The sequence below is a fragment of the Periophthalmus magnuspinnatus genome, chromosome 2 (genome assembly GCF_009829125.3).
Source record: "Periophthalmus magnuspinnatus isolate fPerMag1 chromosome 2, fPerMag1.2.pri, whole genome shotgun sequence".
Classification (NCBI taxonomy): Eukaryota; Metazoa; Chordata; class Actinopteri; order Gobiiformes; family Gobiidae; genus Periophthalmus; species Periophthalmus magnuspinnatus.
In genome coordinates this window covers 10,962,366-11,034,454 of record NC_047127.1, presented here as the reverse complement: position 1 = coordinate 11,034,454, position 72,089 = coordinate 10,962,366, and the positions used below count along the sequence as shown (strand labels likewise).

General features: G+C 40.2%; 1 protein-coding gene across 1 annotated transcript; it reads right to left on the bottom strand.

The window, feature by feature from the left end:
• Nucleotides 1-21,660: 21,660 nt before the first annotated feature.
• LOC117385073 (cholecystokinin receptor-like) lies at nt 21,661-68,358 on the bottom strand. Its single transcript, XM_033982326.2, has 5 exons — nt 68,220-68,358; nt 47,836-48,084; nt 39,610-39,871; nt 29,128-29,255; nt 21,661-22,202 (listed from the first exon to the last, which is right to left on the bottom strand). The coding sequence occupies exons 1-5, from the start codon at nt 68,356-68,358 to the stop codon at nt 21,661-21,663; spliced, it is 1,320 nt and encodes a 439-aa protein (XP_033838217.1).
• Between the last annotated feature and the right edge of the window lie 3,731 nt (nt 68,359-72,089).

Sequence of the window (72,089 nt, the reverse complement as noted above, 5' to 3'; positions counted from 1 at the left end):
TGGGAGCTTGTTCAGGCCCCTGTTGCGTCGTGTGCTTTCACCCTTCTACACTTTGGAAAAGACCTTGTATTGGATGTGATTTCTGGCTGGATCTAATTTGTGCGTGTAGCTGCGGAGTGTGTGAATTCGCCGCAGTAATTACGTTCATTGATCTGATTTTGTGTCAGGAGCAAAATGAAACTTTCTCAAAACGAATTCACTAAGTTTGCTACAAGTGCTGAGAATAAAGCCCATAATTACTGCACATCTGAGGGAGTGTTTTTGAAAAGCAAGATTTATGCAGATTACACAGACATCATGACGCACTATGTAACTTTTCTGGCTTGTCTCCATGGAGATGTTATAATTTTTGCATGTAATATTCTACAATATGGTTAACCATATCTATCTCTGTGGAGACAAGTAGAGAACAGCACTAGACCTAGAGACTAGTTACTGGTTAAATCTGTGGAGAGGTGAGCCAGCTCCCAGTAAGAATGCATGTTTCTCCAGGTATTTCTGAGCTATAAAAACACCTCTAAATGAATAAAGGAAATATAAGAGGGCATCCGACACACAGGGATATAGGAGGACGGGAGGGCATCCGACACACAGATATATAAAAGGACGGAAGGGCATCCGACACACAGGGTTATAGGAGGACGGGAGGGCATCCGACACACAGGGATATAAAAGGACGGAAGGGCATCTGACACGCAGGGATATAAAAGGACGGAAGGGCATCTGACACACAGGGATATAAAAGGACGGAAGGGCATCCGACACACAGGGATATAAGAGGACGGAAGGGCATCTGACACACAGGGATATAAGAGGATGGAAGGGCATCTGACACACAGGGATATAAGAGGACGGAAGGGCATCTGACACACAGGGATATAAGAGGACGGAAGGGCATCTGACACACAGGGATATAAGAGGACGGAAGAGCATCTGACACACAGGGATATAAGAGGATGGGAGGGCATCTGACACACAGGATATAAGAGGATATATTTGAAAGCAGTAGGAGCAGCAGCACTACCATACTTGAACGCACTTTTTATCTCCTTAAATTGCAGGTCGGGTTTTGGTGTGGGAGAGAAGGGAGAGAGAAGAGAAGAGAGAGAGATGGAGATAAGGTTGAGAGAGATAAGAGGGAGAGAGAGATAAGAGGGAGAGAGATGGGTGATAAGAGAGAGAAGAGGAGGGAGAGTCCAAAATGGAGGACAGGAAAATTTAGAAGACGAAAAAAAGGAGGAGAGAAAGAAAAGAAATGAGAAAAAGGAGGCTGAGGAGGAGGGGAAAGGGAGATGGAAGACTTTAATAGAGCTAGAACAAGGAGGCGGAGAAAGGGAGAGGGGAAAGAAAGATAGAGATAGAGGAAAGAGGTGGAAGCCTGTGATTATGTGTGAGCAAGGAGGAGAGGTGAAGAAAGGGAGATGAGAGAGGAGGGCTGACTTTGAGTTAGAATAAGCAAAAGGATGAGAAGACAAAGAGGTAGGGAAAGAAAACGAGATGGGGAAAGATGGAAGAGAGGGGGGAAAAGGGGGAGAGAGAAAATAGAGAAGAGAGATTGGACTGACTGGTTGTGTTAGAACAAGGAGGAGAGGAGAAAGGGAGAGAGGACTTTAATAGAGATAGAACAAAGAGGTGGAGAGAGAGAGAAAGAAAGAAAGAAAAAGAGATGGGAGAAAGGACAGAGAAATGAAAATAGAGGAGACAAAGGAGGTTGAGTTGGAATAGGGAGGAGAGGGGAAAGAGGGAGAGAGAAAGAAAAAAGAGGGGGCAGAGAGATGGAGGACTTGTATAGAGTTACAACAAGCAGGAGAGGAAAAAAGAAGGGAGGAGAGTAAGAAAGAGGAGAGAGATTTACTGAATACCTCGGGGAGTTTCTTGGTTCAAACTTTCTTGTCAGTTCATTTGAAGCCTCGCCTGCCCATAGAGGCTCACACATAGGGGGAGAGATAGTGGGAGTGTACAGTTCTCAGGGCGGACATTTTAAAGTACAGTGGGAAAATACATTATGTTCTATACAATTTATGACTCCACTGCAACAAAGGGACATCCACAAGGTCAAATCAATTCTAACTACTGCTATTACTGCTACTACTACTGGTGTAGTACCAGTAGTAGCAGTACTAAGGCTGCTACTGCTACTAGTACTGCTACTGCTAATAGTACTGCTGTTGCTACTATTACTGCTGCTGCTACTACTACTACTATGACTAATACTCCCACCACCACTGCTATATACCACTGCTACTACTACTGCTACTCCAACTGCTCCTGGACCTACTGCTACTATTACTAGTAGTAGTAGTAGTAGTAGAATATCCAGATTAACTGCTGCAGTAGTAGTTGTAGCAGTAGTGAGTATAGCAATAGCAAAGGTGTAGTAGTTAGATGTATTAGTTATAATTAGTTATGTTAGTTATAGTTTTCTTGTATTAACCTTTAGGAAAAGTACTTGAAGTTAATATTCCAAACAGAAGAGAGTGAGTGTTGTAATAATCCACCTCCTCAGGGCTTCATACCCACAACTCAACCAGGTTTTACAGAATGCTACATGGAAGTATAGAGTTTTGATTACAATGTTTGCCAATTCATACTTTGCAGTGACATCACACTGGGGTTGTTCTGCATGCATGTTTATGGTGGAATTTCCAATAATTACCATGGTGATAGAATGCACACATTAGCCAAAAAAAGCTCAAGAAAAAATACAAGTGGATTTAAACAGCACATTTTCAGGAGCCTGTGATGAACACAAGCGTTCATGGTCCTGTTGGTGTTATGTGAATACTTCGCTGGAGGAAACCTCTGTGTTTAGAAAGAGAGATGTTTGTATCTCAATGCTAATGCTAATGCTAATTTGGAGGCATAATAAATGTTAGAACAACACCACAAACTGCATATAAAAATAACTGTGTTTATTTTAGTTCATTTAAATTTTAATTGGTTGTTTATTTTGTGTTTTCCGAATTTAATAAAAGTGACTGTTAGCTTTGAGACACAATGAGCTAGCTAGCATGCTGCTGCTGTGCACAGAGCTTATGCAGATTGGTAATCACTGGGAAACCCACAGGTGCAGGTGCTAAGAATGCAGATGTGTTGAGCTGGTTTATGGTTAATATCTCTGTAATTACTGGGCCTATCCACAGGAAACAAAAACTGTCACTAAGTTCAGTGTCTTGTACTTGTACTTTGTCTATTTTGAATTCCCATCTGGATATTTGCATTTTGGAACTTATACACGTCAAGTTTGGAGTGGGGGAGAGAGGAGGTGAGAGGTAGAGAGTGTAGGGGAGGGAAAGGGAGAATGGTGAGAGGGAGAGAGAATGGAGAGAGGTAGAGAGAAAATAGGGAGTGAAACAAGAGGAGAGAGAGAGAAAGAATAGAGAGAGGAGGGAAGGGGGAAGAGGGAGGGGAGAAATAATGGAGGGTAATAGGAGAGAAATTAGGGAGAGAGGAGAAAAACAATGTGGGAGGGAGAGGGAGGATAGAGAGAGAAAGGAAAAAAGGGCAGGAGCAGAAAGGAGAGAGAAGGAGGGAGACAGAGGAGAAAAAGAAGGCAGAAGGGACAGAGAAAAGCAACGGAGAAAATAAAGGAGGAGAGGGAATGGAGAAAGAGACTGGTGAAATATAAGGACCAATAAAGACAAAACAAATCAGGAAAAGTAAATACATCTACCACCAAATGGAACCAAAAACTGCACTATATCATTTCAAATCCGTTATGAAAATGAACATATCAAATATGAGACTCAAACAGAGACTGAAACACTGTATTATTCAAACAGCTGCCTAAAACCATAATGAAGTCAGGAGAAGGCTAGGACTGAGTAGCAGCAGAATGGACTTATTACATGGACCGATATATGCTAACAAATATATGCTAAATGTATGCTAACACATGGCTGTATTATTCCACAGTGGACTAGAGTGAACAAAGCCAAATGAATGACCTCTACTCTTGTTATTCTGAATATTCTGAAGAAGTATCATAATACTAACATTTCAAACTCGATTTTGATTCTAAGGAAAAGACACGATACTCGATATCAATTCTTATACCGTGATGATAAAAAACGCACTTTATTTAAACAATAGAATGTGATTTTGGACATTAAATGGCAGTACTTTGTTTTTTATTTATACGCACAACTTGGGCTCTGGAACCCATCTTCTTGAGAGGGGTTGGACTCTCCATTTCTCTGGCGTTGCCCGCGGGGAGCGGCGGCGAGCTGGTGTGGGCTTGCTCATTGCTTCACAGCTCAGCCACCACGTGTTGGAGTTCACCCCGGTGAACGAGAGGGTCGCGTCCCTGCGCCTTCGGGTCGGGGACAGGTCTCTCACTGTTGTGTCGGCCTACGGGCCAAACAGCAGTGTGGGGTACCCGGCCTTCTTGGTGTCCCTGGGAGGGGTACTAGACAGTGCACCAATCGGGGACTCCGTTTTTGTTCTCCTGGGGGACTTCAATGCCCATGTGGGTAATGACAGTGACACTTGGAGGGGCGTGATTGGGAGGAATGGCCTCCCCGATCTGAACCCGAGTGGTGTTTTGTTATTGGACTTCTGTGCTAGTCACAGTTTGTCCATAACAAACACCATGTTTGAGCACAAGGGTGTCCATCGGTTTACGAGGCACGAGGACACTCTAGGTCAGAGGTCGATAATCGACTTTGTTGTCGTGTCATCTGACCTCCGACCGCGTGTCTTGGACACTCGAGTGAAGAGAGGGGCTGAGCTGTCAACTGATCACCACCTGGTGGTGAGTTGGATCCGCTGGTGGAGGAGGAAGCCGGACAGACCTGGTAGGCCCAAGCGCATCGTGAGGGTCTGCTGGGAACGTCTGGCGGAGCCCTCTGTCAGAGGGGTCTTCAACTCACACCTCCGGGAGAGCTTCTCCCTGATCCCGGGGGAGGCTGGGGACATGGACTCTGAGTGGGCCATGTTCTCCACCTCTATTGTCGATGCGGCTGCTCGTAGTTGTGGTCGTAAGGTCTGCGGTGCGTGTTGCGGCGGCAATCCCCGAACCCGGTGGTGGACACCGGAAGTAAGGGATGCCGTCAGGCATGAAGAAGGAGTCATATCGAGCCTTGTTGGCTCGTGGGACTCCTGAGGCAGCTGATGAATACCGGTGGGCCAAGCGTGCCGCGGCTTGGGCAGTCGCAGAGGCAAAAACTCGGGGTTGGGAGGAGTTCGGGGAGGCCATGGATGAGGGCTATTGGACGGCCTCAAAGAGATTCTGGCAAACCGTCCAACGCCTCAGGAGGGGGAAGCAGTGCTTCACCAACACTGTTTACAGTGTGGGTGGAGAGCTGCTGACCTCGACTGGGGATGTTGTCGGGCGGTGGAAGGAATACTTTGAGGATCTCCTCAATCCCATTGTCACGTCTTCCGAGGAGGAAGCAGAAACTGGGGACCCGGAGGTGGACTCGTCCATCACCCTGGCTGAAGTCACCGAGGTGGTTGACAAGCTCCTCGGTGGCAAGGCTCCGGGGGTGGATGAGATCCGTCCTGAGTACCTCAAGTCTCTGGATGTTGTTGGGCTGTCTTGGCTGACACGTCTCTGCAACATCACGTGGTGGTCGGGGACAGTACCTGTGGAATGGCAGACTGGGGTGGTGGTCCCTCTGTATAAGAAGGGGGACCAGAGGGTGTGTTCCAATTACAGGGGAATCACACTCCTCAGCCTTCCCGGTAAGGTCTATTCCAGGGTACTGGAGAGGAGAATCCAACCGATAGTCGAACCTCGTATTCAAGAGGAGCAGTGTGGTTTTCGTCCTGGTCGCGGAACACTGGACCAGCTCTATACTCTCCATCGGGTCCTTGAGGGTTCATGGGAGTTTGCCCAACCAGTCCACATGTGTTTTGTGGATCTGGAGAAGGCATTTGACCATGTCCCTCGTGGTGTCCTTTGGGGGGTGCTCTGGGAGTATGGGGTCCGGGGCTCTTTGCTAAGGGCTGTCCGGTCCCTGTATGACCAGAGCAGGAGCTGTGTTTGCATTGCCGGCAGTAAGTCAGACCTGTTCCCAGTGCATGTTGGACTCCGCCAGGGCTGCCCTTTGTCACCGGTTCTGTTCATTATATTTATGGACAGAATTTCTAGGCGCAGCCAGGGGCTGGAGGGGGTCTGTTTAGGGAACCACAGGATTTCATCTCTGCTTTTTGCAGATGATGTTGTCCTGATGGCTTCTTCGAGCCAGGACGTGCAGCAGGCACTGGGGCGGTTTGCAGCCGAGTGTGAAGCGGCTGGGATGAGAATCTGCTCCTCCAAATCCGACGCCATGGTTCTCAACCAGAAAAAGGTGGTTTGCCCTCTCCGGGTGGGTGGTGAGTCTCTGCCTCAAGTGGAGGAGTTCAAGTATCTCGGGGTCTTGTTCACGAGTGAGGGAGGGATGGAGCGTGAGATTGACAGGCGGATCCGGTCCGTTGTGGTAAAGGAGCTGAGTCCAAAGGCAAAGCTCTCGATTTACCGGTCAATCTACGTTCCTACCCTCACCTATGGTCATGAGCTCTGGGTAATGACCGAAAGGACAAGGTCACGGATACAAGCGGCTGAAATTTCCACCGTAGGGTGGCTGGGCACACCCTTAGGGATAGGGTGAGGAGCTCGGTCACACGGGAGGAGCTCGGAGTAGAGCCGCTGCTCCTACACGTTGAGAGGAACTAGTTGAGGTGGCTCGGGCATCTGCTCAGGATGCCTCCTGGACGCCTCCCTAGGGAGGTGTTCTGGGCATGTCCTACCGGGAGGAGGCCCCAGGGACGACCTAGGACACGCTGGAGGGACTATGTCTCTCGGCTGGCCTGGAAACGCCTTGGGATCCCACCGGAGGAGCTGGAGGACGTGTCCGAAGTGAGGGAAGTCTGGGAGTCCCTGCTTAGACTGCTGCCCCCGCGACCCAGCCCCGGATAAGCAGAAGAAAATGGTTGGATGGATGGATGGACTTTGTTTTATATTCCCATGTGGCCTTATATCTGGCCTTATATGCCTCAGTGGTTTCAATACTATTTTGTATCATGGATATAATACTACTTTGTTTGGAATATTCCACAGTACTAGCGGTAGTGGTGTTGGGAAGTAGCATCCTCCACTGCAAAAGTTACACACTGCAGTTTTAAATATAAACCAAAATTTTACTGATTTAACTGACCAAAGGTTAAAATAATTATGACAAAAGAAGAAAACTCTTTTGTGGTTTCTTATTGTTATTTTTTTCTCAGCAGAGTAAATAAAGTGTACATGTACTTGTTTATTCTGATCAGGTTTGTGTTTGAAGCAGAACTATGAGACAAATAGCACTGATGGGGGGATTCAGGGGGAAAGAGCAAGAGGGAGAGAGAGAGGGGTGGAAGAGAGGAGGGGGGCACACAGCGACTGTTGACTCTCATTAACGAACCCTCCAGCAGTGACCAAATGCTCAGAGATGGATAGATGCACCTGTTCAAAAAGACAGAGGAGAGACAGAAGGAAAGGGAGAGAAGGGAGAGGGAGGGAGGAGGGGAAGAGAGGAGAGGAGGCAAGAGAGAAGGGAGGGATCTTGTAACGAGAGAGGAGGGGGAGAGAAAGGAGAGGTGAAGAGAGAGGAGAAGAGGAGAGATAGAGAGGAGAGGAAAGAGGTAAAGGAATGCTGGAAAAATTGCAATTTAAAAAAAATGTCCAGTTTGGTCATATTAGTAGAAGTACACTATATATCCAGTGGGTGAAACATTGCGAAAGAGAATATACAACACCATCTAAAACCCCACAGGGCACTAAACAAGATCTGCCATAGCCTTCAGTCGACTACAAGACGAAGTATCACTCAGGTAATTACGCTACGGCTGTAATAGTAATAAAAAGTAATGTATCGTGTCTTATGCACAGTGTGTCTGCTAACTACAGGTAGAAACAATGTTATACGTGCAGTTATTTTCCTCAGTCCGTGCCACAAACTTATGTAGTATACTGAAAAGAGACATGGACATTTGTTGACCAAAACTCTGCTGTTTCTTTGCTGTTTACACGGTTGGCGTGCAAATATTAGTAGGCCTACATAATTATGATATTATTTGGGTACACCATGTTTTTGTATTGTTTGGCAAAGTTTTATATTTGATTTTCTCTACTAATAATACAAGCATGTAATCAGAGAAATTTAAAATAAATACTAGGTAAATAAGACATCCACATCACGTTTACAAAGATGAATTGTGTTTAATAACTGTATATTTCATTTCACAGGTCATTACCCACTTCCCCAGCAGAACCTTAGTGTAAGTTTCGTCACAGTCTGAAGCCGGAGTCGTCCAACACATTAACACCAAATACCCGAATACTGCAGCTAACTTAATTGCAAACCATAAAGACTTTAGTTAAAATTCTAAATTCTCAGCTCTATCCGTGAAGAGAGCAAAAACCTCTTCAACCCAAATAACTGGGTTTATGTTGTGGAAAACTAAACCAGATGCCCTGAAGTCATTTTCATTTGGCATAATGGACCTGGAGCACGTGTCACCCTTTTTACTGGACATTTTTCAAACTACCAGCAGCAAACATCAACCCGCTTGTGCTGCACTTTGCACTTCACTAAGAGGGAGAGACCCTTGTCTGCCTTTGCCCATCATACCAAGAGCTTTCTGCAACATGGCAGGACAAAGAAAGCTGCGTTTAACAGACTACGTACGGCCATGCTGTTGGAAACAAAAGCAGATAGTGACCACCTGTGGAGATACACTGCAGGAGTTAAAAATTGCCACTGGACTTTTTCTGACCTCTGAGGCTGAAAAGCACTCTATGGCAATGGGCAGTGTGTCTAAGAGCACTGAAGACCTCACACTCTTAGGTAAAAATTTTTAAGTCTATGGTAGAGTCAAACATACTGGTGTTGTTATCTTAAATTGTTTTGATTGCTGTTTTGCTTTTCAATTTTTTTTTACAGAAGGAGAATCAGAAGCTGTTGATGTATTCAGCAGGTCTTTAGCACTATCTGCTACACTGACAGCTCCTCTACCCTCCTACTCAATAATATTTGACGGTATACACTTTGTATGAAGCCACACTACCAGTCGTCGCTACATAGCAATCAGTCTCTCCACTGATTACACCACATCACGGCTGAAGATGGGATTGAAAAAAGCCATCTTAGTGATTTCAAGTCGAAAGTAAATATGGTCATGGTACATGGTCACATTTTTATATGGCACATTTCCACCTTCAAGGCATTTAAAGCGTTTTACATCAAGGAAATACTCACCCACTGACACACACATTTATCCACCAGTGTATACAAACACTGGAGGTGAGGTGGGATAATGTCTTGCCTGAGGACACAACAGCAGCAGGGAGTGGGAGCTGGAATCACACCACCAACCTGTGGGTCTGTGGATCTGACCATTCAACCGATGATGTTTATGTCAAGAGCATGATTCAAAACACCAACCTGGTGGGATGGAAAAGGTATTCGTAGGTGGTGATCGGCTTGCTGATGGCAACTGCAGGAATCTTCAGTGGGTCTTTGCAGATGGTGCTATTGAAGAGCAGCTGGGAGGATTGTTGTGTGTATGTGTGTGATTGTATGATTGGCATGCTGTCAAAAACCTTGAAGTATTTGAGGGAGTAAAATCTATAGTTGTTTTGACTAGTCTTTAGACATTTGTCACATCCCAGATACACTGCAAACTATTGTGTTCTTCACACTATACGCCAACATGTGTTACGTTATTAGAGATGCATTACCTAACCATGATGATGCTGTTTAGAGTAATACTTTTCTACAGTTACACCCAAAACAACATGAAATGTCTGGGTGCTTCAAGATCCTGCCACTGTGAATTTGGCAGTTTGGCATTGTTTTTTCATCTTTTTATATCAGCTAACACAAGGGTGTAATAGGTGCTCTAATGCAAAACAATGTCCCAGTGCAACCTACGATGGGTGAAAAGATTGTGCAGTTTTTCTGGCAGTTATATCATGTTTTATGTCACCAAATCCATCTCAGCTCCATTGCCAGGAGCAGAGATGTGGGAAAGTCTACATGCATCAGAAGGCTCGAAGGATACCCACAAGATGGAAAAACACAAGCTCTTGTTGAAGTCTAAGTCGAGTTACTCGGGTCCTAACACAGGTTCATCTTCTATCAATCCAGATCGCATCAAACAGCACTCAGAAGCATAACTAAGCTTTAGCCTTGTCTTGTTAAACATGATGGACACTGTGAAAGAAGGTAATGGATGCTGTGAAAGAAGGTAATTGCAAGCGGCCCATGCAGTTTTACAAGGTGACACTTCTTTACTGTAGAGTGGCCTCAGCCATACATGTACAGCTCACTTTTGTTGGCGTTACAACCTAATGCCACTTTTTCTCCATATGACACAAAGTCTCACATGGAACAGGTTCAGGAACAGAGGGGGAAGGGGCGCTGGGAAGAACATAAGATAAGATAAGATATGCCTTTATTAGTCCCACAGTGGGGAAATTCCATTATTGCACCGCACAGTTAAAGAACAGAAGGAAAATGGTACATGCAATAAAACAAGATAATAGATAAATAGCTTAAAATAATTTAAAAAATAGACTTAAAATATAAACTAAAAATAAACTCTAATATAACATCTCCGTAAAGTGACTTGAGTATTGCACATAGGTGTGGATGAATGACACATGTTCAGTGTTAACATTGTTCATTGTACAGTCTGACAGCAGCTGGAAGGAAAGACCTGCGAAACCTCTCCTTCACACAGCGAGGGTGAATCAGTCTGTCACTGAAGTTGCTCTCCAGGGCAGACAGAGCGTCCTGCAGGGGGTGAGACTCATGGCCCAGCATAGAAAAGACCTTAGCCAGGACCCTCCTGTCCCACACCTCTTGCACTGAGTCCAGAGGACAGCCCAGGACGGAGCTGGACTTCTTGATGACCTTGTCCAGCTTCTTCCTCTCCCTCTCTGTGATGCTGCTGTTCCAACAGACCACACCGTACAGGATGGCTGATGCCACCACAGAGTCCTAGAAGGTCTTCAGGAGTGGCCCTCTCACTCCAAAAGACCTGAGTCTCCTCAGGAGATAGAGCCTGCTCTGACCCTTCCTGTACATTGTCCACTCTCTCAATGTCCCTTCCCTGGATGTTCACTGAGGGGGCAGTAGAGTGGCGTCTGCAGAAGTCCACCACCATCTCCTTGGTCTTCCCTGCATTGATGATGAGGTGGTTCTGCTGACACCAGTCCACAAAGTCCTGTGTTAGTCCTCTGTACTCCACATCGTCATCATCCTTGATGAGGCCAATGATGGCAGAGTCATCAGAGAACTTCTGCAGGACGCAGCTGTCTGTGTTGTGTCTGAAGTCTGCAGTGTAAATGGTGAAAAGAAAGGGCGCGAGGACAGTACCCTGGGGTGCCCCCACACTGCAGGTCATGAGATCAGACATGCAGTTCTTGGCTCTCATTAACTTGGGCCGGTTTGTGAGACAGTCCAGGATCCAGTCTGCCAGGTCACAGTCCACCCCGGCGGTCTCCAGCTTGTCCCTCAGGAGCAGTGGCTGGATGGTGTTGAAAGCACTGGAGAAGTCAAAGAAGAGAATCCTCACAGTGCAGCCGGGGTTCTCCAGGTGAGACAGTGAGCGATACAGCAGGTAGATGACGGCGTCCTCCACTCTGATGCCAGGCCGGTATGCAAACTGCAGTGGGTCCATCGCTGAGCTCACGGTGGAGCGGAGGTGACCAAGGACCAGTCTCTCCAGTGTCTTCATCAGGTGAGATGTTACACTGGACTTGCACTTAGAACACCTGAACAATGATCTGAAGTGATCAGTGGAACACTGGAACACACTGACAGAGAGCTGGCGGTCAGTGGACTAAATAGCGCACATCACACATCAGGGAAAAAAAACACGCCAAGGCAGAGTGATGCTTGTGTCCAAATTCATGGCAAACAAACTTTTCAAGTACCCGCCATTTGGATGATTCAAAGCATTCCCTTCTTTTGACCAAGATTTGGAATGTTAAGATACAGAGATTTATGGCAATGGATGCAAGCGAAACTTAAGGACTGGCCAACTGTTGCTATCTGAAGAAACTGCTGGCATATTACAATGTCATCTGTTTATTATAATTTTCAATTTTGAAAACCACACTGTACTTTTCAGTATTTCACTTTCATGTCTTGTAAATATGTTCACGTTTGTAAAGCATGTACATTTATTTTTATTATAGAATATTATCATTATATTATATAAAGTATACAATCTATGCACCTTATTGTCTTATGTTTTTGATACATGAATCCTTTTTATTAGTTGTTATTACTTTGCTCAGTTTGCTGCAGATAAACAAATCTGATTGAGCGGTAAATAAGTTGTCGACCCGGAACAGCTATGAGGGGCTCTAGGTTCACATTTCCTGTATATACAAGCAACTGGAGGAATGGCACTGAGTTCATTTTTTTTTTTACAATATGGCATTAAACCTACCCAGCATTTATTCAATCATAGGTGTTTTTATTACTGTAGAAATACCTTTAAAAACGTGGGCTTACTCCTCCACAGATCTGACCTGTAACTTGGCCTGGTGGTGTCACCTGCCTGTCTCCATGGAGAGATATTCTGCCCTAATAGTATTATGAATAGTATTATTAGCTCTATAAATTATGAATAGTATTATTAGCTCTATAAATCATGAATGCATTGACTATTACTATTACTGCTACTACTACTACTACTAGTACTGTTATATTAATACTCATATTCATCTATATTCCTGCATCCATGTATTTCCACCTGTACCTCATGTTCCTGTGGTATAATTGTGCCCTAATCACTTCACATTGATTTTTCTGCAGAACACCTGTGCAAGGAGTTGGCCAATCAGATCACAGCAAGTTAGACTAATGAGGAAGTGTCCCATTGAGAAAAACAGGCTTCAGCAGCAGCTACACCAGTGATACAAGGTGAGGAATCAAGTGACTGGTGCAAATGTAAACAGAGTTTCAACTGTAATTTCGATCTAGTTCTACATGTTTTATTTTGTAATAAATGATGCAACGTCTTGACATGGAGCTTCTTGTTTTGGTTAGAAAGTGGGTTTAAAAAGGAGAGACTGCTAAATTATGGTCATGCAATAGTAAGTAGTAGTAGTAGTACAAATGTAGTGCCAATATACTAATACTACCAGTCATGTCTTAAATATCTTAACTACAGCTACTACTACTGCCACTGCTGCTACTGCTTCTATTACTTGTACTACTACTATTGCTACTATTAGTACTACTACTTTTACTAATATATTACTGACACTTGACATTTCTACTACTATGTCTACTAGGTTGCTACTTCAGTTGTTGCCAGTACTATCACGTTTCACCTTTATTACTAGCTTTACTACTGCTGCTGCAGCTACTATTAATAGTACTACTACTTTTACTATTAATAGTACTACTATTACTGCCACTAATCCCACTGCCAATTCTACTTCATTTCCTGCCACTGCTATAACATACCAGTAGTACTTTTACCTTTACTGATACTGCTACTACTACTACTACTACTACTACTACTACCACTGCTACTACTACTTGCAACCAAACTACTTTTACTGCAATACTTTCACTATAGTTTTTTCTGTTTAAAATTGCCTTTCCAACTTTGCTCTTGTTCAAAGCGACCGTGTGGTGGTAAACATTCAAATACTCATTATTATTCAGAAAATCCTGTATCTGGAGCCGAGCAGAGCCAAAGCTGTTAACGAGAACGCCTCAAATCCTCCGAGGAATAACCCGTGTGTATAAATAAAAGTATAAATATGAGCTGGACTTAGGATTGGAGACGTAATAGTGGAAAGTGTATAACTGGCACATTTGTGTATTTGTCTGTGTGAAAGTTGAATCCTGCCACTGGTGCCATGTTTTCCAAGGATTACAGCAGTCAAACTTTGTTCTGGGTAGAATTTGAATAATAAGGCAGAGGGCATGTATTGGTAGTAGTGTTCTCACAATACTACAATTTCAAGTTTGATGTTGATACTAAAGACTAGAGTCACTCACTACTCAATACTGATTCTGATACCACAATGATAATAAAAAAGAAGGAGAAGAGGAGGGGGAGAGATGGAGAGGAAAGGGAGAGGAGAGAGAGAGAGGGGAGAGAAGTAGAGGAGTGAAAGAGGGGAGAGAAGGAGAGGAGAGAGGGGAGAGAACGTGAGGAGAGAGAGAGGGGGGGAGAGAAGAGAAGGAGAAGAGGAGAGACGGAATATTGTCTAGAAATAAAAATAATAATAATAAAATACATAGGTGAGTTTAAATTAGCAATATAACAATAGAATACTTGATTGTTGTTTTAAAGGTTCACTATGTAACTTTTCTAGTAACCTACTTGTCTCTATGAAGAGGTAATTCTTTGCTTACATTTTTTCACAATGACATTAAACTTATCTATCTTGTATTTATTCAGTTAAGCTGTCTTACTGCTCAAGAAACAGTGAAACAAAATATACATTCTTACTGTGAATGAGCTCACCTCTCCACAGATCTGACCTGTAACTGTTCCTCCTCTTCACCACACCTTCCCTCTCCCTCCCGCTGAAATGATTAATACCACTGAACAGTTTCTAGTTTTATTGTTTTCACATATGTTTTGTCCCCATAGACTTTTCCCATAATAATCACACTCACCCACTCACTGGACAGAAATATCTCACACCATCTGTTATTTTATTTTGTTTATTTATTTGGTGATGACGACAGTTTGGCGTGAAAAATACAAGACGCCGCTTTAGATAGTTACACAGACGCCACTGGACTACACATGAACACACAGAGTAATAAATATGTTAGAATATCCATGTACAAAAGCAGCAGGCACCGAAAACAATCCTCCACATGTGTGAGGAGAGACATTTGAGACGCCATTTTGGTCAGTGGACACAAATGAGTATAGTTTTAGATTCCAAGTTTGTTAAAAAGATTTCTTAGCCAAGTTTGTAAAGAATGACATTGAAAAAGTAAATATACAATTTTTTATTTCATTTTGAAGATATATTTTTTAAGATGCACTATGTAATTTCTCAAGGAGGGTCAGCAACTTGCTCATCTCTATGACGACGCTGAATGATTCACAGTAGGCATTAAACTTGTGAGATGACATCAGGCAAGTTACAGGTCGGATCTGTGGAGAGGTCACTCTGCTCACAGTAAGAATGCATGTTTTTCATTGTATTTTTGAGCAATAAAAACCAAAGCTGGTTTGGTAAAGCTATATAGCTTTAATGCCATGCTTTGGAACATTCCAGACAAAGCAATAATATAATATATCTCCATGGAGACAAGCAAGTGGTAGACCCTTTAAAAGTTATATAGTGAACCTTTTTTTTTTTTTTAATTTACAAAAGTATTGATTCCAACCAAAACAAATTTTCTCATTATCAAAGGTCCTGTCTTACACAAAATAGATTTTTGTGAACCTTAAATCCTGTTATAATGTTGTTACTTCCTCAAAAACAGACCTGGAGATGTGTTTTGTTTCATCCGCACATGTTTAACTAACCCTTCATTTTTAGTCTGTGCGCATCTCCAAAGCCCAAAATGTTCCGTTCCACTTTGTGACGTCACGAAGCGATAGTTTTCAAGTAAACAGCTGGTTTTACCTTTAGTTCAGTAGAGGTTGGTAATTCCAGGACTGAAATCATGCAAATGATTCTAATGAAGGTGTGAGGAGTTTAAAAACACAGTGAAGCACTTCTTGTATAACCACATTACATCACAAGGTGGAGCGGAGTCTTTTTTAGTTTGAGAAAAGCCTAAATATGCAGGGTCTGTGTGTTAAACATGTGTGAATGAAACAAAACACAACTCCAGCTACGTTTGTGATGAGGAAACAACATACCATTATCAGATAATCGTGTACTATGGGCCCTTTATATATAGTTTTGAGTCCATGGTGCTCCATATGTCTCTCAAAAGGTTAATACAATTTTAATATAGGCATCACAGTTTTTCTTCCCAATAGAAAAAGACATTATTTTAAACAACAGTAAGGCAATGGATGACAACATAGCACATTTATTATATTGTTAGCACTTCTCACAAGGTGCGCGCTAGCTTAAGGCCAAAACAACACTTATACATTAGCGCCTTAAGCTAACCCTCTCCCCCGATGCATGATTTAGTGTCATATATTTTGCAAAACGTCTTGATTTCGTCTCCGAGCTACAAAACGGTATAAAAATTACGTGTGAAGAGGTTGTTGAGTCAGAGAGGAGAAATATCCCAGAAAATGAAGGTTTTAGGGCAGAAATAATGAGCAGATGTTAAATGTCTGTTTTGCACAACTCTGGTGTTTTTAATAGTGTTTGGTTTACAGGCTTTGAAGAAAAGGGCTTAAAGGAGCAGAGAGAGAAGGCAATACAAGGCTAGCAATGCTCTATTATGCAGAAAAGTGGAATAACTAATGACTACATCCATTTCAGATCTGGCCCATTGCTAAAAGTCCATATATTGTAAAGTGAGTATTATACATCCTACTGCGAGACAAGATTAAAATGGTTGTTTTGAAGATATGAAAAACTGGAATTGGTTTTTCAGTATATTGTCTGTAAGAAAAATAGCTGCAAAAAAAGTAGATAAAACATTTAATTAACAAAAACTTGCAGCATAACGAGGGTGTAAAGTAGGGCCGGGCAATTCATCAAATTTGAATCAAGATTAGCATTCTCCATGGAGATAGATACGTTTTATGCCATACTGTGGAATATTACAGCCAAAGAAACAACATTCCCATGGAAACAAGCAGAAAGAGGCCAAATACGTTTCAGGTTTGTGGAGATGCAAGCTCGCTCACAGTACAACAGTTTTCAGTGCAACAAACAACGAAAATGACAAGAACATGCTTTTATTTTAGTCTATTTTTGGGGGCTTAAGAAGTTACATACTGTGGCTTTAAGATTCAACAACTTTGATTCAAAAAAGGGAATGTAGTAATATTGTGTACTTTACATGGCTCTGAACTGCAGAGGTATATAATGTATTTAAAACAGGAAGATGATGAAACAAATACTGTCCTTTTGAAAGAATGATGTAATTATTTAAATTTTGTCAGCAGGTGAAAAGATTTGAAATTAGCATAGTGCAGACTGCAGAGTTTGCTTATGCTGCAGTGGAATGACGCAACTGTGCTGCTAGCATTCACTTAGGAGACGTCAAAAATATATTCACTTTAAGAAATAAAAATCTATATACTGTGCAGTGTAAGATGGTGAGTCATTCAGATAGCATTAGGATAGTATTATGTATGCACAGGTTATTCCATGAATTTCTTACACATTTTAGTTTACACAATAAATCAGCTGTATTATTGTTTGGTTTATTTTGGTTAAGACCTGGTTAAAGCTCTGGTACCTGATTTTCAAACTGATATTTAAAGGCACATTATGTAACTTTTCTGCCACCTGCCTGTCTTCATGAAAATGCCATGGAGTGTTCTGCAGTACGGCATTAAAGATATTATGCAAATAGACTTAGACTTTTTGGAGCTTTCCACCACATTATAACGTTGTTGCCTCATCAAAAACAAGTGTTTTTTTATGTCATCCATGCATGTTTGAGTAATCTAGTTAGCTCTCCCAGGCCCTATGGGGCTCAACAGTGACCGCCCACATCGGCTCCGGAAGTGAAGTTTTCATTCATTTTTCCCATAGGCCTTTAGAAAAATTCAAACATGAAGAGTTCAAAGGCATCATGGAGGCTAAACTGCTGTATGGTGACTACAATCCCTAACACTGTTGTACAAAAAGCACATTTAAAACTCAAGATTCGTCGACATGCTTTAATAACTTGGCAGTTTATAAAGTTTAAGAAACAGATTTTAAATAAAATTATAGGTCTTGTGGTTATTAGTTCCATAGAGTTGATTAGCCCTGAGCAAGCTTTCAGACTTTGAATATTACATTTTTTCATAAAGTCTATGGGAAAAATAAATGAGAAATTTACTTCCAGAACCGGGGTGCTCCCACATGGCCATTTTTCATAAATATACAAAAGCATGATACAAAACTTGGCAGATCTGATACAAAGTGCAGTAGTTTCATTAGCAGAATGCACACTGATTGTGTTGTGATAGTACTCTGAAGGGGGGAGTGACTTAGCATGGCGAGCAAAGGGAGGAAGGACTCAGAACATCAAGAACAAAATGGAATCTTGGTAATATGTTGTTTTTGGTGAATATACCATTGTCAAAATAATAACAATAATAACATTGTGATCTAAATTTTATGTTAAGTGTTGGCAGTTAATACCCCATAGAAGTATAATACCTGCTCTTTACATGAATCTATCTCGCGTTTCAGTTACAAGTGTGTCTATTGCTCCAAATCCATGGAAAAACATGCATTCCTACTGGGAGCAGAGTATTCCATTTGTGGTCAAGAGGGATGTTTTGAATACAAATACCTGTTTTAAAATGCTGTAGGCTGCTGCATGTTAAGCAATGCGAGACAGGACTAACAATCGTGCACCTTTAAAATCTTCGATCACCTGTATATGTTGCTGTAAGTCTGGTGGCTTTGCTTTTCACTGGCTGTGGTTTTAAGCTCATGAAAATCTGATTAATATCTGATTTATAAACCTTTTTAAATGAGTTAAAGCACATGCAAACTGAGCAGTTTATGTGCTGTTTACATTTCATTTTAATAATCTTTTAGCTCCAAAAATAATGATCAGATTTTGAGTGTGCATGTAACCACAGCCACTGTCTAATCTTGTTATACTTGTTAAATAATTACTCATTTGTATAGCACTTTGAGCATTGATGAATGTATTGTAAATGTGCTTTATAAATACACTTTGACCTTAACCAAACTGATCATTGTAAAATAAATTTCCAGATTGTCCACTATTGACTTTCATTGATAAGTGATATACCTTTTTTGTGGTTTTCCTCAGTTCTGCTAATAACTGAAGATACAATAGTAGCTTAACTAGAATTTACTCTTTAAAGCCACAGTATATATGTAACTTTGTAGCCAAAAATTGAGTAAAATGAAAGCATGTTTTTTTGGTTTTGTTTTTTTTTTTTTTTTTCATTTTGGTTGTGTTGTTAGCACTGAAAATGATGCATTCTTACTGTGAGCGGGCTTGTATCTCCATAAACCTAAACCTCCACTGGGCCAAAACCAGGGTCTCCTTCTGTTTGTTTCCATGCAAAATGTTGTCCCTTTGGCTATAATATTCCACAGTATGGCATAGATCTTTACTATCTCCATGGAGAATATACCGTACAGTTTTATGATTTTTATGATGTGTGTGTAAGTTACATACTGTAGCTTTAATTTTGTCAAGCACATAATTCAGCAATCATTCAGAACCAACATTTTCAGATATTAAAACACCAAATTAACACAAATATGTTTTTGATGTTGCCAAAAATGACATGAGATGTAGCTTAAGCTCAGAGAGTTTTTAAAATATGGTTTCAATTCTGCCAACTTCATCCACTCCTTTTATGTGAGTTTTACAAATAATTCCAGTCGAGTCTGTGCTAGATTTAAAAAGGTGATAATTTCACTTCGGAGATTACTCCTCCAGTTTGTGCGCATAAAAGGAGAGTTTATGAACCAGGGTGTTAGAAGATTAAAATTCCTGGAAGTCAGATGGCATGTATTTTAATCCTTTTATTTCATTCTAGTCAATTCTGGTTTGATTTTAAACAAAATAATATGTAAAACAGACTTTCACTCTCTTCCTGCCATGTTCTGATATTGTCATATTCCTTGTCAAAAATACTTGTTGTGTTTTGTTTCTTTCAGTACTAAAGTACCAGTACATATTTGGAGATTATAGAAATGACATTTTGTCTCTCTGTTTCTGTTTAAAGGAGCGTGTCAGAGCTGCCATCCCGCTGGTCCATTCAAGGTCTCATGGAACAGGCACGTAGTAAATATTTTCTTTTAGTCATCGTTCAGATAATAATTTAAGGTTATAAAACAATATATGCTGTCATAAAGACAAGACTATCAAATAAAATCATTTATATGACCGTAAAACTTTTAAAACAGAAATTATCTTTTGAATGACCCTTGAAAGTCCTCAAAATGACACCCATAACATGGAGATTACTTTCACACATTCAGGTTTTTTTTTTTTATGGATTTAGTGTCTTCTGTCCACTGCACCATTTTGTCTATCTGTGATGAAAGATTTATGAGAATGAGGAAAGTCTTGAGTTGTAGATAAAAAATTGTAGATCATAAGTCCCAGAGTGAGATCAGGACAAAGATCAAACTTAGAACTGTCGTATGTCCAAAGACGAGCTGCGACTGATGTTAAGCCTGTCTGATATTTTCGAGCAGAGTGAGCCCTCCTCACTGCGTCTGCAACAATCTCTGTCCATGCTGTTTTTATGATTATGTATTTTAAAACATGTATATGTTTGAATAAAGTTAGACTGCTAACAAGTAGCTCTAGTCTCAGCTAAACATTGCAATTACAGACTTTTCCATGTGCTGCTTAGAGCCTGATATTCACTTTGACAAGCTTTAGTCATAGCCACGACTGATCATGTGAACTACTGTGTGTTGTTGTACGTTTTAAATTCCTCATGTTGTGTAGTGTGACATCCAAAAATCTTATTAGACGAAAAGTGCAGTGGACACAGGCTTTAGTGAGTCATGCCAAGAACAAGAAGCAAAAATAAGAAACATGATGTTTGCAATGACATTCAATGATAAAGCTTATAAATATTTACCCTGATCCTTCAAAATCTTCAAATCAAAATATGCTGTATTTTATTGTGAAAAACTTGGTAGAGCTGATGACTTCCTTTTTCCTGTCTTGTTATCTTCTGATTGGTTGCTACATCTCTACATGGGTCTATAATAATTATGTCCAAACAAACACATAATATGTTTTTGTACCAGTCCCAAACATGGATAGTTGTAGTGGAAGGGCATCCAATGTCAAAACTATGGCTAATCAATATGCAAGTCATGTAAAGCAGTTTATAGTTGATCAAGTAGTTATGGTCAGTTCAATCCCTGCTACCAGAATTGTGAACTGTTGTGTCCTTAGGCAAGACACTTGTTGGCCTGTTTGAGGAGAGTAGGTTGATGTTTGATGATGGTTGTTGAGGCCACACTTTTGCAAATTGGCAGCCACTTCTCTGCCAGCTTGCTCCAGGGCAGATTTGGCAAACAAAGGTAGCAACATTGTGAATGACTAGCTTAAATATAATACAAAATTATTAAAAATGACACATCTTATTTTTTACCTTTTGTTTTGGCCACTGCACTGTAATAGGCCTATGTTTTTTAGCAATAGCAAAGGGAACTTAAACTTTTCTGTGTAACTTTTCTTGTTGCGCTTGTCTCCATAGAGATGATATTTGTGTCGTCTGTTCCTCAGTATGGCATTAAACTGACATTGAAATCTATCTCCATGGTAGCAGTGACCAGGCCCACTCATAGTTATTTAAGGGATGTTTGGCAATTAGTTTAATGTTAAACTATTGAACCTTCCACATAGCTCAATAACATCTCCATGGAGACAAGCGGGTGGCAGAAAGGTTACGTAGCATACCTTTAATTCCCTCTAAATGATTATATATTACAATGTATGGTATTTCTTTTGATGGAAGTAGACTTTTTGTTATCCTATTTTTATTTATTTGCATGGACACTGCTTTTTAGCACATAGCCTTAGCATTTAGCAATAGCAAGCAGCTTTAGCATGTAGCCACTGAGCTAACCGTCGTGTAGCTAAACTTGGACATTGATGTTGCCATGGAGGTTGCCGTGGACATCGCAGTGAATCCGTCGTCGTGACGATCCTTTTTACGGTTGCAGATTCGATTGTTGCAGAGGCAGGAGCAGGTTGAGAAAAGCGCTTTTCGGAATCGCGTATTCATAAAGCAATAAATAACGGGATTAACACAAGCCGAAGTATAGGACAACAAATGAATGAATGAAATGGGTGCTCCGGATAAAGCTTTCATTATAGTTTTTGGGTCAAACGCTTTCCAAGTGTTGACGATGTACAGCGGCATCCAACAAATGAAGAATAGTGCTACGATAACCATTAGCATGCGAACAACACGACGTTTAGCTTGTAGCTTAGCCTCTGAAGTGTTGCTACGTGCTCGCTCGGTTTTGGCTGCGTTAGCAGCGGAGAGGGTGGGCATTTCGACTGAGGAGGGGGTCTTCTTCTGGATGTAGCAACCATCGTCATCGTCGGAAATCATCGGGCGGGTCGCACCATTCTGCTGGCCTACAGGGGGAGACAAAGAAACAGTAATGAGCCAACTTTATAATTTATAATTCACACAAGCTTGCATGTTTTTCAAAGTGAAAGATGGAAAATGGTTATTGATTAAAATTATATAGATATGTTTAATGCAATACTACTACTACTACTATTACTCTGAAAAACAAACAATTTATTATTTCACTAAAAGTAAGAGCACACAACTATTCAAAATTCTGCAAATAATTCTAATGTTACTATAGAACTAATATTAGCCCAAATATTGCCTCATAGATAATTTACTACTATTTCCGAGTGGGCCTTTTGTAGTAAGCATGTGGGGGGCATGTGAGGCTTTTTAACCCACCTCATCCCCAAATTTATGTTGATAGGCCTGGTAGTAAGAGTAAAACAGTAAAAGTTTTCACTACTAATAATTCCACCATTACAACTACACATATTGACCACATATAGAGTCTATTTTTCCTCAACAGTTACAGATCCCCAGTACAGATATATTGTATAAGTAGCTCTTGAGGTCATAATAAGTCTGCTGTGTGCTGTCTGCATCTAGTTAGAAAGCATTTTATAGTCCGATAATCAGGAAGTGCAAGGTAGCATGGTAGCTGTTAGCATTATGGTCACAGCACAACTCCACTCTGGTCTCTGAGAGTTGTGGAAAGTGCTTATAAACTTGCGGTGAATAATTAAGATGCTCAGAATGCATAAGGTAACTGTGGAATAGCTTTGGAACAAACAGTTTAAAATGGACTAGTTCTATTTTTCACGTTTTTAAACGGTAAAACTCAGGTACAGTGTTTTTAAAATGTACTCAAAGTGAAACAAATTACTACATTATTTCCATTCATTTTGTCTTTTCAAATGCAGCTTTAGCGGGTCGTCAAGCTAATTTGTTTGTTAGCCAACCCTGACTAATTCCTTTGTGTGCAATTAACATTTCTTCCACCAATCGATCTCCCCCTCTTTCTCTTTCGCTCCTTCTTCTTCCTTTCTCTGTTTCTGTGGTTGATGAGTCACACTTTAGGTTTATCGCCACGGAAACTGAAATAATTTGTTTCAAATTCTGAGTCAGACTGAAAAACTGGTGAGACTTTTAAAAAAGCGAAGGTGGTAAGATATCTATATCTGTATCATACATATATGTGTGTGTATATATAGATATCTCCACAAGTGTGTCTCTAATTAACTCAAATATTGAAAATTCTAAAGACATGACATCATCATCTGGATTTTCCCAAATTGTTTAAATGATTTCAATAATCTTACTGTATGTAAACTTCTGCCTTTGAAGAAAGTCATGAAAAATTGTCTCAAAAAAAACTTCTCTCATTATTCTGGCATTTAGCAAATAGAATTTTTTTTTTTTTTGGGGGGGGGGGTTCAGTATTTTCTATAGATGTGAATCTGGTCACTGGTCAATTCATATCAAAAGAAATATGGCTACTTATGAGGAAAAAAAGAAAGGAAAAAAAAATCAGAGTGGACTGAAAAACATGGTGGATGTATGCAGAATCAGTAAGTGAAGCACTACACTCTGAAGTGAGAGAAATGTGATTTTGTTTGTAAATGATGATGCCCAATGACCTCCTTCATTTCATGTGCGTCACAGAAATAAACAAATCTGATTGGACGAGCATGTTTGGTTTTGGGAGTGGTGACCAGACTGATGTCCCTCTGTGTAACTGTGAAGGAAGAGATTCCAGACTAGGCAGAGAGAAAGAAGTTTTTATGTGGTCAGATGAGTGAAGGTCCAGACAGCAGGCACAAGCATTGCCTTCCTTACAACAGAAGCAATCCCTGCATGTGCGCTGACCGCAGTTGGTCAGGTCTAGGTTCAGTAACAGTTTGTGCTCAAAGAATGAGGTCAGCTGACACCTGAATATACTGAATGACCAGGTTCTTCCATCAATGGATTTTTTCTTCCCTGATGGCACGGGCATATTCCAAGATGACAATGCCAGGATTCATCGGGCTCAAATTGTGAAAGAGTGGTTCAGGAGCATGAGAGATCATTTTCACGCATGGATTGTCCTCCACAGAGTCCAGACTTTAACCCCATTGAGAATCTTTGGGATGTGCTGGAGAAGCTTTGTGCAGCGTCAGACTCGACCATCATCAATGCAAGAGGTGAAACATCAATGCAAGAGGTGAAAGATTTATGCAACACTGGATGGAAATAAATCTTGTGACATTGCAGAAGCTTATCGGAACAATGCCACGGCGAATGCGTGCCGTAATCAATGCTAAAGGTTGTCCAACAAAATATTAGAGTTTGTGAGGTTTTTTTTTTTGGCCAGGCAGTGTATGAGCAAATTCAAGCAAATCGAGTAATTGTTATTGTATTGCCTTGATAATTCTTTTCATTGTAAATAGTTAAAATCCTGTGAAACTGAAGCACATAGAACCATTGTGGCGCTTGTTTCCAGACACCACAGACAAGAGTGAAGAGAGTGGTGTGTTTTAGATCTGTGAGTTTAAGGAGCGGAGTTTAATTGTGTGCAAGAGCATGGAGGAGCACGATGATGAAAACGGTTTAATAAAAGAGTGCGATGAGAGGAGACGCAGATGCTAAAGTGAACTAAAGCAAACGGCACACACTTGGACACTTCCATGGGCACATGGAGCTAGTGCTGCAAAATGACCTCAGTGCAGCAGACAGAGCTCAAAGCACAACACAAGATAAACACATGTAGATGTTAACTCTTATCTGAAGTGATGGAACACAAACACTTTATTTTCTTTTAAATTAATTTATACACACTGTAACTGTAGTTCACATTCAATATGGCCATTTAATACAGTACAGTCTGTTAACAAGTAAATTGGTAATAAAGAGTTACAGAGGTCTCTTGTTACAGATGTATAGACAGTTGCAGCTTGTAACTGAAGGAGTGGTTTTAGTGGAAACATCTTAAAATAACAAATTGAGTAACAAGTTAAACGTCTGTAATTTAGACAATAGAGTGTGATTTTTAACATTAAATGGTAGTGCTTTCTTTTATATTACCTTGTGGCCTTATATCTGTGTAGTCCCTTAGTCGTCCAGGTGTGTTCCATAGTGGTCCATGGGTCTATACAAGTCTATGTGTCTTATACTTGTTCTGATACAGCTCAAGATCATTCTAAAGCTATTGAGGAAATGTTCATTTCTGTCCTGTGAATATGACTTTTTTAGTACTGCTCAAATTAGTATATACTCGATACTTTTGACAACCCTAGCACAAAGTAGTGGTCTAAAAAGTATTCACTGATCACTCACAACATTTATAAATTAAGTATCTTGCCTAACAACAGCCCTTGCTATAGCTGGATTCATACTGACAATTTTAATATAATATTCTGAATGAATTTCTTTTTATGAGTTTATTTTTTTAGACCAGGCTCTGCTCAAACATTTGCCATCAGAAAAAAAAACTAAAAAAAAAAAATTAAACGGCAAAAGCTTTTTAAAAACCTTGCACACAATAAAGGATGAAAAAAGTATAACCGCAGGCCGTTTGAATATAAGTTTCAAATATTAACTTTCCCCAAAGCGAAACTGTGGTGAGTCACACATTCGGGAAGTTTGGTCATATTTTAGTTGGCAGTTTATGCAAAGTAGTTACAGCTTCTATTAATATTGTAATATGTAAACTTATTTGTCTACTAAAACACTATTACCTGATTTCTCCTGTTTTTAGCCCATGACAGAGGACTGGAGAGGAGTAGTAACAGCTGGCAGTAGGTAGTAGGCCCACAGCTGTAGTAGAAGGTAGTAGTAGTTGTAGTTGTAGTAGTAACATTGATATGATGAGGAGCAAAACAAGACCGACGATATAAATCTGTTTGGGTTTTTTTTCCTGGGCTGCCTTTTTTCCCTCTGACTGCTCATCCAATGAAGTTTATGTCGAGAGCACAAATCGAACCACCAACCTTCAGATCAGTGGACAAACCCTACACCAACTGAGCTACTGTCCCTGTTGTAGTAGCAGCATCAACTGAAAATTTGTCCATATTTCAAGGAATACTTGTACTTTTACTTGAGTAGCAAACTAACTAGTAGCAGTTTTGTTGAGTAGCACTGCCAATAGCAGCAGGAGCATTAAAATGATGAGTAGCACCAGAGGTACAGTATAAATCATGAAAAACACTGACTGCATTTTGCCTGGGGTTTTCTATTATTTAACAGATGAACAAATGAAGCCGAGCAGAGCCTGAGGTGTGAGACTGTCCCAGTTTATCACCTCCTACTGCTCAACATCTCACAAACATTTAAACTAATCTGCAGGTTTTTGGGCAATTACAGACAAAATACTACAAATGTACAACAAGTTTTTTGGAGATTATAATTGTAAAATGTTTATTTTGAAAAAGAACGTGTCAAATGTATTAATATATGGGCAGACGTTTTTCTAGCTTACATTCATTCAGTTGTAGGTGTTGTGTTGCTAAAAATACCTTGTAAAAATTTATTCTTACTGTGTGTGGGCTCACCTCTCTCAGATCTGACGTGTAACTTGGTTTCCATAGAGATAAACAAGAATTATGTATTTATTTATTTATTTATTTATCTTTATTTATACAGGGGGACCCAATGAGAGCACTTGGGCTCTCTTTTTCATGGGTGCCCTGTTTAAAATACAACACAAACCGAAAAAACAATCTAAACAAATAAGTCCATAAAAAACATCAATAACAAGTGCAGGTGTGTGTATGAAAGTTTGTTATCAGATTATTAAATTGCAATTGTGTCACCAACGTGTCCAGTTTTGCTTTTCCTTGGAGCATATTCCATTTTTGTGAAGCAAAACAGCTAAAAGCCTCTTTCCCATCTCAGTTCTGGTGTGGCTCGTCCTTAGCCTTATGCACTCATGTGATCTGGTGTTAAATGTTCCGGTATCAATAATTAACAAGCAGGTGAGGTATTCTGGCAGTTTTTGAAGTAATCCCTTATAGATAAACTTAATGCAGTGCTGTTCTCTTCTAACAGACAGTGATGGTCAACCCACTTTTTCATAGAGCGTACAGTGATGAGTTACAAATCCATCATCTGTAACAAAGCGAAGGGCCGAGTGGATCCAATGATTTCAAAGTAGAGGCTGAAGTCTGCACATACACCACATCCCCATAATCCCATACGGATAGGAAGGTTGCTTGCACTATTTCTTTTCTGTAACTCATTGGGATACAATATTTGTTTCTGTAATAAAATGATAATTTAGATTTTAAACTATTACATAATTCACAGTTACATACTGGAATATTCTGTGGAATATTCCACAGTATGTCAACACAATAGCAATGTATCTATGTTGGATTTATTTGGTTAGAGCCAAAGACTAGTAGCGGTATCAGTAGTAGTACAGTATAATTTGCAGTAGTATCTGGAGTACTATTGCAGTAACAGTAGAAGTACACTACTCACAATAAGTTAGGGATATTGTTATTTACATGAGTGCTTTTCCTATTTTGTCTGAATTTTAATGAAATAAGTAAAAGTTCTCTTTGATATTACTAATAATGAATGAGAGGAAACACCATTTTCATGAGTTTAATATTTATTATCACAAAAATTTATACAATAACGAGGATAGCCCCAAATAACAAAAACTGACAATGTCAGTAGCGGGTGTTTCCAATATTTGCTGCAATGACAGCTTGACAGTGACGTCTCATGCCCCTCACTAGCCTCATGATGTTGTTCTGAGGCAATGCGTTCCACTCTTCCCCAAGTGCCACATGCAGTTCTGCCAGGTCACATGGGGGTGGGGTACGACCATCCAGTCTCTGCTTCAGCTGGTCCCAGACGTGCTCTATGGGATTCAGGTCGGGACATTGCTGGCCATACCATATGAGGCACTCCGACTTCCTGAAGTCAAGCTGTGACAATTCTGGCACGATGTGGTGGAGCATTATCATCCATGAACAGAAAATTTGGGGTGTGCTGGCGGAATTGGGGGATGATGATGGGTTCTATGATGTCTCTGAGGTAAGAACGTGCAGTGACTGAGCCACCTACAATAACCAAATCTGTTTTGCGCTGACTGGTGATGCCTGCCCAGACTGCTGCCTCCACCAAAGCAAACCCTGGGGACCATGTTAATCTCGCTGTATCGCTCACCTCGCCTTCTCCAGCAACACTGATGACCATCATTTCTGTGCAAGGTGACCCGAAACTCATCAGTGAACACGACGGTAGACCACTGCTGCATTGTCCAGGTCACATGGTCTTGTGCCCACTGCAAACGTTCACGGCGGTGTCTTGGTGTCAGTGGAGTCACCTGCAATGGTCATCTGGCATTCAAGCCAAAGCATTGGAGTTGGTTGCGAATGGTTTGTCTGGAAACCCTAGTACCCCTCACATCTCGTAAATGGGCCTGCAGCTCTGTGGCAGTTGCATAACGATGTCTGAGTGCATAGGTCCTTAGGTATTGGTCATCGTTGCGGTCTGTCACTTGTGGGGCTCCACTCCTGGGTCTTTCACAAACTCTGCCAGTAGTTCTGTGTCTTGATGCAAGTCTGCTGATGACACTTTGAGACACACCAAGTTCACGAGCAACATCTGACTACCTGCCACCAACCCAAAGGCGCGCTATGGCCAGGTGGCGCTGATCGTCCGTTAAGTGACGTCGTGTTTGTTTGAATGATGAACTTGGAATGACTGACAATACTGGCATTTTGTACCCACAGAATGTTGAAATTGATGCCACATTGAAAAGGGTTGTCTTTTTTTTTGGCCCCAGTATGTAAGGGACACTGTACACAGTGAGACCATTACGTGGAAAACGCAAAATGAGGTGTGTCTATCACCCCAATACAATTGCCTCCCTATCCCAAAAATCTCTGAAGTGAAACAAACACTGTATGTATGACATGCACTGAGTCTCTCACAATATTCCTAACTTATTGTGAGTAGTGTAGTATTTGAAGTAGTAGTAGCAGTACTGACCAGTTGCCTCTTGACTCTGGCTCAGTTCAAACTGTATTCCTTTATACAGTTCTCTGGAGATGAGTCCGTAGGCAACCATCATCACCACACCAGGGATGAAGAAGAGAAGGAAGAGCAAGATCATGTACCTGCAACACAAAGAATCATGGGTAATGTAGTCTTTAGTTCTAGTCCATTAATCACTGAACAGCAGATCAGCACTAAACCAGGCATGTGCCATAACTACAGTATTCAAGGTTCAACCAGGTCTTAATAAGACCTTTAACTAGGATTAAATCAGGACCAAATTAGGCCTAAATCAGGACCCAACTAGGCCTAAACCAGGACTAAACCACAACTAATCCAGGACTAAACTAGTGGTGTCACCTACTTGTCTTCATGGAGATAGATATGCTTAATGCTGTACTGTGGAACATTAGAGGCAAAGCGATGACATCGACATGGAAACAAGAAGGTGGCAAAATCTTAACCAGGGAAGTTACAGTGTATATTGTCTCAAATAAATTAGAATAAAATGGTTTTAGATCAACATAAAATAAATACCAGGTGTAAAACAGAACTAACCCCAGGACTAAACCCAAGGTTAGACCTAGAACCAAAACCGGGACTAAACCAGAATTAAACCAGGACTAAACCAGAATTAAACCAGGACTAAACCAGGACTAAACCAGGACTAAACCAGGACTAAACCAGTATTAAATCAGGACTAAACAAGGACTAAACCAGGGGCGTCAAACTCATTTTCATCGAGGGCCACCTGAGCAAAATGGCCGCCATCAAGGGCCAGATGTGACTGTGAGGCAGTATAAATGTCACTAAATGTATGTGTCATGTAAAATAAATGTAACTACATGTAACTTGTTAAATAACTCTCTGCATTTATTGCTTAGTCAAGTTGCAAATATTATCTGTCTGTAACTGCGTATCCCCTGATAAACCAACATTTTTGAAAGTGTATCGGGGCACACCTGCTCAGACCTTCAGCTCAGCTTCAAAAACAGCCTTTTAATTATTGGACAATTTGTTGTTTTTCTTGAAGACTAACGTGTGCATACTTAGCTCCGTGTTTGGTGTCAAAATGCCGATGTAGATAGTTCACTTTCACAACTGACCGTGCCTCATAACACAAAAAGCATACAGGTTTTTCTCCTTGAACTAAAACACAGTTGTATTCACCTTCACCTTTCCTGAAACTGCCGACAATTTTCCTGAACATTTTGGGATCATCTGCAAATATTTTTCAGTTCCACTTGTTGGAAAAATCTCATTAGTTTATGGTCGATGCACACATTAAAGCAGCACGGACTTATTTTAAATGCCTTTCAGTTTACCTTCTCGCGGGCCACATAAAATGATGTGGCGGGCCGCATTTGGTCCCCGGGCCTTGAGTTTAACACATGTGGACTAAACCCATGAACCATAAAATAAATTATTGTACATGATATTTTGTCATGTTTTGTACATTTTTAAGATAGTTTTGGGAGTGTTTAAATATTTGGTGAATAGATTACTTTTGATGTATGTCCTTAGTACTTTGTTAACACTTTGAGGATTTCTCACATGGTTAGGATCCTCCTTATGCAGGTTTCTATATGAGGTCTCCTGTTTAAACTGTCAATATGTCAACAATATAAGGTCACTGTTAGAGCCTATTGTCCTAATGTTTTTCTGAGCACTCAAAGAGAGGTGTAACACTTCATAATAACTACACCTTAATTAGCCTAAATAATTAAACCCTAAATCCTGACCCCTTAAAGGCCCTGTACCTGACTTTTGCTGTATTTTATAAGTAGCTGTTGAGGTCAAAATCTGTATCTAAATTGTTTTATTGTTCAGTAATCAGCATGCTAGTTGTTGTTGTTAGCTTTACCATTGCAAACACCAGGTCTATACTAGAACTATTAAAGATCTAAACAAGCTCTTTATAATTAAAGAGGAGGTGTTATACTGACCTTAGCCTGGCAGGGGACTAAAGATGGAAATTAGCTTTGGCTACAATCCTGCATATTGTCTTGTCTTTAATATGTATTGTCCCTTTAATAAATAAATACAAAAACAAATGCAAAGAGGCGGTATTATGTAAAGTGAACTTTTAGCTACTTGCTACAGAATAAAAATTGAAAGTAATCTTGTTTACATTTAAGGCAATATAAAATGAACATACATGAACATTATTTCCCCCCCAAAATTATATAATTATCTTTTTTATATATGTATTTTAAGATTATGCCTTTTGGTTGGTTCTTCTATCTGTACTTTCTTTTACTCTATTTTCAACTCTTAAATTGGAGTGAAGTTATCCATCCATCCATCCATTTTCTTCCGCTTATCCGGGGCCGGGTCGCGGGGGCAGCAGTCTAAGCAGGGACTCCCAGACTTCCCTCACCCCGGACACGTCCTCCAGCTCCTCCGGTGGGACCCCAAGGCGTTCCCAGGCCAGCCGAGAGACATAGTCCCTCCAGCGTGTCCTGGGTCTTCCCCGGGGCCTCCTCCCGGTGGGACATGCCCAGAACACCTCCCTAGGGAGGCGTCCAGGAGGCATCCTGAGCAGATGCCCGAGCCACCTCAGCTGGTTCCTCTCAACGTGTAGGAGCAGCGGCTCTACTCCGAGCTCCTCCCGTGTGACCGAGCTCCTCACCCTATCCCTAAGGGTGCGCCCGGCCACTCTGCGGAGGAAGCCCATTTCAGCCGCTTGTATCCGCGATCTTGTCCTTTCGGTCATTACCCAAAGCTCATGACCATAGGTGAGGGTAGGAACGTAGATTGACCGGTAAATCGAGAGCTTCGCCTTCCGGCTCAGCTCCTTCTTTACCACAACGGACCGATACAGCGACCGCATCACTGCAGCAGAGATGAAATCCTGTGGTTCCCAAACCAGGCCCCCTCCGGCCCCTGGCTGCGCCTAGAAATTCTGTCCATAAATATAATGAACAGAACCGGTGACAAAGGGCAGCCCTGGCGGAGTCCAACATGCACCGGGAACAGGTCTGACTTACTGCCGGCAATGCGAACACAGCTCCTGCTCCGGTCATACAGGGACCGGACAGCCCTTAGCAAAGAGCCCCGGACCCCATACTCCCAGAGCACCCCCCAAAGGACACCACGAGGGACACGGTCGAATGCCTTCTCCAGATCCACAAAACACATGTGGACCGGTTGGGCAAACTCCCATGAGCCCTCGAGGACCCGATGGAGAGTATAGAGCTGGTCCAGTGTTCCACGACCAGGACGAAAACCACACTGCTCCTCCTGAATCCGAGGTTCGACTATCGGTCGGATTCTCCTCTCCAGTACCCTGGAATAGACCTTACCGGGAAGGCTGAGGAGTGTGATTCCCCTGTAATTGGAACACACCCTCCGGTCCCCCTTCTTATACAGAGGGACCACCACCCCGGTCTGCCATTCCACAGGTACTGTCCCCGACCGCCACGCGATGTTGCAGAGACGTGTCAGCCAAGACAGTCCCACAACATCCAGAGACTTGAGGTACTCAGGACGGATCTCGTCCACCCCCGGAGCCTTGCCACCGAGGAGCTTGCCAACCACCTCAGTGACTTCAGCCAGGGTGATGGACGAGTCCGCCTCTGGGTCCCCAGTTTCTGCTTCCTCCTCGGAAGACGTGACAGTGGGATTGAGGAGATCCTCAAAGTATTCCTTCCACCGCCCGACAACATCCCCAGTCGAAGTCAGCAGCTCTCCACCCGCACTGTAAACAGTGTTGGTGAAGCACTGCTTCCCCCTCCTGAGGCGTCGGACGGTTTGCCAGAATCTCTTTGAGGCCGTCCGATAGTCCTCCTCCATGGCCTCCCCGAACTCCTCCCAACCCCGAGTTTTTGCCTCTGTGACTGCCCGAGCCGCGGCACGCTTGGCCCGCCGGTACTCATCAGCTGCCTCAGGAGTCCCACGAGCCAACAAGGCTCGATAGGACTCCTTCTTCAGCTTGACGGCATCCCTTACTTCCGGTGTCCACCACCGGGTTCGGGGATTGCCGCCGCGACAAGCACCACAGACCTTACGACCACAGCTACGAGCAGCCGCATCGACAATAGAGGTGGAGAACATGGCCCACTCGGAGTCCATGTCTCCAACCTCCCCCGGGATCAGGGAGAAGCTCTCCCGGAGGTGGGAGTTGAAGACCCCCCTGACAGAGGGCTCCGCCAGACGTTCCCAGCAGACCCTCACAATGCGCTTGGGCCTGCCAGGTCTGTCCGGCTTCCTCCTCCGCCAGCGGATCCAACTCACCACCAGGTGGTGATCAGTTGACAGCTCAGCCCCTCTCTTCACCCGAGTGTCCAAGACACGCGGTCGGAGGTCAGATGACACGACAACAAAGTCGATCATCGACCTCCGACCTAGAGTGTCCTGGTGCCACGTGCACCGATGGACACCCTTGTGCTCGAACATGGTGTTTGTTATGGACAAGCTGTGACTAGCACAGAAGTCCAATAACAAAACACCGCTCGGGTTCAGATCGGGGAGGCCGTTCCTCCCAATCACGCCCCTCCAAGTGTCACTGTCATTACCCACATGGGCGTTGAAGTCCCCCAGGAGAACAACGGAGTCCCCGGTTGGTGCACTGTCTAGTACCCCTCCCAGGGACTCCAAGAAGGCCGGGTACTCTGCACTGCTGTTTGGCCCGTAGGCCGACACAACAGTGAGAGACCTGTCCCCGACCCGAAGGCGCAGGGACGCGACCCTCTCGTTCACCGGAGTGAACCCCAACACGCAGCGGCTGAGCTGTGGGGCAATGAGCAAGCCCACACCAGCTCGCCGCCGCTCCCCGCGGGCAACGCCAGAGAAATGGAGAGTCCAACCCCTCTCAAGAAGTTGGGTTCCAGAGCCCAAGCTGTGCGTGGAGGTGAGGCCGACTATATCTAGCCGGTAACGCTCAACCTCCCGCACAAGCTCAGGCTCCTTCCCCCCCAGCGAGGTGACATTCCATGTCCCCAGAGCTAGTCTCCATGTCCGGAGATCCGGTCGTCGAGGTCCCCGCCTTCGACTGCTGCCCGGATCTCTCCGCACCCGCCCCTCATGGCTCCTCCCGCAGGTGGTGGGTCCACGGGAGGACGGCCCCACGTCGTTTCTTCGGGCTGGGCCCGACCGGGCCCCGTGGGGAAAGGCCCGGCCACCAGGCGCTCGCTGCCGAGCACCCACCCCAGGCCTGGCTCCAGGGTGGGGCCCCGGTAACGCCAGTCCGGGCGACGTAACTGGCCTTGATCTTTTTCCTTTCATGTGGGGCTTCTGAACCGCTCTTAGTCAGACCCGTCTCCCAGGACCTGTTTGCCATGGGTGACCCTACCAGGGGCATGAAGCCCCCGACAACATAGCTCCCAGGATCATTCGGGTGCTCAAACCCCTCCACCACGTTAAGGTGGCGGTTCGGGGAGGGGGGAGTGAAGTTATTTTCCTGTAATTAGTTTGAAGGAGTTTTGCAGGAGTCAAAGTGCAGCCAAGTCCTGCTCCTGTGCTCTGTATCCTTCATTATCTCTGACCTAAACCTGATAGCACAGGGCGCACTTTCGCTGATAACTCCACAAATTGGCACCTTTTTGAACCTAGCCCAGCAGAAACCTGTGCGCTATACTGTTGAATAGAACAGAGAATGGTATCATGGGTAGAGCTGTAGAACTCTGTAGCGTTGGCACAGTACTAAAATTTCAAACTTGATTTTGATACTTAGGAATACACTCAATGCTCGATACCGATTCCATACCACAATGATAATATAAAACACTCTTTCTTTAGATAGTACAATGGGATTTTTTTATTTTTTAATATTCCCATTATATCTGTGTAATCCTTCAGTCGTCCAGGTAGGTCCCATAGTGGTCCATGTATCGATAGTATCGATACCTGCTCAAATGAGTATCTAGTTTCAGTACTAGTTTTAGTATCAATTAACATCTGATTTTCGATACTGTTGACAACCCTAGTACTCAGTTACATTTACTTGAGTAACTTTTTGAAGAAATTTAAGTTTTCAGATCCCATACTACTTAAGTAATAGATTTGACAGTGTAACAGTCTAAATGAGGTTTAAGCCAGGACTAAACCAGAACTAAACCAGGACTGAACTAAGACTGCATCCAGAACTAAACCAGGACTAACCCATGTCTAACTATCTAATTAACCAGGACTAAACTAGTCTTAACAAGGACACACTGAGGTCCAAACCATTTGAACATCTGTTTCTTGCACCGCTCTTATATGATTTACTTTATCTCATGTTTGTGTCTAAATCAGATGTTGTGTCCAGAGACAGGTGATCTTACTTGAGTAGTAGTAGTTTCTTCCAGTACTTTTTTACTCTTGGGCCACTACTTAATACCTCTACTTGAGTAATATTATTTTGCAGTAATGTTACTCTTACTTGAGTACATTTTTTGGCTCCTCTAGGCCCCTATCTTTTTTGGACAATCATGAAACAAGTGTTAACTGTTCAGATCTCACAGCATGTAAGAATGTTGGATAATGTCTAGGCGTTTGGTCAAATTCAATCAGTTGTGTAATTATAAATGTATTATTGGCAAGTTTGGAACGAGACAGGCTAACAACGCTGCCAAACGATAATAGCTGGTAAAAATAGGACAGAAGATAAGAATTCTTTTCATAATCGGCATTTTTATTGCACTAAAAACATGAAACCTTGAGCCTCTCCACAGACCTGATGTGGAACTTTGCCTGGTTCAAATCTATGGCTTCTATGTTTTATCTCCTACCAACAGAAATGCTTCGCAGTGGGGCATTAAAAATAGTAAGCAGCATAATGAAAGGCAACTTAAGATGAACTATAACATTTTTTTGTAAATGTTTGTCTCCATGGAGATTTTTATTGCTTTGCCTGGAATGTTCCACACTATAACATTAAACTTGTCCTTGTTCATGGAGACAAGCAGGTAATGCCACCAGGCCAGGTTAAAGGTCAGATCTATGGAGAGGCGAGCCCACTCACCGTAAGAAAGCATGTTCAGTAAGTTATAATTTTACAATTTATTTATTTTTTTTAACAAATGCAATATAGAGAAGTATAATGCCATACTGTGGAACATTCTAAGCTAAGCAATAACATCGTGGAGACAAACAGGCGATCAGCACCCCCTCCAGAAAAGTTACATAGTGAACTTTGTTATGTAAAGTATGTAAAGCATAGTAGTAATAGTAGCAGCAGTAGTAGCAGCATCATAGCACTTACTTTATATTCCCATGTGGCCTTATATGTGTGTAATCCCACAGTTGTCCATGGGCTTATACTAGTCTGTGTGTCTTATACTAAAGATATTAAGGAAAGGTTCATTTCTGTCCTGTGAATATGACTCTTATAGTATCAATACCTGTGCAAATGAGTATCTGGTTTCGTTACTAGTTTTAGTATCACTTAGAATCAGATTTTTGTTACTTTTGACAACCCTAGAGGCTGGCTGACTGATGCATATTCACTGTAATTAATATATTGTCCATTATATCAAATGTTCAACTCTTACATTCTAAAAGCAGCCTAAACTATTTTATCAGTGTCTAATTACTTTCTTTAAAAACTTTGGAGAAGTTGGTAGTGAAGAAAGTTGCAGTCTTATATTTGAAAAATCTTTGGAATAAGTGAATGGCAGGATCGTGGCTTTAATTCAAAATAGTGCCAAAAATCCATATTCAGACTGAAAGAGCATTTTTGAGTGATGCACAGATGGTTCGATTTGACGTTTTACATTTATTTCATTATTTAAAATCTGGCACCAAAGCTTATGTTTTAAACTAAACTGTCATTGTTCGTAATTGGTAGTAGTGTAGTAGTGCCATAGTAACTTTTCTGACGGGATGTCTGCCACATACTTGTCTCTATGGAGATGTTACTGCTTTGCCCTGAATGTTTCACAGTATGGCATTAAACTTATCTATCTTGGATTTATCCAATTACATTACATTTTTATTGCTCAAAAATACCTAAAACATGCATCCCCACTGTGAGCATGGTCACCTCTTCACAGATCTGACCTGTAACTTCTGGTAATGTCAGCTGCTAAAACTGAAATAAATCAGGACTAAACCAGGACTAAATCATGACTAAACCTGGATTAAACCTGGATTAAACCAGGTCTACTGTAAACTAGGACTATACCAGGACTACACCAGGCCTACACCAGGCCTACACCAGGACTACACCAGGACTATGCCAGGACTAAACCACGACTAAACCAGGACTACATCAGGTCTGCTATAAATCGAGACTCAACCAGCACTAATTGTACTTCTACATAGACCACATTAAAACTGTCTACACCAGAACTAAACCAGCACAGAACCAGGACTAGAAAGGGACCAAATTGAGTCTATATCAGGACTACACCAGGACCAAAGTGTGATTATGTTATTCTTATATATTCAGTCTCATTGGTTTAGCTTAGCTTCAAATCCTGTTTCCCTCAAAAGACACAAATATCTTTTCTATAGTGTTTGATACGGAGCTTTATAATACATCAGATACACTTCACAACAGGTGGGATCAGAGACGTCATTATAATATCAAACAGCTGTGTGTCGACCTGTGAATTCATTTGGCAGGTATAGACTGCACTAAACCAGGACTAAATCAGATGTAAATCAGGTATAAACCAGGACTAAAACAGGACTAAACCAGGATTGAATCAGGTCAAAACTAGGACTAAGCCAGGAATAAACCAGGACTAAACCAGGTGCACTATAAACTAAGGGTGTTTTCACACTTGTATCCTGTGGTCCGAATTTTCAGACTTTTGTATTTGGTCTAGTTTTGTGAGGTTACGCACATAAACGCCAATGTATGTGTAGTGTGCAGTGTGTTTGGGGACCTATTTTGCCTAAAATTATCAAATGCACCACATTCTGTGTCAGTTAAGTTCTTCTCCTACCCTCATTCTCATGCCCTCTGTACACAACCACAAAAACAGTGTAGGTGAACTGTCACGTTTGACAAACCAAAATGTCTCATTTGCCAAACGTACGCTGATGTGAGAACATATCAGACACATGCAGACTAAGTGATAGAACTTGTTCATTTATAGCGCTGTAAATCATAGTACTGACCATGTAGCAGTATAAACTCCACATGCACTTGGCACTTCCACTGTTGTTGTTTGCTTTAAATCCAATTGCAGCGAGTAGCCAAACATATATATATATATATATATATATATGTGTGTGTGTGTGTGTGTGTGTGTGTGTGTGTGTGTGTGTGTGTGTATGTGTGTGTATATATATGTGTGTGTGTGTGTGTGTATATATATATATGTGTGTGTGTGTGTATATATATATGTGTGTGTGTATATATATATATATGTGTGTATATATATATGTATATATATATATGTGTGTATATATATATATATACACCGATCTGTCTTTGATCTAATCACTCTCAAACCCAAGCCTCATCTTGCTTCTGTTTACTTCCCAAAACAAGGAAAAAACCTTTGCAGCTCCTCCATGCTCCACATTCCAAGGCACGCTCTCATTGTCATGACGACAGGAGAGACAGCGCCAAAGAAAGTCCAATAGCTTTTTGAGGGTAGACGTAGTGTGAAACCAAAACTGCACGAAGTTCTAAATCCGGACCTTGGTGCGGACTTTCAGGTGTGAATCAGCACTAAGACTGAACCAGGACTAACTGTACGTTCATACTTGCATACAGACCACTAAACTGTTAACTAAATTTGGACTTGACCAGAACTAAACCAGGCCTAGAAAAAGACCAAACCAGGAATAAATCTGGATTAAACCGGGACTAAACCTGGACTAAACCTGAACTAAATTTAAATTTACCAAAGTTTTGGTTTAGAAATTTAGGACACAATACCAGAGGGAAACGATGAGTATACGCTTGCTAGGTAAAATATCTCAACTTGTAAGAAGCTGTGCTTCTGGCCACTCAGTGTAACTGGCGGTGACAGTGGTTCTGGGGTGTTTTACCATTTTGATATTTGATTTTTTTCTAAATCTAATCTAAATCTCATATTTTCATATTGTTCAACAATATTTTGTACAATTTCAAACATAGCTTATTTGTAAGTAAATTTAACTGTTTACTGAATACCTTTTCATTGTTCAAATGGCAAATATTCGCTATTAGGCTAATAATAGCCTTATCATAAAAACATAGTTATTGAATTTATGATTAGATATCGTTAACCCCCCTTGAAGAATAGTTCTAATTTCCTTTGATTTATTGTCCCCCCCTAGACCAAACTGAGAGTTTTGCCCATTTGATACGGAGCTTTATAATCTATCAGAAACACTTCACAACAGGTGGGATCTGAGATGTCATTATAATATGAAACCACTGTGTTTCCGTCTATGAATTCATTTAATATAGTCTGCACTAAGCTAGGACTAAACCAGGACTAAACCAGGTCTTCTGCATCTAAATCAAGAGTGTAATAGAGTGCCGAGAATAAGTGTATGTCTCACCAGGTCTTATGTATTACATATTATAGTCTAAGTGTATATACTCACCAGGCCTGTTCGGCCTGACTGCTAGGCCAGATGAGCCGGCACATGTGACCTTTGACCCCTCCTGGTTTGTCGAAACACTTGATGGCGCTGAACACAGGGTAGGGCACCATGAGCAGGAGGGACAGAACCCAGGTGAGAGTGATGACCCGATAAGCATGAGAGCGCGTCTGCCAGGAGCGCGACTTCAGCGGGTTACAGATCGCACTGTACCGCTCAATCGCTATGGCAACCAGGCTGAAGGTGGAGATGCTCACCGAGATACCTGCAATGAGAAAAAAAGTACATGTGAAAGAAACTAAACAACCTCATTAAAACCCTGAGGCTAAGCAAGGTTTTGACTTGGTTGTTTGTCTGAGATCCAGAAAAAGAGTTTGGTCACGAAGCTCAAACTCTGTTCACCACTTTTCTCGCCTGCGGTGAGAGAAATGTTATTTTATTCGAAATGATGGATGACCAATGAGCTCCTCCATTTCAAATCCTTCACTGAAACAACAAATCTGATTGGACGATGAGTCTAGATGCCGGGTCATTTTGGTGGCCTAATCCCCCATGCCCCCAACACCATTAGGGTAGTACAATCTCTAGTGACTATTTCTGAAGTGCTTTCTTTCCAAAAATAAAAATAAAATAAAAATACTGCAATAGTGACATTTTTTTTGAAAATATACTAGAAAAGTTCCTGAGGGAGGTCTGAGAGTCCTCCCCAGGAAGTTCAAAGGTCATGCGATTCCTTTATTCTAATGAATTTTGGATGTATAATAATAAACTAAATACTAATTTTACTGTCCAGGGATAGTCAATGAATTCCTGGTTAGTGAGGTTGTGTTTTGTGTGTGTGTGTGTGTGTGTGTGTGTATCACTTTGCATCCTTGATCCATTTTTATTTTAAGATTTAAGAGATTTTTGTTTGTTATTAGAACTGCTATAGCTGCTACAAATGTTGCATATCTTCAAAACTGCATTCACAATATTATCCATAATTCAGTATGCTGCCAATTTGCTTTAGTCCTGGTTCGCGCACATTAAATGTAAGGATGTCTAATTAGGAATTTCTTTCAAAATGATTGACCCCTTCACTCTCCCAAAAGACCATGTAGACATCCTCTTTTACATTCAATTCAAATACAAATGCAATTCCCAATTCACCTGACTCTTACTGTAACCAAAATCCAATATTCTTCAAACTGCTTCCCGAGACTCAACATTGTAAAACACTATACACTTCGACACAGCAGATCCCCATGGAGCCAGATTAGCATTTATGAATATGTAGGAGGCCTGGTCAACACTGAAGGGGATGGACTATGAAAGAGATACAAGATGTGACTACAAGGCTACAAGCTAAAGGCGTTAGCATCATGACTGTATATAGGCCTTGAAAAATACAGTGGAAAAACTTTGATATAATTATTCCTGGGTTTCAGAGTTATTAATAATTAGGACTGTTGCCATAGCGAATAACAATTTATTTTGAATGGGGAAAAGTCGCAAAAGGCAAATGAATTAGGTTAGCTTTAGACTAATTATAAAGCGTTTCATCTTCAGAGAATCAAGAAGTGCACTGTTAGCATGCTAGTAGTTGTTAGCATCATTACTGTCATCATGGCAAAACTCCACTCTGTGTTGTTTAAATCATTTTTTTCTTGAGTTTACAGACTAGCTTAAAACTTTTTTTGTCTGTGTTTGCTGTGTTGCACTGTGTCACTGCGGTAACTGCTGAACAGCCCGCCGTAGACATACAAGCTGAACGCCCCCAGTGTGAAGTCACTGCAAAGTATCAATGCTGTCTTTTTAATAGAGTTATCAGTAAACAGTTTGAGTCTCGTTCATCACTTTAATTAAAATCCGTTGCCTTCCTCGCTTCCTTGCTTTGTGTAAACTAATCCTGGAACACTGGGCTGTCCAAACGAAGCGGCCATCTTATTCTTCATCAGAGGAAGTCATTATGAGGAGAATCAATCCAGAGGAAAACATGGTACTCAGAGTCTATATGAACAGAGGAGGTAGTGGTAGTGGTAGTAATAAGACAAGATAGTCGGACTAGACAAGATAGTCATTACAACTACAAACCACTAGTTAAGCACTTAATTAAATTTGTAAAACTATTAATTACACAATGAAGTGTAGTCAGGAGCAGTAGTAGTAGTAGTAGGAGGGGGAGCAGTAGTAGGAGCAGTAGTAGTAGGAGGGGGAGCAGTAGTAGGAGCAGCAGGAGGAGGAGGAGGAGCAGTAGCAGCAGTAGTAGAAGCAGTAGCAGTAATAGTAGTAGTAGTAGTAGTAGTAGCAGTAGCAGTAGTAGGGGGAGGAGGAACAGTAGTAGGAGCAGTAGAAGCAGTAGTAGTTGTAGGAGGAGCAGTAGGAGAAAGCAGTAGCAGCAGTAGTAATAGTAGTAGTAGGAGGAGCAGTAGTAGTAACAGTAGCAGCGGTAGTAGTAGCAGCAGTAGTAATAGTAGTAGTGATTGTGAGTGAGTGGAAAGTAGTAGAGAAGAGATCATTTTTTACTTTCAACATTTCTGTAATAGCTTTTTCTTTTTCTCTCAACACAATCTGGACATTTTCATCTATAAATACAAGTCCAAATCTCAAAACCAGTTTGACATGTAATACCTTTTGTGAACAGCTTTGTGCCGCCAGCCGTCTTTCTGAAATCGGATCTCAAATCAAAATAACCTTGCAAACACCACGCTTATCTTGTTTCGACGAGTCTACTAAATATTAATAGATACAGTCAGAAGATAGGGCTGCCACCATGGAGGAATTTTATCTTTAAATTGTATATTTTTGTCCTCCAGACTTTCGCCGCTCTCACAGTTGGGATATGTTTAAATCAGATAAAGCAGAAAACACTGTAAACTGTTTATCCTATTTGTGGTTTGTATAAGTTAATTTAAAGGTGCAATATGTAACTGTGGACATGTTATTGCTTTGCCTGGAATGTTCCCCAGTATGGCACTGAAGGGTGGGTTCACACTTGTACATTCATCACATCACTAAACCAAAAACTAAACCTGGACTAAACAAGATCATTCAATTCAGAAAAGGTTCATTTCTTTGCTATGAATTTGACTTTTTTAGTAATGATACCTGCTCAAATGAGTATCTAGTTGCGATAGTAGTTTTAGTATCGATTAGTATCTGATTTTCTATCCTTTTGACCACCGTAATGTGCACTAAACATACATCGCAAATCTAATCAGTGTGCTATTACATTCATTAAAATAAACTTTTTTTCTGAAATCCGTGCAATCTTACTCGGTGCAAACGCCATTTTAAGCAGTGAAATCTCTTGCCACCTTCCTATTTTTTGCTCCATTCTGATAATCTGCTCCAAAAGCTCTCCTCAGCCCCAGCTACGGCTTTGTACTTTGAATTGAAAGACAACCCACGGCCCATCGCACGGAGAGGAGAGAGGAGCAGGGAACAAAGGAAGCGTCAGAACCAAAACAATGTATTATTCAAACAACCAGTGCTGAAGAGAAGACGAGACCATCCATCAAAACAAGGCTATCAACAAGCTAACGAAGATATGTGGTACAGAGGAGGGAGAGTGAGTAAATGGTACAGAGGAGGGACTCTGAAGATATGGTACCTGTGATTGACTAAAGACCTGCGAGACAGATGAAGAAGTTTAATGCCATACTAAGGAACATTCCAGGCGAATCAACAACATCTCCATCTCCACAGGGAGCGAGTGCACCTTTAAACCACACCTTAGCTTCACTGTTGATAAATTTGCCTCCTCTCAGCAATCTTTAGTTTCAAACCTCTCATTAGTTTTGCTTGTCTCTGAATATTACCGTATGTTATAAAGTTGAACCCTCTCTCTTTCTCTTTCTCTCTCTCTATCCTTTCTCTCCTCTCTCTAGCTTTACCACCCTCTCCCTCCCTCTCTTTTTCTCCCATGTCCCTGTCTCTCTCCATTACTCTCTCCCCCTCGCTCTCTCTCCTTCGTTCCATCCCTATCTTTCTTCCTCTGTCTCTCACTATCTCAAACACTCGCTCCCCTCCCTCCATCTCCCACCCCCGCTCTCCATCTATATTTCCCTCTCTGTCTTTCCCTCATCTCCCAGTCTCCCTCTCTCTGTCCCTTTCTCTCTGTCATTCTTCCATTCCCTCTTTCCCTTTCTTTTTCCCTCCCTCACTCTTCATCTCCCGCTCCCTCCTCTCTCTCTCTTCTCTCTCTGTCCTCAGACAGACTTCACTGATCAAAGCGTAGGCCCATGACATTTGGTATAGTCTCTGGAGAGCTCCCCGTTCAGTTCGTTAGCAGAACCAAATGCTAACCGCTGTGCCACTACGTGCTAAGCGCTAATCCTTCCTCTTGTAGTTAAAACTATGCAGTCCACAGAGGGTTCAGAGGGGGAGAGCTGATAACTGGACTGCATGGTCTGGACTTAAAAGGGATTTGCAATTCAATGTGGTTCATAATTTACTTCAAATGTCCTTGTTTGGTAGATATGTATATACATTTATGGTAAACACTACTAAATAGTTTTATGTCAGTTATGTGGCAGCTGGTGGGTAAAAAGTTGAAAAGAAAAATACATGACGTAAAAATAACAAAAAAACATAATATCTCTACCTATGTAATTAACACAGAAAATTCATTCCAAAATGCAGGGATGGAAGGAAGGCATTTATTTTTATTAGTCTAATTATAGCTAATGTGCCATTTTAACTGATTGTGAGTAGTGTTGTCTTGATAGAACAATTTCAAATTGAAACTCCATTTTGACTCAAAACTCAATAACGATTTTTTTTCTCCACATTAAATAGTAGTACTTTCTTTTCTATTCCCATGTGGCCTTATATCTGTGTAATCCCTCAGTCGTCCAGGTAGGTTCCATAGTGGTCCATGGGTATATACTAGTCTATGTGTCTAATACTTGTTCTGATACAACTTAAGAATTAGTATTTAGTTTTGATATTAGGTTTAGTATCAATCAGTAGTTTTATCTGATTTTCGATAATTTTGACCACCCTAGTTGCTAGGTAACTGTTATGATATGTATTTAATAGTATTGGGCCAATAATGTAAAAGAAATAAACAAAAAAAAACAGCATAGCAGTTTTTTTTTGGTAATATATATTTGATCTCTATAAGCTACTTCTACCATGATTTCAACTGTTTATATCCCCTGCTTCCACTCTGCTATACTATACTAATAAAACACTTTATAATCCATTAGCCCTGTACTTATCTAAATTTTCTTGCACCTCACCCCTCAACTCAGATTACGTTATGCAATCTCCCCTATAGCCAAAGCTGCAAGTCATTTTATTATTACATCAACTCAAATAACATCCACTTCCTGTTCTTCTCTCTAAATATGATTGAATACGCAGCATAAACAAACAATATTAGCTTATAAATCTTTGCTAGCTGCCGGTGACTTGGCTAGCACTGTAATTGAAATGTATGGGGAGGATGCTAGGCTAGATTTGCGGCTAAATCGATGCACTTGACGCTAATGGAGATGCTGTTGAGCTGAGCTAGCCAACAGTGCTGACAGGGACATTAGCTAGCGCCTCGATTAGCTCATGTCAATAATGTTTATGGTGATTGTATTCGTGGGCTCGTCATGAATAAGAATGAACGGAGGAGAGGAGAGTCAGAGGTAGTTAGTAGTAGTAGTAGTAGTAGTAGTAGTAGTAGTAGTAGTAGTAGTAGTAGTAGTAGTAGTAGTAGTAGTAGTAGTAGTAGTAGTAGTAGTAGTAGTAGTAGTAGTAGTAGTAGTAGGCTAGTAGATTCTCAGTTGGTGGGTGGAGGCTCATGTTACGCTCAAGTTGAGGTTATTGTGAAAACTATACAATGACGTCTCTGGTAACTGTTTTGAAAAGAGGCTGTTTTTACAGTAGGAGGTAGGAATACTGGACATTTAGAGGACTTCAGTTCGAGGGGAGCATTTGACTCTTGAATTTAAGTTAAAATAAAGTTTTTTTTCTGTTTTTAAATTGTATAGTCTATATTATGCAAATTTGACTCTTGTGAGCTTTAAGACATGTTAGAATGTTATTACCTCATCAAAAACATACCTTGAGCTGTTTTGTTTCATTCACACATTTCATTTTATCTTTATTTTGTCTGTCTACTAGAGCTCAAAATGCTCTGTTCCAACTTGTGATGTCATGTCAGTGGTAGTTTTTTCAGCTACATTTTACCTTTTGTTCAGCTGAAATTATCGAAATGATCCAAGTGAAGTGTATGGAGTTTAAAAACACTATGGAGCACATCCTGTATTAACACAGGACATCACAAGATGGAGAGTATTTTCTGCTTGAGAGAAGAACTCCTAAATATGCATAGTTTGTGTGTTAAACATGTGTGAATGAAACAAATAACATCTCCAGGTATGTTTTATGATGAGGAAACAACATCAAAACTTACACAAACCAGAACTTAGCCAGGACTAAACAAGGTCTGAGACAGACCAAACCAAGATCCTAAACAGTGACTGACATTAAATCAGATTTTAACCAGGACTAAACATGGACTGAACCAGGATTAAACCAGGATTGAATCAGCAGGACTAAAGAAGGTCACAGACAAATCTAGCTTGTTTCTGTGTAGACTCAGCACACTTGACTGGGCGAGAGGTACGTCGGCGGAGAAGCACTTGATCTGAAAATCTAACAAATCTAAACCAAGATCCTAAACAGGGCAGTATTGGCTAAGAAGGTAGAACTTTTGTGCTGTTAAGTTTTGTGGTTTGAATCCTGCTGTTGTCATTAAGGATGTCTAGGCCTGTCATGATATATATATATATATATATATATATATATATATATATATATATATATATATATATATATATATATATATATATATATATATATATATATATATATATATATATCCACTTATTGTTCAATATATGAAAGCTGGAACAATATATTTTGAGGCTCAAAATGTATGGTGTACTGTGTACAATTACGTCGGGAGATTTGGGGTATTTTTGTTGTAATATGGTAAGTAACCTCTATGGCCAATTATTGCTTCATTTTGCTATTTATTTGTTGCATCTTCTGCCACTTAAACCTATTTAAAAATGGTTTACTGGGATTATCTTGCTTTATTGTTGTTGCTTCAATGGATTAAAATAGTTTTGATATTATTGTTTATCATGGTATATGTCTGTAATGATATATTGTGTTTCAGGATGTGTTATCACTGTCTTGGATCAGATTTGGTGAATAGATGGAGCCGATACAGCATATAGTGTCATCAGTCGTCACGCAGATGTCATTGCTAACGCTGCAACTAATGCCCAGAACAGCTTTAACACAGACTGAGGAGGCTGTAAAACAGCTAAAAGCATTATTAATGACATTGGTAGTATTTGTTTTACCTCAGCAATGTTCTCACACAAACCAAAGTTTGGACAGGCCTTAAACATAAATAATATGGTGAAAAACACACTGCCTTTAGAAACAGAGGCTAAAACATCACCTAATGTCTGTGTCTGTGTTTGTGTCCTGAAGCTGCTGTGTGTGGAGGAGTTTAACACATTATTTTACAATAACAAAGTATTAGGCTATTTATAGGCCTTTTTATCTTGGGTAATCATTTTATTCAGCTGAGGCTAAATACACCAGGGAATACTTCTATAAAATCATTAAAAAACAAGAAGATCGGTACCTGGATGGGATCTATGTCAGATAGGTATCGGGAAATGCAAATATTTAAAAAACAGTATTGGATCGGGAGCCAAAAAACTAGATCGGGACATCCCTAGTTGTTGTTGTGTATTGGGGTGAGACACTTCACCCCCCAGTAACTGAGATTAAATCAGGTCCCAACCAGGACTAAACGTGGATTTAACCAGGATTAAACCAGGACTGAATCAGGGCTAAACCAAAAATATAATAGACCTAAACCATAAACAAAACAAGGACTTACTGAAGGAAAGCAGCACTAAATTGGATTCAGACTAGATCTAAACCAGGACTAAACCAGTACTGAACCAGGACTAAACCAGGACTGACTAGAGAAGAACCAGGACTAAATTAAACTAAGAATATACTAGGCCTAAGTCAGATCAGAACAAACAGAAGACTTAACATAAACCAGGACTAAAGTAGGACTAAACCAAGATTAAACAAGGACTAAAGAAGGCCTACACCAGGACTAAACCAGGATTAAACAGGGTCTAAATTCAGGACTAAGCCTACCCCAGAAATAAACAAGGTCTAAAATATATTAATTATCCCATTATAGTCTCTTACCCATAAAGTACGCAGTGATCTTGCACATGGCCTCTCCGAATATGTAGTCCTCCAGTATGTTTGGTATGAGGGTGAAGGGCATGCAGAACAGCGCCATCATCAGGTCACTAACCGCCAGTGACAGTAGGAAGGAGTTAGTCACTGTCCTCATCCTTTTGTTCAGAGCCAAAACGATGATGATGAGGAGGTTTCCAAACACACTAATGAGGAAGATAAGCGAATACAGAAAGATACGGACGGAGTCCATCTCTGAAAGAAAGACAAAAAACACATTTATTATAATCAAATCAACATTGAAATTTGAATAATGGCATTTAGCTAATACCAAATACCAAATTTTAGGTAATATAATGTCCTCTTTGAGAGTTTATTTATTTATTTACTTGATAGGGACAGCGCATATTAATGAACATCTGTAAACACAGTGTAAATATGACAGATTATGGCAAAAAATTCAAATTTCCATCTGTTGTCCCTAGGCAGGTACACAGACAACAAATACAACATAGACATTACAAAAATACAATAAAAGCAGCTAAAGGTGCTCACAGACTTGGTTTTCCTTCAGCCACAGTTTAAGGTGCAGTTTGAATGTGGACAGAGATGAGTATTCTCTTATTGTCAGAGGAAGACTATTCCAAATATGAGTCCCTTTAACAGAGAGCACGGTTTGTCCAAATTTAGTTTAATTTAGCATCTGTGTGGTACATCACAATCTCCTCGAGATGTGGCCCTGGTTCCCATCCCAGTCACTGTCTTTAATTTGATAAAGTCTTTCAGCGGAGGAGGAGCAAGTCCGTGTAGAACTTTAAATATAAAACAAGCATTTTTAAACTGTATAAAATTATCAAAATTCAACCAATTATATTTTTCTAAAACAATACAATGGTGAAAGGAGCTAGGTTTTTTGTCAAAGATTTTTATGGCTTTTTTAAAGAGGGATTTGATTGGTTTTGTTGTTGTGCCGGCAGCAAGTGACCAGGTGGTTATGCAATATTCAAAATGAGAAAAAAATCATTGAATGTAAAAAAAAATGTAGCTGAGTGCTGTGTCATAAAAGGCCTTACATGTCTAAAATTTCACACATTAAAATTGATTGTGTTTGTCATTTGTTTTATGTGTTTCTTAAAACAAATGACAAACTTTTCAATTTTAATGTGTTAAACATCCCTGTGTGTCAGATGCCCTCCCTATGTGTCCATGGGGTCTTATTCTGTGTAAAAGCTGTTAACCCTGTAGTTTACACCTCTACAAACATGCTCTGAAATGCATGGGATTTGTTTAGCAGTTCATATAGATGATTTATAAGTCCTGGTTTAGTTCTGTCATCTTTTTTTCGATTAAAACAGCTTAAGTACTTGGTTAGACTTGCTTTAGTCCTGGTTTAGAGCTGTGTTAGTTCTAATGTAGTCCTGGATTAAACCTGGTTTAAATGTGGTTTAGTCCTGGTTTTGTCCTGGTTCACCTTTTGGCTAGATGGTTTAGACCTAATTTGGTGTTTGATTTGATCTGGTTTGGACCCCGTTTAGACTTTTGTTTAGTCCTGGTTTGGACCTAGGTTATCCCTGGGTCTAGTCCTGTACAATACACGCAGATTCTTTAGGTAATATAAGGTAATATGTATCTCCATGGGGTCTTTCTCTGTGTAAAAATTGCTAAAAAGTGCACTGTGAACTGAATCTTGATATCAAAATGTAAAGTTATATTGTGATTTAAAAGCTGTAAAGTTGCAATTATATATTTGAAATTTGAAAAGTGATTCTTTGTTTCTTAAACTATTGTGTCTAATGGCTACTCAAAATGTTGTTACTGTAGTTTATTTTATTTTATTCCAAGTTATACCATACACTGGGGGATTATTCCACTACTACTACTACTATTACCAGCATTAATACTACTAGTAGTCTACTTCTATGACTAGTTCAACTACATTTACTACAAGTACTGCTGCTACTATTAATACTACTTTTCTTACCTGACAAGTCCAGAATTATATCTGTCTCTATTTTTTATACAGATGGATATCAGTCTGGTCATCACTGCTTCTGTCGTGTCTCAAGCAAAATTAAACAGATTTGATTATGACGCATGTGAAACAAAGGGGGTCATTGGTCAACATCATTTTGAACAAAATCATGTTTGCCTCCCCTCAGATTAACAGAGTTTAGTGCTTCACTCATTGATTCTGCATAAATCCACCATGTTTTTGAGCCACCTCTGCAAGGACACGGCATCTGTCAATCACACCTGTCAATCACACCCATCTGAACTCAGGGAGTATTGAAGAAATGTGTATTCTGGATCTCACGCAACTACTAGTCTACTATACCATTACTATATATTACTAATTCTACCATAAATTTTACCAAGATGTTGTATTTCCATGTTAGCAGTACACAAATCCCAGTGTTGTCCATACACTTGTACAGTCAGTGAAAACAATAGGGACTAAACATGTCTGACTCTATTATAACAGTGAATAACTTTACATAATCAGCACGTTTAACCAGCGCTCCTGCTGTGAATAGAATACCAATGATTACATAGTCAAACATAGAGCAACTACACTGGCTGTGGATTTCAAAATAAGACTAATGAGATCGGCACAACAGGATCTCCCTCACTGAGTCGTGACAAGACTCTTAATTTGGAAGTTAACTTTAAAATGTAAATCACCCAGAGATTCATTCCAATATTCGAAATACAATATGGTCAATCTTAACATGAAGAACACTAGGTTGTTGTAGTAGTAGTAGTATTAGTAGTAGTAGTAAGTTATGGTAGTATGGTAGTTTCAACAGAAATCCATCTGACTATCTCTCTATCTCTATCCTTCCATCCATTTAAGTTTGTCTTGTCTTGACTGAAACTGTGGCCGAGCTGCTCAAAATCTGATGACTCACAACATACAGAGCCAAACCTCTCTCCTCTGTCACCTCCTTCACACTTCCGTTCATCCATCTATCATCCATTTCTCTCCATCATCCATCTCGCTATCATCTCTATCATCCATCTCTCTCTCGCTATATCGTTCTAATTATCATCTATCTATTTATTCTCGTCACCTATCATCAATCTATTTCTTTCATGTTACCCATTTCTCTCCATCTAGCTACATATTTATCCATTCATGTATTTCTCATCTATCTTTTCTTTCTCCACTGTTCTTTTGCTCTTTTTTTCTCTATCCTTTTTCCATCCATCATACATCCACAGCTATCTATCTGGCATCTATCTATCTATATAGGTAGTGCCATTTATATCTTTTTTCTTCTCTCTCTTTTCCACTATTTCTATCCTTTCTCTCCAAAGTTATCTCTCTTTTTGTCACCCCCTATGTCTGTCTGTCTGTCTTTTTGTCATCTCCATCACACTTTTGCCTCTATAAATCTATTTATCTATCTATCTATTCTCACTCTCTTAAAAAATATCTGTCTTTTATCCTTCTTGCTCTATCTTTAAAAATATATTCTATCTTTTCCATTTCCTCCTTTCTTTTGCTCTCCTTTCTCTCTCACTCTCTCTATTCTTTGTCTCCCTATTTATCTATCTATCATCTATCTGTTTGTCACCTCCATCACCCTTCTGTTTCTCTACTTAAATCTCACTCTCCTCGTTTCTTTTGCTGTCTTTTCTCTTTACACTCTTTCTGTACTGTCTCTATTTATTAATCTATCTCTATCACTCTATCATCTATTTATCTGTTATATTCTATCTGTCTCTTATTCATTTGCGCCTTTTTTCACTTTTTGTCACCCACTTCACACTTTCTCCTCTCAACATAAATCTTCAGATGTCTGTGAGATTCACTCCTCTGCATCACTGTCCCTCCTCTGTACCATATATTCAATGTCCCTCCTCCTCTGCACCATATATTTAATGTCCCTCCTCTGTACCATATACTCACTGTCCCTCCTCTGTACCATATATTCACTGTTCCTCCTCTGTACCACATACTCACTGTCCCTCCTCCTCTGTACCACATACTCACTATCCCTCCTCCTCTGTACCACATACTCACTGTCCCTCCTCCTCTGTACCACATACTCACTATCCCTCCTCCTCTGTACCACATACTCACTGTCCCTCCTCTGTACCACATACTCACTGTCCCTCCTCCTCTGTACCACATACTCACTATCCCTCCTCCTCTGTACCACATACTCACTGTCCCTCCTCCTCTGTACCACATACTCACTGTCCCTCCTCTGTACCACATACTCACTGTCCCTCCTCCTCTGTACCACATACTCACTGTCCCTCCTCTGTACCACATACTCACTGTCCCTCCTCCTCTGTACCACATACTCACTGTCCCTCCTCCTCTGTACCACATACTCACTGTCCCTCCTCTGTACCACATACTCACTGTCCCTCCTCCTCTGTACCACATACTCACTGTCCCTCCTCTGTACCACATACTCACTGTCCCTCCTCTGTACCACATACTCACTGTCCCTCCTCTGTACCATATACTCACTGTCCCTCCTCTGTACCACATACTCACTGTCCCTCCTCTGTACCATATACTCACTGTCCCTCCTCTGTACCACATACTCACTGTCCCTCCTCTGTACCATATATCCATTGTCCCTAAGAGAGCTTGACAGTTATTGGCAGATTGCATTTGATAATTAAGCTAAACTCTCCATAGCAGCTGTCACATACTTAGCAATTCTGTAGCAAGAAGTTAGTTATTCCAAAGGGAAATTTAAAACATATTTCCAGAATTCATAAATACAAGCGACAGGGACTGAAAACTCCAAATGTCTTTGCAGCTTTTAACTTGACTTCAGTCACAACACAGCACAAATGTTCTAAAAAAAAAAAAAAGTTTTCGATACTTTTGAAACTAAAGTTTTGGGTGAAAAAGAAAGAGAAAGGTACAATTTGTGTTCAAAATGTTTAGTCCTGGTTTAGTCCTAGTTTAGTCCTGGTTTAGTTCTGGTTTAGTTCTGGTTTAGACCTGGTTTAGACCTGGTTTAGACCTGGTTTAGACCTGGTTTAGACCTGGTTTAGACCTGGTTTAGACCTGGTTTAGACCTGGTTGAGGCATTGTAGTACTTGTTTAGTCCTGGCTCAGTGCTTTTCTAGTCTTGGTCTATAACTTACATCTTCATTAGTCCTTGTTTAGTTCTGGTTTAGTCCTGGTTTAGTCCTGGTCTAGTTCTTTTATCTTAACTATTCCCCAGACAGTAATAAAACCATTGCATCAGTCCTTGCATGTCCTTCTAACCACAATTTTACCATACACATCAATGCTCCTCCCTCCTTCTCTCCCTCTCTTTCTTTTTCTCTTCCTCCTCTCTCTCCGTTCCTCTTTTCGTCTGTCTCCCTTTTTCTCTTCCTCCCCTCTCTCTCTCTGTCTCTGTTGCTCTCTCCCTCGCTCTCTCTCCATCGATCTAAGGCATCATCCATTTCCAAACATCAAATAATCTTTTGAATCGGGACTCCCCCCAAAGCAGTGTACATCCCTCCCTCTCCATCCATCTATCCTATTTCTTTTGCATGATAACTACCTCTGCACCTCCAAACATGAATTATTCTTTTGATTTGGATCTCCCCCAAAGCAGTGCAGCGTTTCTATGGAGAGTCCCAGTCACAGAGCAGTCCACTGTCTGATCATTAATACAATTCTGTCACATACAGATACATGAGCATGACTGTAGTACTGTCAGGGTGGGTCTTTACAATTTGCAGTAAAAGTTTAAAGGTACTGTATATATCATGTGTTCTACATTCTAGTGTTTTCACAACACTAAAATGTCAATACCACAATGATAATAAAAACACTTTCATTAGACAATAGAATGTGATTTTCAACATTACATGGTAGTACTTTCTTTTCTATTTCCATGTGGCCTTATATCTGTGTAATCCCTCCCTGGTCCAGGTAGGTTTCATAGTGGTCCATGAGCGTAGTACTTTTCTGTACTAGTTTTTGCATTGATTACAAGCAAATTTTTGATACTTTTTACAAACCTACAATGACATCTGAACCTGTGCTGCCAGAGCCTTAACCTGCAGATAGACACTTACAAGTTTGTCTTATTCTCAGTTTATGGACAGGCCTCATGTGAATTCAATTCATATCAGCACTTGAATTGTTGTCACTAAAAGATATATTTGATTTGATGTTTAGACCTGATACCGTCCTGGTTTAGACCTGGTTTACTCCTGCTTTAGACTGGGTACAGTCCTGGTTTAGTCCTGCTTTGGACCTGGTTTACACCTGGTTTAGTCCTGGTTTGGACCTAGTTTGGACCTGGTGTAGTCCTGGTTTGGACCTGGTTTGGAATTAGTTTAGTCCTGGTTTGGACCTGGTACAGTCCTGGTTTAGTCCTGGTTTAGTCCTGCTTTGGACCTGGTTTACACCTGGTTTAGTCCTGGTTTGGACCTAGTTTGGACCTGGTGTAGTCCTGGTTTGGACCTGGTTTGGACTTAGTTTAGTCCTGGTTTGGACTTGGTTTAGTCCTGGTTTAGACCTGGTTTGGACCTGGTTTAGTCCTGGTTTAGACCTGGTTTAGTCCTGGTTTGGACCTGGTTTAGTCCTGGTTTAGACCTGGTTTAGTCCTGGTTTGGACCTGGTTTAGTCCTGGTTTGGACCTGGTTTAGTCCTGGTTTAGACCTGGTTTAGTCCTGGTTTGAACTTGGTTTAGTCCTGGTTTAGACCTGGTACAGTCCTGGTTTAGTCCTGGTTTAGTCCTGGCTTGGGCCTGGTTTAGTCCTGGTTTAGTCTTGAGTCGATTAATGCCTATTGTTAAGTCCTGATTTTGTTTTTTATCCATCCTGGCAAAGGCCGTAACTGGCAATAACATTACAGTTACGTTAGCATAGCTTTTATTACAACAGTTATGCAACCTACAGCAGTCTGAAAATGATAACGCACTTAAAAGTGCTGTACCTGATTTTTACTGTCTTAAAAACATGAAAAACTAATTCATTTTAAACCATTTGCAGTGGTTCAAAGCTATTCCTCTGAGCATCCTAATTATTCATCACGATGGGTTTATAACCACTTTCAAGACTTTCAGAGGCCAGAGCTTTTGCAGTCACGGTATAAAGCTAACGACAAGTAGCATGCTAACAGCATATTTCCTGATCATCAGAAAATAAAACATTTGCCAATTAGACACAGACAGCACACGGTGGACATATTTAGACCTCAAGAGCTGCTTTTACATTTCTCTGTTCTGGGGCAAGACACATTTTCCTCAAATACATGTAAATAAATGAGTTACAAGGCCTTTAACTTACAAAATTCAAAAAGCTTGCAGTAAAAATGTAATGAGAATTTGCAGTGATAAATAACAACTTTAGCAAATTGCACTGTCAAATTTCCAGTGAGTCATTTTGTTGTTTATCGCCGTGGTAGCAGTGGCCCAGGAGGAGGCCTGACCTTCTCTTTTATTACCCTCAACAGAAACATATCAAAGTTTTAGAAGTTCAGCGCCGCATTGGTACTACTTTATTTTAGAATTTATCTTCCAGGTGACACAAAATGCACAGAATACAAGCTGCACTCTGGGGAAGGTACATTTACTGCATGTTTGGACATGTGCTTAGTAGTTAAAATATTGAGTTTTGAAGCTACAGAAGCCCAGACAGGTCAAAAAGGTAAAGCCAAAAGTAGTAGCAGCAATTACCTTTTTTCCAACTGTTATTTGTATATGTTAAAAATAAATCCTCAGCTTTTTTTGCAGGTCTCCGACAATAATAAACAAAAATACTTGTAGTGGAGTAGAAAGTACAGATACCTGCTCTCAAATTTAGTGAAGTATAGTACTTTACTACTTTTCCTTTGTTACATTTCTCCACTGAATAGTACCATCTATTCCTCTGTATTACTGCATGATTTCAAATGGACCTGACAAACCAAACGATTTCAGCCAAACAGAAAATCATATTCATTGGACTATATCTCCTCCGAGTGTTAAGATCCTACCCATAATGCAATTGGAGAGCTCTGAAGCGTAACAGGTGTGACCAAAACCATCAAATGCCTGAGTAACTATAAATACAACATAGAAATGCTATTGGAAACTGTGAGGCTATAGGCTCTGTCTATGTAAAGATGTCAATGTAAACAGAAGATTATAATAATGAACAGATGAAAGATGGATTATCTGGGGCCATTTTTGGATTAGAACAGAAAGGCTCCGTAAGTGCAGTTGAATAGTGTTAGAAGATTATGGCATGGAAAAAGTTCTGGAACAATTCAATCAGGAGTTTAACCCACAACCTCCAGCTGAGAGGAGACAGAATAACCACTCTGCCACAGTAACACAGAGAACATGCACATTCCACTCAGAGAGATCAGGAGTATAACACACAACCTCCTGGTGAGAGGGAACAGACGGGATAACCACTCTGCCATAGTAACACAGAGAGAACATGCACACTCCACTCAGAGAAATTAGGAGTATAACACACAACCTCCTGATGAGAGGGAGGAGACAGGAGAAAGATGACTATCATACATAAGTAATTTCATACATTTTTGAACACTTGTAGCTTATAATGGGTTTATTGGAATAAATACAAAAAAAAATGTTTAATACAAATTTTATCTTATTTTATTATATCTTATTACAAGTTATTTGTGCTAACATTAGTGGTGGAACGTAAAAAAGTCAAAGTAGTAAAGTATTTTTTTATTATTATTTGAGACTTCCTGAAAAGTCTTGAGCGTTTATTTTTATTTTTATAGTTCACAAAGTTCACAAACAAAAATATACAGGTTAAAACTGCTAGAAAAACTATTGATTAATGTGTTTCTGTTGAACAAAGTTCAGCACAAATCTATATAAAAATCACTGCATTTGAAGCCTTATAAGACCTCAAAATCTACACGAAATATTTTTACTCTTTAAGTACATTTGTAACTTGTTTCTTTAATACTTTTACTTAAGTAGATTTGTTCATGTGATACTTTTACTTTTACTTGAGTATTTTTTGCTCCAGTATCTGTATTTTTACATAAGTAACAAAACTGAGTACAGTACTTCATCCAACATTGTAATGCACAGGTGACTAACTTTATTCATTCTATAATTTAAAATATATATGCATGTAACACATTTCATTACTGGAACTTTGCATAATAAAAAGTACTAGAAATGTATGCAAATTAGTTAATGCAGCATTCATTTTCAGTCATATATATGTATTTTCAGTTAAATTATACATTTGGATACAAAGGTTATGCCATGAAAAGATGCAGATTCGGACCATTATAATAATACATTTATGTCATCCATATGGTCCAAATATTACAAAGATACTTGAGCTAAAAGTATCAAAAACTAGATACTCATTTGAGCAGGTATTGATACAAAAGTCACACTCACAGAACCTTTCGGGAACCAACCTGGACACTGAGGGATTACACCGATATAAGGCCACATGGTAATATAAATAAAAAAATATAAAGTACTACCATTTAATGTTGAAAATCACAGTATTTTTATGATCATCGTGGTATCAGAATCAGTATTGAGCATGGAATTGAAATGAAGTTTGAAATTTTAGTATCGTGACAACATTAAAACCTTGCAGGCCACAGCAGGTAATGGATCAATATAATCAATAAACAATCATAATACTTTCTCTTAATATTGATCTGACATGTATCAGATTTCCATAATGATCTATTGACAGGGCTTTTTCTCAGGGCAGCCATTAAAACCTGCACAAGCTTCTAATCGCGTCTTTCACCTTCATTTACATCAGCAACGTGCAGTGAAAGAAGCAGAACTGAAACTGTTAAACTTCAAGTGAGTGGATCTGTGAATATTTCTGGCAACTGTAGTAATAGTACGAGTTGTATTATTTGTACTACGAGTTGTAGCAGTACAGAAAATGGCAGAAGTTTAGTAGTAATTGTAGTGGAGATGGTAAAAGAATTAGTAGTAGCAGTAGTAGCAGTAGCAATTGAAACAAAGATGGTAATTGAAGTATTGTATTGAATAGCTGCAGTAGTTCTCAAGTTATGTTTTGGGATAGTAGTAGTTGTTTATATTTAGTAGTAATTTTAGTAGCAGTGGTAAAATAATTCACAGTATTTTTATGTTGCAGAGGTAGTAGTAGTAGTAGTAGTTGTAGGATAGTAGTGGTAGTAGTTCTGGAGATGGTGGCGGTGGTAGTAATAATAGTAGTAGAACAGATTGCAGTAGAAATTTTTAGTATTGAATAGTTGCAGTAGTTGTCAAGACATGTATTGGGATTGTAGTATTTTTAGGTGTAGTAATAGTAGTTGTAGTAGTAGTTGTAGGGTGGTAGCAGTGGAGATGGTGGTAGTAGTACTGTAATGGCAATAGTGATGTCATGGTAGTACTTTTATTTTATGTTTTGATAACCAGCATGATATGGCTAAATATAATTAAATTCTTCCAAAATTATGTTATTAAAAAATCCTGAATGTTCTGAATATTGTGAATATAAAAACAGGTTTAATAAAACTCATATTTCTTGCTGCTTTTTCATCTCAACTCAACTCTGTGCTCAAAGTGAAAAATACAGGAAAATCTTCATACACAAACACAAATAATGAATCTACTACAGAAGCCCTGGAGGGTAGTAGTAGTAGTGCAGTACAAGGCGCAGTGGATAGTACTGCTGGTAGTAGTAGGAATAACAGTACTAGCCCTGGCCGTAGTAATGTGATGTAGTTAACAGTAGAAGTAATAGTAGAGGTAATTTTTCAAGAGGTTAGTTATTGCAGAAGAAAGTAGCAGTATGTGTAGAGGCCTATTTGGTAGCACTATTGGCAGTAGTAGTAATAGATGGTAGTAGTAGGTGCAATAATAATAATAAGTACTAGTTTCTCTTACTCTTTGCTTTGTCTTTGAATTTAGAACAGCTGATTAATTATTTATGAGAACTTAATCATTTGAAAGCAATTAAACTTTACTCTGCATATCTGGATGTAGCTTTAGCACTAAATTACCCACTGCAGTTTGCACTAGCCGTGGTTAGCTTCCCTCCTAAACCTCTCTGGAGTGAAGCTATTGATCTGAGTGTGCATTTAAATTGAGTTGAAAAGTACCGTCCTGTTTGCTAATCATGAATATTGTACGTTTAATTGAAGAAAAAATGTCCTTGCTTGAGGCTATTTTTAGTACCATTTAAGAATATATTTGGCTCTCTGAGATTCACCAGATCTAAACCAGGTCTAAAACAGAACTTATCCAAGGCCTAGACCAGGACTACACAACTGGTTGTACTAGTTTTAAAGATGCATCTCATTTTATTCCTTAAAATGTAAAAAAAAAACAACCTAGATGCATCTCATTTTAGTCCTTAAAATGTAAAAAACTAGTTCATTTTACACAGTTTGCAGTGGTCTAAAGTTATTTGTCACTCGCCTAATGCATTCAGATCATCCTAATTATTCACCACGATGAGTTTACAAGCACCCAGACCAGAGCAGCGTTTTACTGTCACAGTAATGCTCACAACAACTAGCATGCTAACAGCGCACTCCTTGATGCTTTATCATTGGCAGGGTGACATCAAGAGCTGCTTATACAGTATCTATACTGGGGCAAGACAAATTCTGCTCATGTTGTGGGTTGATCCTCCTTTAGTTCTGGTTTATTTCTATCATGGCATTCTTTATCCTAAATCTTTACTTGTATTGTTATGGATGTCTTTGACCTAACCTTTGTGATACTATCTTTTATTATGCATGGGTGTATCTCTTGTCTGTTAGCCTACGAGATGTGTCCAGCGTCCTCGAGCCACTTAGATTAGACTAAACTGGTATGATTGTTCTGATGGTATAAATACACTGAATGTATGTCCATTTGTCAGCTGAGGATAAGACGACACTATTAGGGACAACAGTTCTTTGACAATTGTACACTGACAACTGATCCATTAAATCTTTCTTTTTGATTAAAGACAACTTCTCTGTTGAGTTTATATTTTTTAAGGTTTTTACTATTAAAAATTTCACACGTACATACAAACCACGTGAAATTGGTACTGTTGTGAAACTTGCAAACTTAGGAATTTTGTACTTACATTTTCCAGCCACTGTTTCAACTCTGGAATTCAAGTTTTTCAAAAAATTCACCCTAAGCAACGCAAATATGCAACTAGACAAGCTATGCTTCATATTTAGCAGTACATTTTCTCTCCCTAAGCCGTCCCTCTGCATATAAACAAGCCTAGATCAAGCTGAATGCAGATAATTGCAGAGCATGCCTCAGTGCTGCCGATGACTCTATCAGAACCGAACAGGACTCGGCCAACACCTAATCCATAAATAATTCAACAATATTTATTCATGTTTGGGGAAAAATGTAGAGCGAGAGAATGCGTTAGCTCCTTTGTTTGGTAGATGGAGTGTGACGGACAGGTGGAAATACAAATGAGATGATTTAATTAGATATATGTGAAACATTTTTAATCGAAGTTCTCAAAAGTGATTTAAAATGGTCCTATATTCTTCTGCATTCAAGTATTGCCACTGAAATTTCAAACTCAATACTAAGTAATAGACTTAATACCAAGATAATAATAAAAAAACACTTTATTTAGACAATAGAATGTGATTTTCAACATTAAATGGTAGTAGGTTTCTTTTATATATTTTATTGTATTACCCTGAATGTTCCACAGTATGGCATTAAACTCATCTATATTGCATTTATTTGTGTTTTTGTTGCCTAAAGATAGCTTGAAAAACATACATTAGTGTTGAGTGTGTCTCTGTAGATCTGACCTGTAACTTGACCTGCTTGCCTCCAGATAGATACATTTAATATCTCAATGGAGACAGATAAGTCTAATGCCATACTGTGGAGCGTTCCGGGCAAAGCAATAACGTCTCCATGGACACAGGCTGGTGTGGACCCTAAGATTTTTCTGACAAGCATTGTGATTACGATTAGATTTGAGATTTATGTTTTAATAAGGATTCTGTTCAAAGTTCACAATTTAAACGGCCAATATTACACTATTTTCTGATGTTATTATGTTGTTTCCTCAGCAAAAACATACTTGGAGTTGTGTTTAATTCAGACATGTTTAACACACAAACTCTGCATATTTAGGCTGAATTCTTCTCAGAAAACAGAAAACACTCCACCTTCCACCTTGTGATGTCATGTGGAATACAGGAAGTGCTCCGCTGTGGCTTTAAACTCCAAACACCTTCACTAGTATCATTTGGATCATTTCAGACCTGGAATTACTGATCTCTACTAAACTAAAGGTAAAACGTGGCTGCTAACTTGAAAACTACCACTACATCACAAGGTGGAACAGAGCATTTTGAGCTTTGCAGATGTAGACAGACTAATAATAAAGGGTTACTCGAACATGTGTGAATGAAACAAAACACAAGTCCAAGCATGTTTTTGATGAGGAAAAAAGATCATAACAGGACTTAAAGCTTCCAGGAGTCAATTTTGTTTACTATAGAACCTTTAAACACATCCAGGAGACCTGACAAAAAGACTAACACAAGATTACCATAGTTTAGTCCTCATGTAGACGTGGTTTGATCCTGGTTTAGCCTCGGTTTAGTCCATGTTTTGGGTTTAGATATTTCCTCTAACAAGTCTGTCATTTTCTCTTTATTATCTACAGGTGCTTGAGGTAACAGTCTTCAAAAATGCGATTAAAATTTCAACAATAATATTTCTTCATTTTGCTAATTTCAAAGCCGTTACCTCCTGCCCTACGGATGTTTACCACCAAAACGTTAGCCAGGCTCAAAATTACCCCTCTGTTAGCTTTACCGTTCCCTATTGGTCAATAACGGACACATCGCCAAGAAAAGTCCCAAATAATTTCATAATATCGTGTTGTGAAACCTGCACAGACTGTAATGTAGGATTACGTGGATAGATTTGACCCATGTGAGCACTTCTGCCTGTTTATTGAACTAGGCACTGTCTAATCAGTTTGTGAATTACACCCAAGGCAGTAACACAGCTGTACCAGTGAAATGAATGTACTGACATCGGCTCTATTAACACATTTATCTGTTAGAAAAATATTGAAATAAAACTACATATTTCTAGTTTGTGGTTAAAAATAAAAGCTTGCTCAATGTTTACAGTTAAATTATCTACCATTCTCTTCAAATGCATACATTGTTTACTTAGTTTAAAATGTGAAGCTGCTCATTCTTATTGCTTTGCTTGGAATGTTCCACAGTATGGTATTAAACTTGCATCTTGCATTTATTAAAGTACTGGTGTTATTATTGTTAAGAAATACCTTGATATACATGCATTCTTACTGTGAGTGGGCTCACCTCTCCACAGATCTGACCTGTAACTTCACCTGGTGCCATCAGCTGCTTGTCTCCATGGGGATAGACAAGTTTAATGCCATACTGTGGAATATCTAAGCACAGGTTCTAAGTAGCAGCAGTAGCAGTAGAAGCAGCTGTAGTAGTAGCAGTAGCAGTAACAGTAGCAGCAGTAGTAGCAGTAGTAGTACCAGTAGCAGTAACAGTAGTAGTAGTAGTAGCAGCGGTATCTCCTTAAAATAAAAATCTTTCTACCAACAAGTTTGTTATCTAAAATTAACAGACACTTCCTGGTTTGGTCACATGACATGTATAATCAGATGTAATTGGTCATATCCTCTCTGCCATAGGGACTAATAAGCTCTTATTTAATGTGTGACAGGTGTCTCTCATGGAACATGTGAACTTAATGAGATACACACAGAGAGGAGGTGTCTGGGGAGGGGGAAGGCTTCTCAGTTTGGACCAGGGCAGGGCTATAATAAAGACTGCAGTATTAGAGGGGTTATTGATCGGCTATAGGTAGTAGTTCAGTGTCTGTTAGAATGAATGAGAGATGGGAGCTCTCATCTGGGTCATCATAAAAGTATTAAAAGCATTCTATGTCTGTGTAATCCCTTAGTCATCCAGGTACGATCTATAGCAAAAGAAAAATTCAATTATTTCTGTATTTATATAAGCAATCAATGTTTAGCATGGAGGTATAGCACTCTTGCCTCTCAACCATAAGGTCTCAGGTTCAATTCCCAGACTATTTGACGCCTATATGTGGAGTTTGCATGTTCTCCCTGTGTCTAGGTGGTCTTAAAGATACACATTGTACCTGTTTCAGTAGAGAGGCCTCCACCTGATTGTCTCCAAGTTGCTATTGTTTTGCCTGAAATGTTCCACACTATGGCATTAAACTTATCTAGCTCCATAGAGACAAGTAGGAAACATAAACAGGCCAGGTTACAGGTCAGATCTGTGGGGAGGTGACCTGTGTTTGAATATAAACATCTACCTACCAACAATTTAACAAGTTTGCATATCTAAAATTCACAGACACTTCCTGGTTTGGTCACATGATGTGTATAATCAGATGTAATTGGTCGTATTCTTTCTATTGTCTTTGGTGCCATAGGGACTAATAAGCTCTTATCTAATGTGTGATTGGCGTCTCTGATGAAACATGTGAATTTAATGAGACAAACACAGAGAGGAGTGGAATTCACATTCGCAGGACAGAAGTGAACCTTTCCTGAATAGTTTTAGAATGATCTTGAGCTGTATCAGAACAAGTGTAAGACACATACTCCCATGGACCACTATGAACCCACGTGGACACTGAGGGATTACACAAATATAAGGCCACATGGGAATAGAAAAGAAAGTACTACGACCTAATGTTGAAAAGTTTGAAAGTTTCGTATCATCACAACACTAGCTTGGACCAGGTAATGGCTATAATAAAGACTAGGAAGGCACCTATAAAATACTGGTGCAGATATTGAACTTTTTTTCGGCTTCCAAGATCGGTTCAGTTGCTATTCCATTTTGGTCTATAAATTGGTGATGATTTACTGGTCAAAACATCTCTTAACATTGTATTTTCAGCTGTTCTGCAGTTGGATTTTTTTTTTTACTTAAGTTGTTTGTGTTTAAAGGAAATAAATTGTATTTTCAGTCTCTGCTCTAGTATCAGTTGATATCAGGTAGTGTCTGATACTTAAAAGTCAAAGTATCAACATCGGTATCAGAAAAGGAAAAGCTGGATCGGCAAGTCCCTAATAAATCCTGCAGCGTTAGAGGGGTTATTGATCGACTATAAGTAGTTCAGTGCCTATTAGAATGAATGTGGGTGGAAACTCTTATCTGATCAATCATAAAAGTATTAAAAACAATCTATGTGTATAATGGAGGTACAGCACTCTCGCCCCAAAGCCATAAGGTCATGGGTTCACATTTTTTGCATGTTCTTTCTGTGTCTAAGTGATCTTACACTTTGTAACTTTTCCATTAGGGAGTTTGCAACCTGATTGTCTCCAAGAAGTTATTGTTTTTCCTGAAATGTTCAATACTATGTCATTAAACTTATCTAGCCCCATAGAGACAAGTAAGCAACACTACCAGGTCAAGTTACAGGTCAGATCTGTGTAAAAGTGACACAGTAAGAATGCATGTTTAGAAGGTATTTTTGACCCTGTAATTGACAGAACTCTTAGGGTAAATGCCATTATTATATTTGACACTACAATACTTTCTTTATCACATGTTAAAGGGATGGTCCGATATGGATTTTTAAGATACTTCATCATACTGGGGGTGTTCTATAGTTATGTGCATGGCGGAATATTTAGCAGGTACCATGGGGATACAATGCACACATTAGCAAACAGTAGTAGTAGTAGCAGCAGCAGTAGTAGTGGCAGTAGTAGCAGTAGCAGTAGTAATTGTAGTAGTAGTGGTAGAAGTAGTGTTTTGTGAGTTCTTATATTTTGCTGTGTTTTCACATAGCTGTACATGTGTGAGACCAGACAGGAGCAGACTCAGCTCCATGGAGATGACCATAGTATTTATAGACCTGTGTCACTTCTTCAACACACACTTTTCAAAATGGAGTCTGAACACAAAACTGCATCTTTGTGTCATCCGAGACGTTTAAGGCATCAAAGGATGAGGAAAAAGTCAAAAGATGAGATTCATTTCCTGTTTGACAGCGAGAAAGAGATGTAAGGAACGTAGCAGGGAGGAGAGAGAGAGAGGGAAGGAGGCAGAGAAAAAGAGAGAGGAGGGGGCGGCAAGGGAGATGTAAGGAAAGTAGCAAGGAGGAGAGAGGGAGAGAGAGAAAATGAGAGAGAGGAAGGATGGCAAGGGAGATGTAAGGAAAGTAGCAAGGAGGGGAGAGAGGGAGGGAGAGGGAGGGAGAGAGAGAAAGAGAATGAAAGAGCTATGAGGAGGTGGAGAGAGTGCGATAGAGGGAGCAGATGAGAGAAATAGATTTTAAGGGTAAGAGGGAGGAAGGGAGAGAAAACAATAGAATGAAAGAGATAGAGGGAGGGAGATGGGGGAGTGGGTGAGAGTGAAGAGAGATAGAGGGAGGGAGAGAGAATTGGAGGAGAGAACGAGAATAGAGAGAAGAATGGAGTGGGGTGAGAGAGATAGCGGGAAAAGAGGGGAGAGAAAGGGAGAGAGGATTAGAGGAGTGAAAGAGAATAGAGAGAAGAATGGAGTGGGGTGAGAGAGATAGACGGAAAAGAGGAGAGAGGGAGAGAGGATTAGAGGAGAGAAAGAATAGAGAGAAGAATGGAGAGAGATAGACAGAAAAGAGGAGAGAGGATTAGAGGAGAGCGTGAGAGAACGAGGGAGAGAGTGAGGGAAGAATGGAGAAAAAGAGAGAAGGGTAGTAGTAGTAGTGGGGGAAGAGAGGAGAGAAAAAGCAGAGACAGAGGTGTGAGAGGGGAAGGATGGAGAGGCACCAAAAAGTACGTGATAGTCCCCCATAAGAACTCAAACTGTGAGGATTGGCACCAGATCAGAAGACTACACTTTGACATCATTTATTTAATACTGTTCACAGTTTTGTCCTCACAATTTCATTCCTCCCTGTGACGTCACGTGGTAACACAGGAAGTGCTCCACTGTGTTTTCCACTCCACACACCTTCACTAGAATCATTTGGATATCTGGAATTGCCCATTTCTACTGAACTAAAGGTAAAAGGAGCTGTTAACTTGAAAACTATGACTTCATGACATCACAAGGTGGAACAGAGCATTTTGAGCTTTGGAGATATAGACAGACTAATAATAAAGTTTTGCTCAGACAGAACTCCAGGTCCTTTTTTTATAACATAGATTAAAGCTCACAAGAGTCAGTTTTGCATAATATAGGATCTTTAATCATGTGAGGTTTTATGGCCATCCATGCACTACGTTCCCAGAATTCACCTGGTTAACTGCTCTGACATGGGCCCCCTGACTCCTCCTGCTCCTGACCTGTTGTCCTGTGCTGCACCAAGAATTCTTAAATGGCCCCTGGGGGACACATCAAGTTTGATTTATTGATATAATTTTAACTATTTAATTTAGCTGTTAACCAAGTCTACTGTGTCAGACCTGCTGTGCTTGTGTCTGCTGTACAGTGATCATCTGTGACACCCATGGATGTTATAATTTGGACATTTAAAATCGAAATGTTGATATAAAACAGCTTGATTAAATTAAAAAAGGCGTGTACAGGTGGCACTGGAAAACAAGGGTTGATCAGAGCAATGAGAATAAAGCATGAATCAGTCTAAATGTAACTTTGAGAGAGTAAATGAGAAGGAAACAACTATAATATGGTTAAAAGCTCTGTTTCGGGGCTGGCAACAGACATTCAATTTTTGTTTTTGTGCATCTATGACCGTAAATCACCACTGAAAAGACATGCCACAAAATGTCCCATTGAAAATCTGATCACAAGAAGATTTAAGATGGAAGCCTGATTTTACATGACCTTTACATCATATGCATCCCATTACATTTACATGGTTAGATACAGAATCTACACTTTATCTTTTGTCTGATTACTTTAACTCTAATTCATAAATCAGCTAAATTGCACTGAAACTGGCAACTCAAATGAAAGACAACAGAACACCAACATGTCCATCATGTCCAATGCTTTTGTATTGAAGAGCATTACAATTGTTCTCATAAAAAAAAAACTATGTAGACCCAGATATGAGGTAAACATGTCCAAATCAAATATAAAAGTTTTATTTGATTTGGACATGTTTACCTCATATCTGGGTCTACATACAGGTCTTTTATATTTTTTTCTCTACCTTTTTGTGGTTAGGCTTATTTTATGTGCATTGTTTATTTATTATGCCTAAATCCCAGTAGGAGGTGTATGCAGGTGCACTGCAACAGAACCAAGACAAAGTAGTAAAATAATATATTTAAGTACAAATTTTAGGTATCTGTACTTTACGTGAGTACATTTTTAAATAGATACTTTTACTTCACTGTATTTAAGAGCAGATATTCATACTTTCTGTATTGTACTTTTATTTTTAACATGTCCGTAGTTTGAGCAAACAAAAATATACAAATAAAAACAGCTTAAAAAAAATGTATTCAATTGGTTCTGTTGAACAAATTTCAGCTCAAAACTTAATCAAAATCACTACATTTGGAGTCTTGTAAGACCTAAAAATCTGCACAAAATACTTTTACCTTTCATTCTTTAAGTACATTTTAAACAGGTACTTTAATACTTGAGTAAATTTTCATGTGATATTTTTACTTGAGTACTTTTTGCTCTGGTAGTCGTACTTTTACTTAAATAACAAAATGGAGTACTTCATCCATCAGTGTTTTTGTGTATATTCTTGAATGCATATAAATGTTGTTTAGCTAGCCATTTCCAACTGGCCAACTCCAGTATTCACAAGACATCCATCAGCTCACTGCCTTGCGGGGAAACATGTGGAAAATGGGAAACTGCTGAATGCAATTTTCCAGTCAATAATCTGATCTATAAGAACATTTATATAAGTATTATTTAGGCCTATAGTGTAATTTATAGTTTGCCCATGTGGAACATTTAAACTCATTTTACATTAAAGTTTTGCATTAATGAGCTATCATCAAATTCCCATTTAAGTTTTCAATATACAGTTTTAATTTTGACTCATTTTAATTTTATGTTTAGTTAATATTAGTATCGGTATTTTTGGCTAAGTTTGAAATGTATAGAGACCAATTTAACAATTTATTTTTTTTACATTTTGGACCATCATTTCTTGAATCACACCAGTTTTTTCGGGTTGAACGAGCTGCCAAAATATGGAATTGCGATTTTTCTGACAAGCATTGCGATTCAATTTGTGATATATATGTTTTAATAATAGAATTCTGTTCAAAGTTCACATTTTCAACACATCCAGAAGAATTGGCAAAAAGAAACTAATACAAGAATCACATTTCACTACAGGGTTAGCAGTTTTTACGGATCATTTTTGCTTTGTGGAAGAAATTAAGGTAGACTACTTTTGTAACCTGCTATTGCGTCCGTTCAAATTGTGATTCGATCAAATCTGTGTTTTACGAATCGATTCTCACTCGTAAAATAAATGATCCCTTACCTTTCGCTCTGCCTGGTTTGGGGAGTCCAGACGCGTTCGTGGATGTCTGATTGCAGTCCGTAATTAGTGCGCTGACATCCGTAAAGTTTCCGCATCCTGGAGCGTCCACTCGGCTCACGTTGACCGCGTCTAGAGCCATCTCCCCCGGTCACGGACACCACCACGCGCCGCTCTCTTCTCCCGAGCTCTTCCTCGGATCGACAGTGTTAAAAAGTTGTCGTGGTTTTCGTCATTGTCGTCGTAATTGGCGCGTGTTGGTCGTGCGTAAAATGGTGGCAGCTGGAGTCGTGCGTAAAAAGGTGAAATTGATTGAATTTGCCTAAAGATTTGGGTAAGGGTTTGGAAAGATCCGAGGCGCAGCGCGTTGGAGGAGGTTGTGAAGGAATGACTGAGGCACAGCGCTGCTATGAAACTCACCTCTCTCGCTGTCTCTTTCTCTCCCTCCTCCTCCACTGTCTCTCTCCCTCTCTCTCCCTCTTCCTCTCTCTTCCACTCTCTGTCTCCCTCTCTCCCTCCATCTTCCTCTCCCTCTCTCTTCTTTCTTTCTTTCTTTCTTTCAATCCTTCTCTCTCTCTTTCTCTCTCTCTCCATCTCCCTCTTTCTTTTTTATTTTTTTATTTCCCTCCCTCTTTCCTTCTCTCTCCCCTTCTCGCTCTCTCTCTCTTTCTCTCCTTCTCCCTCTCTATCTCTCTCTCCCTCTCTCTCCCCCTCTGTCTCTCTCCCTCTCTCTGTCTCCCTCCCTTCCTCTCTCCCTCTCCATCTCTCTCCCTCCCTCTCTCTCTCTCTCTCTCCATCTCTCTTTCCCTCTGCCCTTTCTTCTCTCTCATTAACAGATGGGGCTTTTCCGATGCTTTTGAGGGAACACCGGAGCAGGGAGGGGAGGGCTGGTGTTGGTGCATCATCTGCAGTATTCTACATTTTCATGTACATTTTTTTAAACGTGTATTCACTTTTACATTTAGAAAAATAACAATGGCGAATATTTAAACATGATGAGGACAAAAACTCCAAAGCAAATGTCTTTAAAACACCACTGGATGTTTAGTATTTAGTGGTAGCAGCAGCTGGTAGAAGTAGTAGTGCCAGTAGCAATAGCACTAGTAGCAGCAGCAGCAGCAGCAGGAGTGGTAGTAGTAGTAGCCGCAGTAGTAATAGCAGCAGCAGTAGTAATAGCAGCAGCAGTAGTAGTAGTAGTAATCTTATTGATTGTAGTAGGAACTAATCATATTGTTTGCATCTTTTAAGATAAGACGGAAAAAAGCTTATTCTAAAATATATTGGGTTAAAAATTATTAGAATTTCTTAGAAAAAATATGGAAAAACAACAAAAAAAACTTTACAGACCCGTGTAGTACATTTGTCTTGTTTGATAAAGTGATGTATTTTAAAGGTGTAGGTGTTTGTTTTGTATGCCAAAGTGGTAATCCTTTATCTAAAAGGTCAGAGCTGTCAGATTATCAAGACTTCATCTTTAAATTCAGCTCCCTCTGCTGGCGACAGGAGGCTTCTGGATTTGTCACAAAAAACAAAGGATTTAGAGGATATGAGCCAAGAGTCAACAGAACCCAGAAAGTAACATTTGAAATATATTTGTGAAAAGTATTATATGAGACAAGTACTAAAGTAAATGGGACTAAAACCAGGGTAAACTAAACTAATATGTTCTGCATATGTCCTAGTTTTCATCTTGTTTTGATCATAATTTGGTCCTGGTTTATTTCTGGTTTAGTCTTGTTTTAGTCCCAGTTTGGTCCAGGTTGTTTTGGTCCTTGTTCAGTTCTGGTTTGATACTGGTTTAGTCGTCCTGGTATAGACTAAACCAGGATTAAACCAAGACTAAACCCAGGAGTAATCAGACAAAAAAAAGACTAAACCAGTCCTGAACAAGGTCTAAACCAAAACTAAACTAGGACTGAGCCAGGACTGAACCAAGACAAAACCAGGAATAACCCAGGACTAAAACTGGACTATACCAAGACTCTACTAGTACTGAACCAGGACTGAACCAAGATTAAACCAGGACTGAATCAGGGCTAAACCAGGACTAAATCAGGTTTAAACCAGGACTGAACCAGAACTGAACCAGGACTGAACCAGGACTGAACCAGGACTGAACCAGGACTGAACCAGGACTGAACCAGGACTAAACCTGGACTAAATCAGGATTGAATCAGGATTCAACCAGGTGTAATCCAGCACTAAGCCAGCACAAAACCAGTACTAACCAGGTTTAAACTAGGTCTAATCAAGGTTTAAATCAAGACTAAACCCAGACTAAACCAGGATTGAATCAGGACCCTGGTCTAATTTAGGACTAAACCAGGTCTAAAGCAGATATAGACCCTACACTAGACTGTTTTAAATACTTTGACACCTCTCCTCTCTCTCTCCTCAGATTGTCTCCGTGGGTGAATGCTGCTTGTTTGGGGAAAAATCGATGGACCTGTCTCCGTCTTGACCGCGAGCGAGAGGGGAATGGAAAACCAGATTCTCACACGGATTTACTGTGGTGTGAAGAGAGCGCTGGAAACTCCCACACAGCCCGACGGCCCTAAACGCAGCCCGGATTCAGCAAGCCAATGCAGAGGTACAGGTTTACATAAGACTCCCCTGGGACTATGGTTTAAAATCATAGTGGTTAGATAATGTAATATGTCATTTAAAGGTTCTGTATCTGATTTTTACTGTCTTAAAAACATGAAAAACAGAACTAGTTCATTTTAAACAGTTTGCAGTGGTCCAGAGTTATTCCTCACTGACCTTATGCATTCTGAATATCCTAATTATTCATCATGATGAGTTTACAAGCACTTTTCACAACTTTCAGAGACCAGAGCGGAGTTTGGCCGTCATGGTAAACCTAGCATGCTAACAGTGCACTTTCTGATCATTGGGATATAAAAAGCTTTATTATTAAACACAGACAGTAGGAACAGCAGACTTATTTTGACCTCAAGAGCCGCTATAAGGCTTGAGCCGCTATATAGGCTTAAAGTATCCAAATCGAAATTGAACCGGGGAATGTATGAATGAAATGATCAAAGCCTTTATTGCATTAGTAGTAGTAGAGTAGTAGTAGTAGTATTCACTGGTTTATGTAGCCTGGTGAGGAACTGAGACCAGGGCCAGCTCTACCTTTCAGGGGGCTCTAAGCAGAATTTGTCTCTGGGCCCCTTGGCAGTGGGTTTACCTGTGCTCAGCTATTAATGACTCACATTTGACAATATTATGACCCTGCTCTCATCACCTTGTCCCATTGTATTTCTATTCATACGACCAAAAGACTGAAATGTTTTAATATAACTTGTAAAGGAGCCATTCAAATGTACCTCGGCTGTCTCAGCTCACCTCAGGGATGTAAACACATATCTGCCCACACTTATGCCTGGTTCAAAAACAAATGTAGGCAGATCTTTTGCTTCTATAGATAAAAAAACAAATATAATCTTTATACAGGGATATTTAGGCTGCTGTAAACACCGAGCACTGTTTTAAGTCAAATTTAACATATTATATTATTTTCAGTATACATGTATGGGCTCTTGGGGGCCTTCTGGTGGCCTTGGGGGCCCTAAGCAGCTGCTTATTCTGCTTATAGGCTGGAACGGTCCTGACTGAGACTAAACCAGAAAAAAATCAGGGCTAAACCAGGGCTAAATCAAGACTAAACCAGGACTGAACCAAGACTGAACCAAAACTAAACCAAGACCAAACCAGGATTAAACTAAGACTGAACCGGGACTAAACCAGGACTAAACCAAAACCAAACCAGGACTAAACCAAGACTGAACCAGGACTAAACCAGGACTAAACAAGAACTAAACCAAGACTAAACCAAGACTAAACCAAGACTAAACCAAAACTAAACCA

Excerpts from the sequence above, each read along its gene's own strand:
- LOC117385073 (XM_033982326.2), bottom strand. The coding sequence starts at position 68,358 with ATGGCTCTAGACGCGGTCAACGTGAGCCGAGTGGACGCTCCAGGATGC. Across the intron at positions 48,085-68,219 it reads CAAACCAGGCAGAGCGAAAG|AGATGGACTCCGTCCGTATC; the intron begins GTAAGGGATCAT and ends TCTTTCTTTCAG. Across the intron at positions 29,256-39,609 it reads AGTCAGGCCGAACAGGCCTG|GTACATGATCTTGCTCTTCC; the intron begins GTGAGTATATAC and ends TTTGTGTTGCAG.